This window comes from Nesoenas mayeri (assembly GCF_963082525.1).
Source record: "Nesoenas mayeri genome assembly, chromosome: Z".
NCBI classification, from domain to species: Eukaryota; Metazoa; Chordata; class Aves; order Columbiformes; family Columbidae; genus Nesoenas; species Nesoenas mayeri.
In genome coordinates this window covers 9,934,113-10,006,201 of record NC_137542.1, presented here as the reverse complement: position 1 = coordinate 10,006,201, position 72,089 = coordinate 9,934,113, and the positions used below count along the sequence as shown (strand labels likewise).

The window sequence follows — 72,089 nt, the reverse complement described above, 5'->3', positions numbered from 1 at the left end:
CTTTTTTTCAATTAGTAACAAAACAAAGTTGATGTGTTAAGTTTAGAAAGTCCCCCTCAAGCTCTCTAGCTAGAGAAGATGTATGATGTGGATGGTTTAGGGTTCTAGATAAGGTGGAGTCAGGCTCTTTCTATGAGCAGTGATTTGACTGACAACTCAATACCACTGACAGTCTTAATCTTCAGCATATGTCTGAAAGCCACTTCCTAAAGGGTGTTGAGACACATGAGTTTAGAGTTGCCACTATAGTGGGCTGTAAGGATTGATAACAGGTAGCTTCTTGAAGGGGTCATGAAACATTCAAATCTGCAAGGTTTGAAAATAAGATTCTATGTGATGGAGGGATCACAGCATCCTAGAACTCACTTGATGAAGATTCTGTTCATTTCTCATTGTCATCACACTTCTTGCACTGATATGGTTTGACACTCTGTCAGTTTTGACTTGGGATATCTTCCTTTTCTTGAAGCTTCTTGTAAATATTAAAAGTAAAATGCTACGGTGGTGAGTCTTCAGTTAATATTTTCAAAGCTTTAAGAAGCACTTGTTTTTACATAGGAAAACCTGGGTAATGCTGTTTTTGTTTTGCAGTCTTGTGTAGCATCTGTGTTTGAGGGATGCAGCTTTTTGGGGTGAAAGAGTTTGTTCATGGAGGTGGCAGTAAGAGCGTTTCCACCCATGATGGACTCCCCAGATCCCATGGTTATGTGCTATTGCATCTCCGAATGACAAACACTTTGCTGGAAGCCAGAAAGAACAAGCAGTCCCAGGAGCAGATTGCTCCCTGAGGTGAACAGATTCTGCTGGGTCAATTTACACTGGTGCAGTTTATTCTGGGTCAGGTAATCCAATTGTGATAGGCTTGCAAAACAATTGGTGCCACTTTTCTCCACTTGCTTGTCAAGTGGGTGCTCTCAGCCAGCTGAATCACTTCCACCACTTACTCCTTTCTGAGGTCTGTTGAAAGATTCCTGCTGCTTCTTTTCTGCCACCTGTCTCAATAAATGTAAAAATCCACCCCCGGAGTTATACCTCTTAGTGCTTCAGAGAAGAGTCTTGCTAATAATGTTACTCTGTGTAGCTAATCCACTTACTTTAGTGGTTTCTGTAAAGAAATATAACAATCTGTACTTTGCATAAGCAAATTAGAATGTAACAGACTGGTGTGACAGTTGGAAGACTGCACCACTTACTGTTTTTTTGAAAATATTGGAACTAAGGATAGTTTTGAGGTTTTGTTTTTCTCTACCATTTTATATTAGTTTCTGGTTTACTGTTTAAAGATTGTTTCTCGTCCAACACTGTTTCTGCTGGTTTTGGGGGCCATGGTAGAAGGAGAAATTCTTGCTACCTGTGTAAGTCGACTATGAGGAAGCACATCACTGAACAGATAGTGCTCACAAATTATTTATTGAGATTGTGGAGCACAAAAGGTTTTTGGTGCTGTGTGAAAAATTAAAAGAGAAGAGACATACAAGAGCAATTCTGTAGGAGTCAATTTTAGACTGTAGTACTTGAGCTTATTAACCTACTTCTGAAATACCTGTTAGTGTCTCTTCAGCTGGAAGACTGTTTAAAGGCACTGATGCTGTGTGTTACATCTTGGTGTGTGGTTGATCTACATTTCTTCCTTGAGGTTTACCTGATGTCCTTCCAAAGGGTTTATCTAAGAATGCTGACTTAATTGTGTATTTTCTTTGACTAGTGAAGTCAAAAGCTCAAAGCTCTTCATAGCATGAACAAGAAAAAAGTAGTTTATTGTTAAACATCCTGGACAGAATACTTCCTGTCCCTCCCTCATTCTGTGTCTCCCCAGTGAATTTGTGAATCTCTCCATGTGTTCAATAGAACTGTGAAATGAGGAGTGCAGCTTCAAGAGTAAATAGGTGAAGTTTTTTTATTTGGTGTGTCACTTTATTGTTACTGGAGCTGGAAGGGAAACCATTTAATCTTATTGATTTTTTTTTTTTTTCCCATATAGACAGTGCTTTTTGAAGCACCTGGTGTGAATCAGTGTTTGTCAAAGCATAAAACACTTGAGGAGCTTCTGAAGCTTCTCCTGCACAACATCTGTCCTTTTGCTCTCCCCTGTATGACACAGAAGATGAAGTGAATGCATTGAATTCAGTCTCAAATGCTGTGGATTGCTTAGTATGTTTAGATTCATGTATTTTGTGTACTATTCTGTTTGGGACTGGATAACCTGTAGTCAAAGGACTGAAGTCAAGAGACACTTGGGAGGTCAGAAGTGTTTTGTAATACTGGAAAAATGCTTGTAAAATTTTGGAGGAGGACATGGAGAACTTCTGATGCAAACCTGGTCCTAGACAATAACCATAAAAACATTAATATATCAAAGGCCAGTTGTTGACTCCCAGTTGTTACCAATAAACTACTCAAGCTCAGGTTTGCAAGTCCCTGGTGGAGAGAACTTACAATATTCCAGAGTCTTGAGTTTAAATTTAGTAATCTGTCCAGTGCACCTTAAGTCTCAATGACATTTCTGTCTATTTTAAATAAAACTAACATAGTTCTGTGTGGGAATCCCTAAGTAATTTTTTCATTGTTTGAAACTAATTCATGAGTCTGTTTTTAAACAATATTTGTCCAAGTTGCATCAAGACATCTGATAGTTTTAGGTCGTATGTAGTCATGGGCTTGAAAGATTAGTTTAAAAATCCTGCAGGCAGCTTGGGTTGTCCACCTGATCTCAGTGTGGCTGATCACAAGTTCTTATGGTGAAGTCTGTGTGTGGGTTATCTTTACAGGAAGGACTTTTGTTTTTCAGTGTTCAAAAGCAGGTGAGTATTTCAGGTACTGAGAAATGCAGACATTTTCTGCCAGCTACTATCTAAACATAACAGGTAGCATATGGTTCTGATTCCCCCTTGATAAGAGATAATAAATAGGGCGGGGGGGGTGTTTCTTTTGGGTTTGCATGCCTTGGCACAGTACGGAGATCACACAGTAGCTGGTGCTGAGTACAGTCAGCTGAAGGATGCTGGAGATGTGAAGAGTGTTCAGCCACTGAGCTTTGAACTGTGTCACTTCTATTGTAGTAATAATAAGCTTTTGTGGCTTGTTAGGTGCAGCTGCAGTGAATTAGAACTAGCTTAAATATAACTTGGCTGATCTACTTTGAATGCTCTAGAAGTTAAAGGCTAGCTTTCTTTTCAAGTCCTTACTAGAAAGAGTGTTTAGTTGTGGGATCTAAATGTGCTTTAGGGACACAGTTTTTGAGTTTCAGCTATGTTGGTTCTAAAAGTTATTGCAACTTGCCTTTTCTTTATGCAAAGGGGAAAAAAATCAGCTGAGGAATCCATAGCTTGGAGATACCCATGTGATTTCTCTAACCTATGATACTCAACAGTCTAAAAATAGTTACCATATGGGACATTTTTTTTATGAGGACAGCCTCTGCTACTTGAGAACCTTTCTGTGTTTAAGCACTTTCTGTGCCTAAACATTTTTAGCTATTTCTTCAACTAGATGAAGTTGTCATATGGCTTTGAATGAGAGCTGCTGTCATTGTCCACAGATCTAGGAGGAAAGGGAGTTATTTTCTCTGAATTTAGTAGAGGTGGATACAGCACCATTCTGTGTTTGATCTTTTTTTCTACTAGGTGTGTTTTCGTTCTCATTTAAAAGAAAAATGTAGAAAATGTAGATCTTACTTACACCAGTGAAAAATACAACAAATTTTAATCTTAACACCTGACTTGAATCTTTTTCAAGCCTATCTGTTGCAGTTTAACCTTCTAGGAACCTACTGAGAATTCATAGCTTCTGTGGAGGTTATTCAGAGATGCCTGAATAACTACCTTCAGCTGTTTTTCTTGCTGCTGTAGGGAGCTCACAAACTGCTGAGAGAAGTAAGAGAACATTTGATACTTGCCAATGCTCAGTCCTTTTTCCACTAAACTTTTGTATACAAACAAAATAATTGTTCCAAGAGCAGTTGCATGTCCTTTCAAGATGCACATTTAAGAAAGAAAAAGCGAAACTTGCACACACTTGCATGGCACATGTTGTAATTAGTATACGTGATCTATCCAGTACTTTTCTGATGGCATCTTGTGGTAAGTTTGGGAGATAAGTTACCAGTCTACTTTTTGCAAGTTGGAAATAATTACTGTACTACAAGCTCTTACCAGTTAATTGATGCTTGATAGCAGGGTCTCATGTCAGGGTGCTACTCTTCGTTTTACTTGTGTGGTATCCTGATTTCACCTTCTTCTTGTCCCTGTCTCTCCTGATGGCAATGGACTTCATCTAAAGTGACTTGCAGGTTAATGACCTTAGCTTTATGACATAACTTTTCCAGCCTTCTCATGCCCTGACTTTTAAAAAGTCTCTGCAACATCAGGCTCTAGCTTTGATATGGTTAAATGAACTACTGTAGTCATAAGTCTCCTGACAATGTTCTTTTAATAGTGTTTTTTTTTCCAGTACATTGGTAAGCTTACTACAGATGCAGCAACTGATAGCCTTGGGCAAATACTCCTGTTGTGCTCTCTCTGCCTGAGTAAAAGAGCTGTAGAGCTTTTGGTTTAACCATTATGCATAGGCTGAGGACTTAATAGTTCTTGCAGCTGAGACACTATCATACAAAACTGACTCACAGGTAACTTGTAGTGACCCTGCATTTAGTACAGTAGTTATGCATGATTTGCAGTAAGAAAGGTTTAAATTCTTTTTTCTTGTTCCTACTGCTAAGAAGGGTACTTGAATGTATTTTTCTAATACTTTCCCCAAAAAACTTTACAGATCAATGAATTGACTTCCAAAGGCTAAAAGTTGATCATTGGCTGAAAGGTCCATGTAATGTAGAAGGGTATAACATGCCTACAGAGTGAAAAAAATAGTTAACCATCCCTTTTGACTTGAGTTAGTTTTAAAATAACCTAACAAAGTTATTATTGTTCTTCACTGTTCTTTATACAACGGGGCAATTAAATAGTTTTGATCTTTCAGGCAGAGATGTGTGAGTCATTGATATCAGGGCTTCAGGATTTAGGGGTGCTGGTCTGTGTATTAGGAAATAGGTGGAAGACATAGTTCGAATATATTTTGACTTTTTGGTAGCAGGAGAGGAGGTGGAATGATGGCACTAAATATAGGAAAATGTAATGTCTTTAACTAGTTACCTACAGTGTAAAAAATGAAAAATACTTTTTTTGACTGCGAGACTGTGTAGCACTTTGTATAAACAAATGCCTTTCAAATTCTGGCCATGCTGACTATGAGTTCATTTCCAGAGCTAAATGATTGTTTGATTGTTATGCCTATGTCCTTATGTTCTTAGTTATGCTGTTCTTTTAAATGCCTACTTATAAAATGTGGGCAGCAGAGCTTAAATGAACAGCCTGTCCAAATGAGTAGTGTGGAGTAAATAGCTTTCTTCCTGGTTGGCTTTATTTTTTTTTTTAACCTAGACTGTGCTGACATGTAATGAAACAGACTTTTTTGAACTCATAGCTGCTTCTGTTATTTGTTAAAGAATCTGTTCTGATGTAAGCTGGGTGGCACTTTGAAAACTGTATCTATGGAAATTAATCTCCTACAAACTGTAAGTAATGTAGCTTCTACCTTTTTGACTGTTTGGGAGTGCTGTGTATGTTTAGTAGGATTGTATGGTCATATAAGACAGTGAGAATCCATATCTGATACCAGCAAGGTCTCTAATACTGATAATAGCAGTTTGTTCAGACTTCTCTCTAGCATTGATGCCTTCTGACCTGTTGTCAGCATGTGTCCAGTGCTTGGTTTTTTTTTCCCCATGCTGTAGTGAAAGACATTCTTAACTTGACGCTGGTAAAGTGTGTTCGTAAGTACCCTGTACTTTGGGAGATTCAGTATAAATCACTGTCATCTTTTTTGCAAGAAAGAAGTGCCAGGAGGAAAGATGCATACTGTTTCTGAGCAGCCTTTATTAATTTACTGATGCCTTTGCTTTGTAAGTTATCCCTTTCCTTCCCCAAGCATAGAGTTAGCTCCATGAAAGTGGACTTCTTGCTGTTTTGGAAGTAAATAATTATGAAACAAAGACAAAAGTTTCCAAACTCTGACTCTTTGCTCCATGTCAGATGGGTGTCAAAGCAGAAAATCTACCATCTGTTTTATTTTGAGGTATTCTTCTGCACTTGAAGTCAGCCTTTGGGTGCCATGGCAAATAATGTGATTTGTCAGGTCTGCTATAAAGGGTACTAGAGATAAGCAAAGTCTTAACTTCCTAATCTCAAACTTGAGTGCTGGGTAAAAGCAGTTGCTATTCTCCTGTGCCTCAGAGTTGGTCTGTTGGTGTAGTAAAATGGGAACAAAAATATGCAGGTTAACCCATATAGCAAATAAGGGTATCTTAAGTCATAGATAGTGTGAGCATCATATCTTCCATATTTCCCAAAGTCAAGTCTGGTTGCTCCTGCATGTCTGATTTCTCTGTCCAGGATCTTTTTTTGTCCTGCAGTGTGTGTTACAGAGGTTTTTGGGGCCTAGGGGACTTAGTTGTGCTTGATGTGCATTGCTCCAGGCAGGAAAGTGTAAGCTAATTCAGAGGTATGTGCTGTTGGATTGACTTCATTCTCTCTATCATGATACTTGAGACTTCTCACCAACCTTTTTGGAAAAAAAGGCTTTTTTTTCCTTTGATAGTGAAGTTTGAAGATGTGCACAGGAGAATAAAATAAATTAGGAAATATATGATTCTGAGTATTTGGGAGCTCTTAGAGTAGTGTACTTCTGTGACTACTGTTTCTCTTGCTATTGAATTAGGCATGTAATTGGTTTCAGCATGAAATGAGGTATTATTTCAGTTTTTCAATACAATGATAAACCTCGTAGTGCAGTGAAGTCAGCTTTCCAAAATTAATTTGAAAGAAAATTACCTAATCTAGAATTTGTTGTTACAAGGTCTAGATTTGAGTAATATGTATATACAATGTTTAGTGAGTTAGACATAGAATCATAGAATAGTTTGGGTTGGAAATGACCTTCAAATGTCATGGTGTGCATTTCCTTCTTGCCCTTCAGTTTGACCAGCAGGTCTTGACTCAGCCGTATCAGTCTCTTGCTCTCCTTACCCAGTTTTTTACATCTGGGCATCACAAGGTCTTGAGCTCTGTGGAAAGCCTCCTTACAGATCTGCCAGCTCTGCTCTGCTCCCAGTTTCTCAGGGGTCCCATTGACTTAACTCCTTGCAGAGCTGGAAGGTGGCTTTCCTAAAATCCAGGGTCCTGAGTTTACTCTTTGCTGTCCCACAGCCCTCGGGACTGCAAACTCCATATGCGTGTGATCGCTGCAGCCCAAGCTGCCTCCAATCTTGACATCACTGATAGCTCACTTGCATTGGTGACCATCAGATCCAGTATTGCATCCCCCTGCTATGGCTGTCCATTACCTGGCTGGGGAAGTTATCCTCAATGCACTCCAGGAGTCTCTTGGATTGCTTACAGGTCTCTGTGGTACTTTTCCAGTGGATGCTGGGCTGGATGAAGTCCCTGAGCAGGACAAGAGCCTGCGAATGTGATGCCTCGTGTACCTGGAGTAAGCAGCTTCATCAATAGTCTCCTGCTGATTGGGCAGCCTGTAGTAGACACCTACCACAAGGTTTCCTTTCTTACCTTGGTCTCTGATTTTTTACCCATATTCTTTTAACCTGTCTGTTCTTCAGAAATATCTCTTCACAGTCTGTCTCCTGATGTAGAGGGTAACCCCTCCACCCTTCCTTCCTTCCTTACCTGTCACTCCTGAACAGCCTGTAGTCATCAGTTGCTGCACTCGGGTCATGGGATCCATCCCACCAAGTTTCAGTAATGGCCACTGGGTCATAGCTTTCTAGCAGCGTGGTGACTTCCTCCTGTTTGTCCATGCTGCGTGCATTGGTGTAGAGGCACTTCAGATGGGCTCTTGAGTGTGTCACCTTTTTAGAAGAACACCCTTTAATTCCTTTGAAGCATTTCACTGGTGTTTTTCTGTTGGCCTCTTACCTCAGGAGTCCCTGGCTCATCTCCATAAGACTTGAAGTGGGCTCCAGTGAGGCCAGCAGGGCTGAGGGTTCTTGCTAGCACCCTACCCCTCTATTCTTGCTGTCTCATCCCACAGCTTGTCATGGGTGAGCCTGATACCATCCCCCTTCCCCATCATGTCTAGTTTAAAGTTCTGTCAATGAGCCCTGGTGGCTTACATCTGAAGACCCTGTTCCCCCTTTGAGATGGGTGTGAATTCTATCTGACACCAGTGAACCTGGTGCCATGTAGCTCATCGCATTATCAAAAACCTCTGACTCATGGTAACACCATCCACAGAGCCATGTAATAGTAGACTATGTCTTTCTGTTTCTTCTAATGTCACTGCCCACAACTGGAAGGAGAGCCTTCTTCCTTTTCCTGGCTATTGGTAAAACTTCAGCTTTTGAAATTGCCAGTGATGTGGAAGGATGTAGAAGAGGAAGTTTTATGCAGCCCAACTGGAATAGTGAGGTAAATGCTGAAAAAATTGAAGTAGACATCCTGGCCAGTTCAAGTGGAGCAGGCACTATATGTCTAAAAGTGGATGTTGACTTGGAAACCGTTCAAGCTATCAAGATGCTGTATTTGAAGAGTCCTCAAGTTGTATCCTTTCACCCTGTTGTATCTGTTTTCTTCTGTTATTGTATGCTCAAGAGGACTGTAGATGTGTAATGCTGAAGGGAAATGTCTGCACTGTTACTTGAAGGATAGATCTCCATTTTGACAGGATTGTATTGCCTTCTAGAACACTGCTAGAAGGCTGGGAGCTAGCACATGAGACTGTGAAAGCATGCACAAGTGTTAGAGTGAATTAGAGCAAAAACCATAGGTGGCAGGATTTTGTGCATAGGATGCAGATGAAAAGTCTGAGCATATCCTTTCCTTTAAACAACAGTTGCACTTAAAGTATTGATCAAGTCTGGAATTGCTCACAACTTGTTCAAGATTTGCTCTTTGTTTGAGGCCTGAATGGCTGACTGTGTTATCAATGGAGGCTTTGGTGGAACTCTTGCTGAACATCAGCAATATTACCTGTCTCAGTCCCAACTTGACATTTAGTTAGGGTTTCAAATATAGAAAAAGTAATTATTTCCCCTCAGCTGGTTTTAAACATTTTTAAATGCAAGAGGGCAACGAAAAGGAAGAATGTAATTTTGAGTTCTTTAATCTTGTGAATAAGCTAACTGATGCTGTATGTTGATGCTGTCTTCCTCAGGGAATAAGTTATGTTGATAGAAGTAATGTGTCTAAGTTGACCTGAATAATTAGGAACGTAAAAATGGTTTTGCTTTATTGGAGTCTCACTTGAACTATCACTTAAAGGGATGCAGGTGTCTGTTTCCTTTACAGGACTATTATAGTTAATATTTCTAATATGGTTTCTAAGATAACTTATATTACCCTGTATATTTCCCTCTGTTTACCCCAGCCTACAAGGTAGTTAGTAATTGCAGTCAGGCAGAAGAGCTCCTGCAATGTTCTGTGTATTATTCCTTTACCAAGCAATTTCCTCACCTTGTTGTTTGTGCATTACTTTTTCAGAACTGCTTGCAAGTCTTTATGCTGGCTTCTTTCCTAATACATTACTATCATTAATGCAGCATTATTTAGAGCATCTCATATGTTCCTAGGTGTTTTGCAGGAATGCCAAGAGTTTACAAAAGCACTGTGAACTGTGTGGAGACATTTTCTTGATCTGTGTATACACTCTTAGTGTTCCCTATGAATTTTTACGTTGCATAGATAACTTCCCTTTCTTCCTTCTGTCCTTTTAGTGCAGTCACCAGGACTATCAAGCTCTTTTCCTGGTAGAAGAATTCATGCCTGTACTGATGGCTGTTTCTTGTTTAGCTGTCTGCAGCTGTCTACTTGTGTTCTCATTGCCTACCTGGAATGGACAAGTCTGTCTAGCTGCCTCTTCATCCTTGCTGAAAGCTTCTGCAGATCAGCTTTTGCAGCACCAATCAAAATGATGAATTAAAATCCTTTTACTTATGTCTTGTATGACTTTTTTTTCATATCAGTCTTCCATCTCTCAAGTCACTTTCCACCATGCCTTTGAGGCCAAGGTGTGGAAGTGTTAAGTGGTATTACTTGTTTAGTGATTTGTACAAAAGTCAGTGTGAAAGTTTCCCTTCTAACCTCTCACCTTGAAGAGGATATGTAGTTGGGTTTGATTATTGCATAGGATTCCTCTACTTTTGGTCATACAGTTGCCTGTGTGTCTTTACATCTGTAACTTTATAAGTTACTTTGAAAATTGAGACCACCTTATTATCAGAAGCTAATTCTAAGTTTTCTGTGACTATGTGGTGATGGTTTTTTGTTTTTTTTTGTTTTAATCAATGTTGTAACTTTGCATGGGATACTCTATTGGTTTGATCTCTTGGGCTGATAGACTTCTCTTTTGGATCAGTACCCTGATCTGGTTTGTGCTACAGATTTTATTCAATAATGTAGTGAGGGGAATCATACAAGTGAATGAGCGTGCAAGTGGGGAGGGCTGATGATGGAGTAATGCTTGTTTATGCTGTTTTAAAATAACAGTGAAAACAGACTTAAGAAATGAGCATGGTTTAGCCTGTTTGTATACACCAAGCAGTATGTGCTGTTAACCTGTGTACATCAAAATAACCCTCAAGTTCTCATTGACAACTCTCCTTCCTACAGAGAAACTGAAAGAATGAGTAGTGTTTTGTTCTGACAAACAGGCTGTTGACTGAAAAAAATGCCCTCTGGCCTGTATGTCCCTTTAACCATAAAGAAGCTTGGTATGTTCTAGGAGCCTGTGTAATAGTTTTTATATATGCTGGATTTAACAGCCTCCATTATCTCTTATTGTACAGCCTTTTTTGAGTATACTTGAATTAATACTGTGCTTTCATGCAGGCTCTTAAGATATTTGACTTCTTGAAGATAATAAATGAGCTCTTCAAAGTTAACAATCCAGTAAAGATAGAAATCAGTAAAGAGGAAGCATTAAGAATTGCAGCTATTCACAGTACAAATAACTGCACTTAAATATAGTTTTTAGATGTGTTAAACTTTTTTTGCTGAGCACGGTTTTTGAAAGCAAAATTCAGCATCTAAGCAGCATTTGAGGCATATTTAGGGTCTCTTAGGATTTTATCAAGAGAGTTTTGTCAACTGTGACCCTTGAGACTAGAAGCATCTCATGATACATCTCCAGTTGCCTCTGAACAGTGGTAATCTGTCGAGGAGGTGTATTAGTTTACTGTCTGATGTCTGGCCACTTAGCTTCAGGGTACTGATTTTTCTGTAACCACCTTTATGTAACAACACTATTTAGAAGTGTATAGTGTAACTAGGGCAGGCATCTTGTGTGATTTTTAGTGTGGTGTCTATAGATAGAAGTAAATTCTATATATAAAAGCTATGTGAAATAACTTTGTCAGTGCACAGGTACAAATCAAAACAAGTTGTAGAAACGTTTTGGGTAGAAGTGTGATGCACTAAAGGTTTTGTCACTAGCATGTATGTACCTGAGATGGTTTAAGGCTCTTCTGTTTTATCTCACCTGAGTTCTGTCTCAGCCCTGCCCCAGGATACAGCCTCAGCTTTTCTTTTCACCTGAACACGAGCAGTTGAGTGTGTTACATACCAAAATACATGGTTTGCAGATAAAATTAGTAGACCACTGTGACTTGTTTTGCCGGTCTTCATCTTGCTAGCTCTGCTTTGTTTTCTAAAGCTCTTATATAAAAATGTACTGTTGATATAATTGGAACTGTTCTATGGCAACCAGAACTAGCTGCTTAAACCATATGGCTTTTTAACTCTTGATGTCTTTGGTCTTAAAAAAAAGCCTTGCTGCTTCTCTGCTAGGCAAACCTTACTCATAACTTTAACTGCAGCTTATTAGAAAGTGAGATTCAGTTAATGCCACAAGCAGTGTTTAAGAGTGTTTGGATTTAATTAAAAGTAAGTTTATTAGAAGCTGGATGACTCCTGTGCACTATATGTTAACAAAGGGAACCACTCAGAGTTTGCTGAACTGAACAACTTTGTCTTCAGTTCTCCTTTCTTTCAGGACTGTATAGAAAGAGCAGGTTTACCTTCCAGCTTCACTTAATTGGTCTCTTAATCTTGAATGTGTTTGAAGATGAACTTATTTCTTTAATAGACATAGAGCCCTGTTTCCTGACCTTACTGATTTGTTAGGTTTTGAATGCAGTAATTGCTGAGCTGTTTTAGTAATCCAAAGTGTAATATAGTATCTGAGGCTAGTAGTCAAACTGTATTAGCTTTTGTAATGCTACTAGTGATCCTTCAGTAGTTCCATTTTAAAACTTTTTGGAGACTATTCACAGCTTGAATTCTGTGTAAATGTGCCATTTTAATCTCAAAGTACAATGTCTAGGCTGGAAACTTTTTTTAATTACAAGGTTTTTTGGGTGAAATTAGCTAGATCTTCTATTTTTGGTCAAGTAGAAATATAAATAAAAGGGTGAGAACTTTAGTTTTTCAAACCACATGTAAAAGAGCATTCTGTGTAGCTTTGAGAATAGTAACAAAAATGGTCAAAGAATTGGTAAAGCAAAGCTCAGCTTTGAGGCATAATGGTGTCATAGTTAGAGAACTGACTGACTAGTACATTGACAGGAGTACCCTGTGGAACAAGTCAGTGAAGATAAATGTGTTAAGCAAACTGAAAGTACTTCAGGTGAGAGGTGCTCTTTAGAGAACTGTTGTGATGCTGAAGGACGCAGTGCAGTCTGTGTAGTGGATACACCAAAGTCCTGTGCATGCAAGTAATCTGTCCTCTTGGACTTTTCTATCTGCAGCCTAGGGCTCACAGGAAGCTAATAATAAATAATAATAAATCCATCAGGTCACACTGCTTTGCTGAGGGCCATAGAGATACAAATATATTGTGCACATCACCACAGTTTCTGTAGGACAGAATTTTGTAGACTGCTACTTTAATGCAGTCTCTTTAATAAAGCTTGTCTGGACTTAAAAGATGTCACTTGAGACTTTCAGTTTTTCTTCATGTAATAAGCAGTTCATCAGACATACTTGCCCTGTATACAATGGAGAGCTTCAGAAGTGCAGTTGTTGGCATTGTTGAGACCAGACGGAATGACTTTCAAACTTGAGATCAATATCAAGTCCTCAATATTTTTCATAAAAGGAGATTATTAAAGGTGTTTATCAACATAATTTAGAAGTAAAGACCAGACATGAAGTCAGCTAACCATATGGTATTCAGTAGCAAACTGAAATGAAGAGTAATTTATACTGTTTTAAACCAGGATAAGTTGTTAGGTAGTATATGTTTATAAACTCTGGATGCAGCCATCTTCCACAATCACAGGATGTTAGGGACTAGAAGGAACCTCAAAAGATCATCCAGTCCAATCCCCTTGCCAGAGCAGGAACACCCAGATGAGGTTATACAGGAACATGTCCAGGCAGGTTTGAATGTCTGCAGAGGAGACGACTCCACAACCCCCTGGGCAGCCTGTTCCAGTGTCTGTCATCCTCACTGAGAAGTTTCTTCTCATATTTAAGTGGAACCTCCTGTGTTCCAGTTTGTATCCATTGTCCCTTGTCCTATCATTTGTTGTCACTTAGAAGAGCCTGGCTCCACCCTTGTGACATTCACTCTTTACATATTTATAAACATTAACGAGGTCACCCCTCAGTCTCCTCCAAGCTAAAGAGCCCCAGCTCCCTCAGCCTTTAATCTGAGTCCTTGTGGGTTTTTTCTGTGTAGTGTCGTTTGGTTTGGTTTTCTTTTATTTTAGGTTGGTTGGTTTGTTTTGTGTGGTATTTTTTCTTTTTTATCAAGTTTAAACTTCTCATCTGTTTACCAGGGGCAAGAAAGTTTTCTTGTATTTATACCAGCTATGGCAACTGCTATTTGTGCCATGTTGTGGTTATATTTAACATCTGGACTACTTGTAATTGCCTGCAAATGACCCACTTGTTTTTGTGGTATCCTCCTAGCACTGTTCAATTCAAATCCATCTGGGATTGCAATGATGTTTTATTTAAATACAATGTGCTTGGGGACAAAAATACCCTTATGAAGAACTATGTCTTGCATGTTTTGCTCCAATAATTACACTTGAGAAATCCTTGAATCTACTGCGATTTGTGCATCCAGTAGTATTCTCAAACAGCTAATGCAATAGAACTTACTGAATGCTATCTTTGCAAGATTTTAAGTTACTTAATATTTAAAATGTAGGATTTCAGGAACAGACTGGATTCTAGCAAAGCAGTTTGTAGTCTTGTGTTATTTTTTGTGGGCTGGGAAAATCATGTAAGGGGTGCTGTTTTTCAGTGGTGTGTGGTCATTTTTCATACTAATGGGAAATGGGCTTTCTGTTTTCTTTCTTTCTTTCTTTCCTTCCTCTTCCTTCAGTCTTGAAGATCTAAAAATTCATTTTGTGATATAGTTCTTTTTAGGCATGACGTGGTTCCAGAGGTAGTTTCCAGTGTAGATACAGGGGTAACTAGACTGCATTATTGTTTGAATCTTCTTAAAGATAAGCATCTTATTTCATGTGTGAAAAAACTTCAGAGCTGAATTTGGCAAGATTAGATTGGAATTGCCTCAAATCCAATTAAGCCACACTGCATAGATGTGCTGGGAATATAAATGCAATTACTGTAAATTTGTACAAACTGATTTGTTGCATTATCTTGCTAATCTAACATACAGTACTTTTTGTGTCCATATTGCAGACGGCAACTCCAAACTAACATGGCAGTCAGACTGTGTGATGTGGCTTCTCTGCTTAGAAGTGGTTCGTGGGCAGCAGAGCCTTGGACTGGGGTCTGTGGGATTTTTCTTAAATTCTGTAGGCTACGTTTTTACATGTTAATAGTGCTGAGGCCATACCAAACTCTTTAGTCTGCCATTTGGAACATTAACTCTTTTTTATGTTTTGTTATAGGCTATAGGTTGTGTCCCTATTCTGTGAGAGCCTAGAGCACACTGGTGTACCATGACAACTTTTTCCATAATATGGTGATCTTCTGTAGAAATTATACTGCAGTGGTTTGCCTTTGTTTTAATGTCAATTAGATTTTAGTACTAATTCAAAACACCTGGTAGATAATTGAAGAGTAGTATTGTACTAAAATGGTTTTGGTATGGTCTGAATACTAAATTGCAGTAACTTTAAAAACCTGTATGCTGTGTATTTATGATTACTATTTTAAAAATATATCTACAAGTCTTATTCTAAGCAATTGTTTGAAAACTGTAAATTTATCTCTTAAACTAATTTTCTGGGTGGAAAATATTAGTAACTATTGAAGATGTGCTTTGTGTTTTATGAACAGTTGTATTCAACCTATCAATAGAACATGCATTATTTGTAAAACATATTAGTATCACTTTATTCAGAACAGATGGTTTTATAGCTCAGAAGTGCTGTAATTTCTGCATACACAGGCTACTGCAGCTGTTCATTTGAATGTTGGCTTAGAACCTCATTCTTACCACCTGAATATGAAAATAAATGTGCAATTAAGAGCGCATTGTTTGTCCTTGCTATTTTTGATGAGGGAACACTTAAAATTTGAGGAGGGGAAAAAAAACTAAAGGAGTAGGGGAAGGCAATTCTACAGAGCCTCAGCATAGCATGTGTGGCTACTTCCTCTGCCAGATAGATTATATTTTGAAAAGTAATTTGTCTTAATTGGGATAATCTACTTTCTCATCTTTTCAGCTGACTTGTTTCATCGCAGTGTCAGGAGCAGGTTACTCCTTGGAGGTTGTCTCAAGAGAGGAAAATGTTGTAGCGCTCAGGAAAACTAGATCACATTTTTATATTAAGTATTCTTATTAAGTGAATCTTCCCTTTTGTGTTGTACTGAAGTAACCTCTTGGAAAATATTTCTGTATGCAGAACATAGAAGTGTGTTCCCAGGAATGTCTGAATTGTAGTTTGAGACACTTGACTTACTGCCCCTCTCCTGTTTTGGGATAATTCAAATTTGTATTCCCTGAGTGCAGTTGACCTAGTCAGCTGTTCAGATATGCACTGAATGCATACAGTGCTCTGAGTAGGACAGTTAGGACAACCTCCAGAGGTCCTGGCATTACACTGTGATTTTTACAATAGGATTTTTTTGTGAGAACTCCTAGAAATTGAAGTATGAGGTTGGCTTTCAGTGACTGCTGGATTTTTTTTAATGAAACTTCTTGATGAGTCTTGATTCTGTGCTGAAATGTTTATTACTGGATAATTAATTTATAGAATTTTCTGTTGGATGCTGTCCTGTGTAGTTGGTCTCAAGCAGGATAGGCTGACCAACTCTTGGATATTAGACTGCCATTAAAAATCCACTGTACTTATCAACTGCTACCATTCAGTTACTGACTGAGATGGCAGAGAGCCTTTTGTACATGTCGTAGCTTGTGGGCAAGCACTGGCACATCTCCAAGTGTTTGCAGTATCTGCCAGTAATACAGTCAGTTACTTTGGGGTTAAACACTGTAATTCCTGGAGTGATAACTCCCCTGTTTTGATGTCTGTAAGTTAATAAAGTTAAAGTATCCAATTTAACAGGGTACAGGGAAGGGAAGAAATGAGAACCAGGAATTGTACTGGTTATATAAAAAATAACCAAATGCTATCACTTTAAAAGCTATGCTTCATATCATTTCAGTTATCCATTGTAAGTTAATTGATTACCCTTGCAATGGGCCAATTCTACCTGGTGACTTCTATACTTAGAAGGCTATGATGGCCCTAAATAAAGGAAGTGGGGGAGGATGGAAACTAAGTTGAGTGTTAACTTCATTGGGAGGGCTTGTAGAAGATTTTAGTGACAACTTTATTTGCCTGTAAGTTTTTATGAAGTATTGCCATGACTGACAATTAAAATAATTCTGTATGGGTGGATTTATTTGCATATAGAGGCAGTATATGGCTCTGGCAATACCACTTCTACATAGTGACAAGTATTTTAGATTCTTGTTTGAACTCTCCTAATAGGTGGTGAAATATGAATTTTGATGGCTTGTGTTTTCTGTGCTTTTCAGCAGGTAATTGCTGCCATGGAAACACAACTGTCTAATGGACCAACTTGCAATAACACAGCCCATGGCTCAAACACTATAAACAATTGCTCATCACCAGTTGATTCTGGGAACACAGAAGACAGCAAGACCAATTTAATAGTCAACTACCTTCCACAGAACATGACACAAGAGGAACTGAAGAGTCTGTTTGGCAGCATTGGTGAGATAGAATCCTGCAAGCTTGTCAGGGACAAAATAACAGGTATGTTGGTTTGGGGATTTTTCTGCTGTTTTTTTTTTTTTTTTCAGTTTCCAAGCAATGAGCTGTCAAATGGTGTTTTGCAGTTCCATTAAATCTTTGAATAAAGGCAGAAGAAGCCAATGCTAGTGTTGCTAGTCAGAAGGAACTTTGGTTCAGTGTTACCTAGATTCTACACCCCAAAATTAAGTGTCTCTATTTGAACTTTATCCAGGTTTCTATGAGTGCTATAAATGCTAACAGGACACTTAAGTCTCTTGAGTTTTAGAGTACTTGGAAAGAAGATTCACATGTGGAAAATGAGGTATTTGTACGTGGTTTACTTTTTTTGAGCTCCCTTGGAGTCATGACTTCATTAGCCCTACTTGATGCAAAGCTTCCTTTTTCAGGGATTGCAGGTATCTAAACTCATACCTTGCTTTGGGAAAAGGTGGACTTCATTTAGTCAGCTTTGTATATGAAACTGCATTTGCATTGCAGCATTTGAGCAGTTTCTTTAGAATGCAACACTCAAGTATGAATAGCAGTGTGCATTCTGTTAGAACTTTAAATCAGAGAGAACTGGTGTGCAGGTTGCATGTATTTAGACCAGTTGTTTAGCTTTGGAAGAACTAACTACCAGATGGATGCATGCACTTTAAAACAAGACTGAAAGGATGGTTGGCAAAGTTGAGTTTGTCTCATCTCTTTTCTGACTGTAAACTCTCTCAAATTAAAAAAGCATTCATGTATCGCCTATGTTGACATTTCGTTAGTTTTATTTGGCAGTGTTGACTTTAGTACTCTTATTTCCTGGATTTTTTGCAGACTTCTCAAATATCCATCTTTTAAGAACCTATCCTTATGTTCTTGGTGGCAACTCTTAGATGTTCAGGTTAGCTTCTGAGTGTTTAAAAATGCACCTCTTTGAGGCTGCATGTTCTGTATGCTTTGGTTGAAGGTATGGAAGCCCATACTTTCCTATTAACAAGAGGTAGTGGCAGAAGATGGACATTCTTCTTGCACTAAATAAAAACTTCTTTGTGACTTGGTGTTCCTGAGCAGCAAAAGTAGGAAGACAAAAACTTTAGTTGTTGCAGATTGTTTGTGGCTTCAAGCCTCACTTACATATGTTTGTGTTAATGGTTTGGGTACACTTGAGGGATGTGTTCCCCAACTGTCAAAATGAATAATGGAAGACAAGGCCTAAAAACCTTCAGGCAGCTCTGGCACCAAACCCAGGAATTGTCTTCAGCATGCAGCACATGCTTTCTTCTTTCGTCCTGCTGACATACTTGTTCCTCTAGCATGGCAGAAAGAAGTAATGCCACCTCTCCCACATTGATGCAGACACTACTGTATCAGCACTACAAGTATGATGCTTATGAATCTGGCAGCAAAAAGATGCTAAAGGGAATATTTGCATGGTATTTAGTTCATCTACATCTGTACTGACTGAGGGTGAGCAGAGTGACTCGAAGTTAGAGATCCCATCTCCGAAATTTGATCATCTAGTCTTCTGCACAGTGATACTGATTTCAGCAAGAGCATGTACCTTTTTTGGGTAACACAAAGTAGTTTAATTGCCAGAGTAATTCCATTAATACACAACTAATGAAAATACTGATAAGATGCTGAATAATTACCAACTTTGAGGATACTTTGTTGTAATTTTCTGCAAGCTGAAGACATCATTTGACTGCTTTTGTGTCGTGTGAGAATAACTTGTTACATATAGAGGGATGGTTTTGGTGTTGGTTTCTCTTGATTATAGGTCTTGGCTACTGTCCTCTAAACAGTGTTCTTACCAACTGCACTTCTGTGCCTCCAGTCACAAGGTGGATTCTCAAGCCTGACTTCTTGCAACTCAGCTCTATAAAGCATCAGTCAATTTTATGCTTGACTTCAGGTACATTACAAACTAGAAACTAAAGAAGAAATGCACAGGCAGTTGTACTGTACTCAAGCCTAGAGAGGTAATGCTGTACTTCTGAGACTACAAGAATGAGATTTTTTTTCAGTCCTGATCTTTTCTGAGTATTCTACATACAGTTTGATTTGAAAGCAGATTTCCCCCAAAGCAAGGGAATCCTGCCTGAAAAGTATGACTTCTGGAAGACAGCTGCCAGAATGCATATCTCTGTCTTGGTGAATTCACTAAGCCATACTTCATGGCTGTTCCTCATTTCAATTAGTGATTACTGGCAGCTTACTCTCCCTGAAGTAGGGACTATTTAGTGGCACAAAGATGAGTCAAGCTCAGAGGCTGAGTAAAGGCCAACACTGATCCTTTGATCTCCTTCTTATTGAATAGTCTCTGGCTGACTTCTGTGCCTCTCAATGAAGGGGAGGCAAAGCTGCCTTTGGATCTGAATGACCAATTCTTCTTCCTGTAGGAGGGGGCTTGCTTATAAGACACTAGGTAGTATAACAGTTAAATCTGTAAAGTACCCTGCTTCAACATGGCAGCCTTTCCTACTGAAACCACTTCTTTTAGTCCTTCTGGGTTGACCAAGCCTCCAAGCAATCTCTGGTCTTCACTGTGAAGAACACCAAATGTCCCTGGGGATGCCTAAGACATTAGACTGGGCTGGTGGCACATCATGATGTCTTCAGGTGAAGACTGGTGGTTGCAGAAAACAAGCCTGTCTTCTCTATAGGTAATGACTTTAGTACTTTGGAACAAAAGGTATTTTACTTGTCTGTTTTCTGATCTTTTGTTCTAGAAATGGAAAGATTTAAGTGATACTTCATGAGTTAGATGGTTGTTCAAAGTGTTTATCACAGTCTCTCACAGACGGAAGTTCATATGTTTAGCATTCCTTACTAAAGTTGTTGAAGGATTACATGGTTTTCCCAATTAAGAGGCTGCTGCGGGCACACAGAATTGAGCCTGAAGGTATTAATGATGGATGTGCAAGTTGCCTATATCCTTACAAGATGGTTTTGATGTTTTATATGCTAGAAGCTCACATTGCTGCTACTTAGTGTCAAAAGACTCCTTGCTTGGGAGTAGAATGGAGCAGGTCTTAACTGCAGACCTCTTGCATGATGTCTTCTGTATAGCATGAAGTGATAACTAGGAAGGATCCTGAATTTAAATTACGTTCTCAGTAGGTGAGAACTCCAGAGTTTGATCTATTGGAGAACAGAGTTGGTTTTTCTCCTTCATCTGAGAGCAGCTCCTCAACTTTGAGGTATACATTCAGCTGCCAGCAGAAAATTGCATGTTTTGTTCCAATAGGCTTTAGTGTAAAAGAGATCGAGAAATGTGGTGTCTGACCTTATAACTGCATTGGGAGCAATACTTCAGATTTAAATAGCCTGGAGCAAGGTAGCCTTGTTTGTGGATTCTGAGGAAAGAATTCTCTAGTTGCAGTCCTGTTCTTACTCATTTTCAGATTTTCTATAGAGTTCTTGAAAAGCAAATTAGAAAAGAAAAATTAGAACAGGGATTGTTACTGAATTCTGTGAAGAAATAATTTGGCATGAATTTCAGAATTGTATTGGTTTAATTCCTGTGTTAAAACAGTCACTGGTACTAGATATTTCATTAATAACTGTAAATGATAAGTTTAGGCAAGTGTCGAAAATGAAACACTTTCATACAGGCTAAACTGCAAATATGAATTAAGGGGCAAAACTCTGGTCTGCCCTTTACTGTCTAGTTCAGGTTGGTCCATATCAGTATTGGATATAACCTCTGGCTACTTCATGAGGTGAAACTTTGACATACTGGAACTGAGAGCTGTTTGCCAAGCAAATGAAAGCTCCAGTATAAGAATGCTAAGGAATCTGTTAGTGTGGGTGAATGAAATGAAATGTGCTGGTGAACTGTTTATCTGCAGTGAAACTTTATTTGATGAAGAAAACAAATTTTAGCCTGTCTATTTTAGCAAGCAATGTCAGAGTCCCAGACCATACCCCACTGATGTGATCTACAGTAGATCTTAAGACATGAAGCCTGCTGCTTTCCAGGTCACTGATGCCATGCATTGAAATTCAGAGGGATCAAGGATGGCTACTGCCATCTTCACCCAAATACTTGTCAGAGTATCCTGTGGATTTGAACCAAATTATTTCCTATTCTATTTAATGTTCAGTTTGGTCACATCTGCAACACTGAAGTGCATTTAAGACTGCATTATAGCAGTGCCCAAGTTCCCTGAAGCTGTCCACACAGTTCAGGAGGTAGGTGAGTTGAACTTTAGGGCCTTTCTGCCTCTGGAAAACCTGTTGGAGTGAAGTCCTCTTCTGAATTTCCTGTGAGCAGCTTGAAGCCCTTTTTCTAAAGGGCTGTTCTAGTCATTCCAGTAATGCATTTTACATAGAATAGAAATTGTTAAAACCTCTTAATTGCTTCAGCCAATGATTATGTCCTTACAGTTTACTGTCAACGTAAAGTTTGTGTCCCTTACTGATTTTTTTTTTTTTTTTCTTTTTTCCCCTAAGGATTTGGTTCTGAAAGAGGTAGTTGAGAAAGCTGAACTGCAGAAGGCTCCTGCCACTCATCTCCACACTTGCTCTTTGTGAGCACAACTTGCTGTTGGGGCAGTGTTAGTAGCTGAAGGGAAGTTTACTTGCTCAGCTCATGGAAAAACACTGAAAGTGTTCTCAGCAAGAATTTAAAATAGCAGATTGTTATTCTGTTTTACTGAGATAGAGATTAAAATCTTCATTAGTATCAAGGTTTAAAGTGGTGCTGAATTAGTCTCTTCATGTGAGAATCCCAGTGACGAGAGCAGCATCTGAGAATTGGGGCATGAATGCCACTTATCTTCACTTGCTAACCAGAGAATCTGTCTGGAATGAGTCATTGTGCCTAGATATTTTGAAGCCTGTGTTAACTCTTACATGCTCTTGGCTAATGTGGATGTATGTAAATACAAGGTACAGAACTACCACGTGAACTAATTATAGTTGCACAGTAGTTGGCAGACCCTGGTTTCAACAAAGGATCATAACTGAATTCTTACCAGTTGCTCTAGATAGTTTGAGTGTAAGTGCTTTTACATATTCAAAAGCAGCAGACAACATTTTACTTTATTGTTAAGCATGCATAATTATAGAAATGAAGCCAAAATACTTTAAATGCAAGGGAAGAGGGTAAAATGAGATTAAGTCTGATAATCAAATTGCCCTTCTTCAGGCACTTAAAAGCACAAGCTTTCTGCTTATGCAAGACAGATGGTTTAGCAGCTTTTCATAAAATGCAAGGGACAGTAATACCTACCACTTATAAATGAACACTTACCTGAATGTGGGAAACTGCATCTTCTAGGTCTACTTTTCTGAAACTTGAGTAAAGATAAAAATTGCAATTAATGCGGTGTCCTTACAAAAAAAAAGACTAGACTTAGCAACCACTGTCTTTAGTGCAGATTCAGTTGTACCTGTGGAAGATAGATGCTTAGTTTTCACATTGTGAAATAGTCTCCATGATTTCAGGCCTTTTGCTTTTTTGTCATTTACCCAGGAGTGTTTGGAGGAGTTAGCCAAATTGAAACTTTGTGGAATTCAGACTTATTTCAGAGAGCAGCTGAAGTCAAGTGTCACAAATATGGGAGAATTTATTAGCTTGCTTGCCATCAAAGCTCCTATGCTGTTCTCCTATTAGAATAATCATATGATCACAGAATTCACAACTTATGTTCTCTAAAAGAGAACCTGTTTGTTGATAGGTCAGCTTTTCCTGTCATTCCAGGAGTGTGCTTTTATTAGTAATAATTCATACATGAAGACACTTTGCATTTTGGCATGCCTGTTTTTACTACCTAGTAAACAAGGCAGGATATGTTGAGAGTTCTAGTGTGGAACAGTATCTCACACCTGTAGACTTGTGTAGCTGTGAACTCCTGGTAAAGGACTGTTCCATTTAGTACAAGGAGCTGGGTGCTCCCCACCTGAAGGTTTCTTTTTGCATAATTTTCTGCTATCAGACTTCCTACTTTCTAAATGTGAAGACAGTCTTTCAGGGCATTCTTGCTGATCACTGTTACATGGGCCTGTTTTTCAGACATCAGCTGCCTGACTGTGGAGCTTACATGTTGGTTTAAAGCCTGATCTTCTTGCACACTCTCTTCCAAAAGTCTGGGTTCCCATTTGGCCTATGACCAATGACTATCTGTCACACTGTGGTAGCATTTCTTTATGGTCAAAATGATAGGCTCTTGGAATAAAATTATGTAGATTTTATGTGACACTTGAACATTTTGTAGACTCTTACATCTAGAAATCACACAGTGTAATGGACAGGCACACAGAAGGGTCATGTTACTTTTTCTTTCTGTCCTGTCAACCTTGGTCTTATGTAAATAGGCATATCTATCTTGTTGTGTATATTTCATATTGTCCTCTGCAGCTAATGATTTTTGCAGATACTTCCCAGAAGTTGAACACTTCCAGAAAATCTTTTATGCAGTCATAGGCAGTATGTTTGCAATTAAAGTTTGTACAGAAATAGTTTTTAGTTGTTAATACTGAAATTTCTCATGCATATTCTCTGCCCGAATGACTGAGGCTGTGAGATGGAAAGGATTTTTCTGTGGAGTAGGTGCTCTGTGAGCATGGGTGAAACAATGGTATCTTAGTGGGAGCTTTTATGTTTGCTATGACTTCTACAGCAGTCTTCTGGTAATCAAGAGAAAGATATTGTGTTCTCAGTGGAAGCAGTAGAAACTGCAGTCTGACTGGCTGCTTGAATCTAAAACACTTGAAACTTGTTAACCTCTGTAGTTTTCTCTACTTCTGTCATACTAGTGCAAAGACTCATAGTGCATGTTTAGTGTCTGGCAATAGCAGAGCTGTTGGAAACCTTATCCCCTGTCAGTGCTGCTGCAGAGCTCCTGACTTGATGGGAATTTTAGGCTTCAGAGCGATGTCATTGTTCAGTTGAGCCTGGGCTGGCAGTTTTTCATCTCTTGTCACTGTCGCTTTGAACAGTGTTAGCGTGCTCTTCAACTCTAAAACTTTCACATGCCTTAATGTAAGACTAATTCTGCAGCATCCAAACTAGCCTTACAGGCTTATGGGAAGTATGGTCATATACTTATGCCTTGAGATTCTAGTTTTGTTGCTGCCTTGAAGAGATAAACTAGAGAAACTAGACAAGTTGTCTTGTTGTAGAGGAAGCAAAAGACAAATATTATGGCATAACTGGAATGGCTTAATCTGCAAAGTGACTACTTATCTACAGTGTAGAAGGTTTCAAAAACATTCTTATGGGAAAATAAATGAAGATGTTGACAGCAGGACAGTGAGTAGCTGGAATTCTGGGTATTTGCTTATGTTGTAAAAGTGCCTGATACAGGGAGGATCATGTGAATGAACAGACCACTACAACTTTGGCACTTTAGAAAAGAGGTTTGCTATTTTTGTAGAACTCCCCAGCTCTTCCTTCTCTGCTTTTATTCCCAATGTGCAAGATGTTTGCAGTCCTGCACTAATCTAATCCATTAGTTGTTTCTGCAAGTTTGAGTGCATTTAGGGTGGAACAGTAGAGTAGCTTGGCAGCTGAAGGAGGGGGGTGGCTGAAGCTGGGTGCTCTTTTCTGGTGTGCAGAATCTGAGAGGCAGGGGTTCTCTCTAGCTGCTGCTTAGTGGTATACTGAGATAGGGCATGAGTTCTGGCAGCCTGACAGTTTCTGATTTGGGGAGGGATGTGTACAAAGGTATTGACTAACAAACTGTATTTTCCCAGCACGGTGCCTTGTGCAGACCTTGACTAAAACATGAAATCAAGAATAAAAACCCAATGAGATTAGAGGCAAATATATATTTATATATAGTGGCTGTTTAATTTCTGCTCTGGAAAAACTTGCTGAAGACCTTAGAACGTAGATTTTTCTGGGGGTGGATGTGAAGAGAAGGGTTGTGCTTAACATCAGCCTTTTTAATTTTCAACATAGTCCATGTTTTAACTCTACAGCTGTTAAAATGCAGTCTCTGTGGCCTAGGGACTCAGTGTATTGTAACAGCACAAAGGTAATAAAGTAATTTTGAACTTTATGTGCTTGTTGGATGGAAGTGCAACAGCAGAGTTGGCCTCCTTAGCTGGTGGTTGGAATACTGTCCTACTGTCTGGACTGCATGAATAATCCTGAAGTTGTTTGCAAACAAGCCTTAGGTGTGGACCCATATTATTACTATTAATAGCAACTCATCTTAGGCTTATAATATTGTATCATATAGTAAATCTTCTCTGATTCTGCATATTACTATTTAATGTTATTGGAAGGGATTTAGCAGTATTTACTGTGCTTTTTTCATAGTAAAATGCATAATTTATAGCACTTTAGCATGACTCCTGGAAGTGAGTCATCCAAGCAGGTGGAGATGAAGGAACTTGTTTCATCTGATGTTACTCAAGATAGCACTTGATTGTCTTTGTACTTCCACTTGCTTTTCTCTCCTTTGCAGGCACAATACTGGTTTGACCTTTCAGGAGTTTATGGGCTTTGTTTTTACAAATAAAAAAGCAGCAAAAAGCTGTTTGACTAAACCTTCGTAATCTGCAGAGATTCATTTAAGTTGCCTAGTTATTCAGTTCTTACTACTGACATTGTGGAAACAAGCTATTTTTAAAATGGCTAAATGTTTATTCATCCATATATTAACCTGAATTACTGAGCTGATCTCAATATGCAGCATAATCAAGGACTTGATGTTTTAAAACTGGAACTCTGTTTATAAGGCTAAATATGATTAGGGACCTCTCTGAGCATAGTGAATCAGAACATGATCCTCATTAAATGGCTTGGCTTTTCAGCAAGTGCTGTGCTTTTTGGTGGGGATTAACGTGATATAGTTCTCTTGCACTTTTCTGCAGGCAAATGAAAACTCTTGTCAGCGGTTGCAGTAACAAGAAGCCTGTGTAGCTGTTGTGTTACAAGTTGCCACTGGTCCTCTAGTGATACAGGATATCTCTTGTGTTTTTGGTAGAGGAAGTGCTCTTTGCTTCCACTGTGGGAAGGCTGCTGTTTGGCATGTCTTAACACTGCTTACTCTTTCACAGGTGCTTGTAGGTATGTATTGCTGTTATTTCCTAGTGATTCTAGCCCAGCTGTTTTAATAAATACTAATTCTAGTGGAAACTACTGTATGTTAACAGATCTCTAGTAATCTCAAGTTTTTAGAAGCATTACTGCCTTTCAGAGTAACTGTGCTGTGAAGTTAGTGTGAGGTATTTATAAAATCGGGGTGTGTTTTGCTGATGTCTACCTCAGTTTGGGTAGCAGTGTTGCTGACCTGCACACCCTGAAGCCATTTCACTCCAAGGATGTTATCTTGGTTACAAGGATGTGGTTACCACTGCAGAAAGTGGGTACTTCCTCAGCCACCACAAGCACAGTGATAGGTAATAGACTTCAAGCTGCAGATGGTCCTAACTGATTAATGGCTGGTCCATTATGTATTGAAGCAGCTAGTATATAGCATTATAGAAACAAGACCTTAAATATGTGCAAGGAACTTTGTTTGGCTTCACATATTTATCCTTATCTTGCTATATGGAAGCACTTTATTTCTGTATTTTTTCGTTTGTCATGGTACACTTCAACTGACAGTTCTTACAGTACAAATTTACCAAACAGGCATCATGCTTTTCTTTGCACAACGGCAGAAAAGGATCTACTACACTACTCTCTTTGGACTTTGTCTTCCTGGAGTATGCCAAGTATGAGAAGTACATAGAAAGTTGTAGAAGACAACAGAAGAAATGTGTAGACCTCTAGTTTTAGTCACATAATACTTTAACCTACATGTAAAGAGAAAATAACTGACACAAATATAGCTCAGATGCTGCATTTTATTTTGATTCCTTTAACAATTTGAAAATCTCTGTACTCACAGAGTTGCAAAAAGCACAACCATATTATCTTTAACCCTTTCCACACTACAGACCAGTTGTTTTGGTTACTTTGTTTTCTTCTTTTGAGACATATGAATGAACTGATTAAAACAGGATGAGACTTCTAATCTGAATTCTTTCTCATCTTTGGAGTTTCTAGAGCTATTGAAGATAGAAGTTGCTTTGTTTTTTTTTTTTTTCTTCTGGTCTTTCTGGTACCTATGGCTTCATGCAGGTTAAGCCACAGCATTTTGAAATGCATTTGAAGCCTAAATGTTGCTGCACAATGAAGTCTTTTATCTATGGCAAGATGCATTGATTATTCCCTGTGTGTCCCCTGCCCCTCCACCCCCTTTTTTTCCCCAAAAAAGCTTCCTTCTGGAAGAATTTTGCTATGGAGACATTATTTCAGTTTCAAGTCATGAAAATGCCAGCTTTTCTGAGCATATCCTTTTCCTGTGTGTGTTTACCAACTACAATGAGAAATCACTTTTTTCTGCTACTCAGTTTTGCAGATTGGTAGTTGTTTAATGACAGCTATTAAAACTGAAAGAAGAATATTGCCCTGTGATGTAATTACAAAGACATAGTTTTTGAGGTGACAATTAGTACTTAAGCTAGAGAGAGAGTTTATACTTTGACAGGAATTTAGGATTTTATTACTCCTTTTCAGCCATTAATAAAGACCACAACAAAACCCCACTATTGAAGGTGACACTGCAAGTTAACTTTTGCAAAATGTGCCCTGGGAACAGAAAATAGTTTCAGACTCTGGATCACAGCACATTTCAGGATGTCTTTGAAAACTCAGAGGTTAAGTAGCAGTCTGAAAGAAAAGCAAAACAAACCCCTGAGAATAGTATGTGCTAATGTGAAGTTTGAGAAAATAATTCATGTTCAAATGTCATGCTAGTTTCCTACTTGGATGCAGAAATTACTCCACATTTCTAAACACCCCAGTAGTAGCAAAAGATGTTTTACCCACCTGTGTATTATTTAAGGTGACTAGGTGATACAGTGGGGCAGAGTATTTAATGTTACTGGCTGTCTTCCTGATAAAGAACAAATAGACTGCAAAACACAACTTCTCAACTATGTAGCACATGTTACTACTAATAGTAGTAAAAACTAAAGGGCAAAGCCACCTTTCAAAAGAGTAACTGATTTACCAAATTCTGTACTATGTTTTCACCTTACTATAGTAAGGAGCTTCTACTTCTAGTGTAACAGGCTAGTTTGCAAGAAAGTGTGCTCCCCAGGTCAGTCATTGTTACTTAAAGCAGTTCACGTGGTCACTTGTTCTGTTTGTGAACATGACTGTAACAGGCAAGACTGTGTTCAGCCTCCCCCAGTGTCCTTAAGCCTATTTACTTTTGCTTGTGTGGAAGCATATACTTTTCTATGCAGTCCCTGCTTCCAGCGGCTTTTTGCAGTTGGGATTACCTATTTGGACATGGAGTATCTGTAAATAAGACATTAACCCTCAGTTTGTCTTTTCTGGTTCACTGAAGATTTTTGATTGAGTTTGTGTATATCTTAGCATCCACAATACCCCTTATCCTTGACTTTCTCTGCCTGATGTGGGGAAGAACCAGAGCTACACCCTCATTTTTGTATCTGATATCACCAAGTGTATTGATGAAGCAGCAGCTGATGTTCCTCACATGTTAAGAACCATGACAGATACAATGCAAGAGGATGGCACTGAGTTAATAGAAGGGTAGAGCTGAACATGGCTGAGGTTAGACATCAGGTTCTCTTCCTGAAAAATTACAATTTTTAAGATAACTTAAACTCTACTGATAGCTGTTTAATTACAGATTTAATGTTACTGCATTGCAGGATAAACTGTCAAGTACTTTTGATCAGTGTTTAGCCCTTTTTGTCTAGTATTTGATTTCTGTTTTTCCAAATTCAGAGGAATAGCAGGGAAAAACTGGGTTTGGGAGGAAGAGGCATCAACGTATCAAATATTGAAATCTAGTAGCATCATGGTTCACAGGTATTGCAAGCTTGTGAGCTCAGTGGTGTATGAGTCTTCAGTAAATAGAATCCATTTACTGGAACTATGATCAAACTGCAGTTAAATTAGGGATTGCTCTGTGACTCATGAGTTTCCCTCATTTTGCTGAAGCTGCTTTTAAAATGCAGTTCAAGCCTAAATGCAGACTTCAAAGGACTGTGAAACTTGAACAATAATTTATGCTTAAAGTAAATGGGAGGGAAGCAACAATGATGGTATCTATGTGCTTATTCCTTTAGCCTTTCTTGTTAGAGAGACCATAGATATATAGGTAGTTTAAAGGTACAGTTCTGCAGTTAAGTGAACTGCGTGTCTATGTGTGTGCTTCTAGCCTTATTCAGTGCAAAATAAGTGGTCATCTTGGTGGCTTAAATTAGATGCGGTTGACAATGGTGATTTATGAAGATGCAGTAACTTTTTTTGAAGAAGATCTGGTGCCAGCTGAATGATCTCCCTGTTCTGGCACAGAGTGCTCTGTGGGCTTGTCTCTCAGGAGGATCACCCTGGCACATTGTGGGGAATTCTGATGTCTTGAATTGCAAATCCAAACAAACAGAAGGTTTGAGGTTTTCTTACTCCTATATCTGAAACTCTTTATCAAACTTTTCATGCTCCTGTGGTTGGGCTACAGGCCAGAAGTACTGTTGATCTTTCCCATGGCCACACGGCCTTGCCTTGAGGACATCGCAGGCTGTGACTGCTTGGAGTTTTTAGGTTGATCTTAACATAATGCTGTGTCTTTCAAGCAATGCCACTTTTGCTTTTTTGTGCTGGTCAGGGAACGCATCTCCACTCTGAAATTTTAGGAGACTTGTGAAAAATTGCATGGGTCTGTGAGATGAATTCAGATGACAATGTTTGTATATAGGCTTGTAACATTGTCATGTATTGTTTCTTTGAACAACAATCTTCCATCAGTATGTGCAACTTTGGGAGTGATGAAAGGCAGAATAAAGCCTAAAGTCGAGTTGGTGTGAGCTTGATTTGGTCATGTTTGTAATGACACGAAGCTGACTTATTCTTACAGTACTTCAGTGGAACTTTACCAATTAACTTCACACACAGAGACAGAAATTTAGTTCTAATCAAAGTTATGCTTAGTTTATTGAAAATAGTGTTTGATGCAAATGAGACTTGTGTGGCTGGTGGCAGAAGATGTATTAATATTCACCAGAAAATAGACTGTTCTCTTTCAGTCAAGGGCTGGCAGACAGGTCTTCAAGCAGTAAAGCACTGAAGGCACCATCTGTAGCTGAATAGTCTTCAGTCTGCTGGGATTTTTTTTCTGTAGACTTAGACATTGAGTTTCAGCTCCTAGACTTTATTACTTAACCTCAAAAGTATGTTCTTCACTGTCATATATTGAAGCAAATAGTGTAATTTTTTTGGAAGATAGGCTTTTTTAGCTCTCCTTTTTCTGATATTGTGGTTCTTGCTGGTTATATTACTTTAATTCATTATTTTGCAATAGGATCTGTTTTACAAGTGTTGAAATAGCTTGAAATGTCTGAAATGCCACTATACTGAAATTTATGACTATTGTAGAAAAATCCTTTTTTTTAAATGCCTTATCTTAAAATGTTGATTGCTCTCTGTGGAAGGTATATGCATGACTATTATTTGCTATTGAGATTTTCAGTTTTTCAGAATGTGCTTAGACTGTACTTGTGGTCAGTTTTTTATATCAGACCATGAAACTAGTTTTGTAGCTTAGTGGTCTGTATGAGTTTTCAGGTGTATTTCTAAGCAAATGTCAGTGTTCTTTGGAGGGTTTTTTTTTATTTAATGTGTATATCAGGATGATAATTTGAAATTGAATGATAGTTTGGGGTTCTTCTTCTAAGACAGCATTGCTGGCACTGAATTAGTGGGGTTACTTTTCTTACATTACTTTCACCTGTTAAGGAAATCAGGTGGACCTTACAAACCCAGCTCTACTTGCTTCTTGAAGTGAGCCATTGTGTTTCACGGAAATCATTTATTTATACCTTATCAGAAGTCAAGTACATAATGAAAAAGTTTTGAAAGTTCAGCTGATTGTAGTATTCATCTTGGTGGGGGGTTTTTTTTGGTGAAAAAAGTGATAACTTGAATTTGTTATTCTGTTTGGTCTGCAGACCTTACAGGAATGCTGAAGAATTGAGACAAGGTGCAGGATTAGCTGGGTACTCTGGTAACTTAATCAGCACCTGCTCCCAGCAGGTACCTCGCTCAGCCCTTGTGCTGGGTGTTGGGCAGCTCTGATGGGAAACGGCAGCCAAGGACTCCCTCGTGTGGTGGGTCTGCCAAGGTTCCAAAGGCATCTTGCTGCATTAAGTGCTATTGTTCATATGAATAGGGAGAGTGTGATGAAATAAGGCAAGTAGTTGACCCTGGGAATAAAAGCAGCAGTAGAAATCCTTCTTTTATTGAAGTTGCTGAGTTTTTTTTTTTCAGCACCTGTTAGTCATCTGGTAATAATACCATTGTATACTAATTGAGCAGTGCTGAAAAAAATACCAGCTGTATGCTCAAGCACAGATCAAGTTCTGCAGCATTGGCTCTGGATTTTGTCAGGGATGACAGGCTTCTTGCAGGCATGCATGTAGGATCATTTTCTTCAGCGGTAGCTATTTCGAGGGGAGAATCACAAGGACACAGATTCAGTAGAAAACCAGAGAGCAGGAGACTTGAAAAGCAGAAGACAAGTGGACTTGATATTGGCCAGAATTTTCTGGGGTCAGACTTCATGTATGTGCCCAAAAAAAACATTCAGAGAAGACCTAGTGATTTACCGAGATGCTTTAGTCAGTCATGAAATAAAACTACCGTACTAATCAGCTGTTCTCTAATCATGATGTTATGCAGGAAACAATATGCATTGTTTTTCAGGAGTGACAAAATGTTGCAAGGCAACTGAAAATGTGAGTTCACTGTGCATTTGTAACCTCACAGGGACTTTTCCTGTGTGATACAGCTCTCCCAGTGTTTCAGAAGTAGCTTTTGAAAGGACTTACTTAACATCTGTTAAATTAAACCTCATACTTGTCTACCTGTCAAGCTTTCTTTTAGTTGTAACAAATTGTAAATGACACTTGAGCACTTTCAGGCAACCTCTTGTTAAGCAGACTGCATCGTTCAGATGACTGAGCTCTCTCTTACTATGCATCCAGCCTGGTAGCATTGAGTAAAGAGCTGATAAAGATGTTGCCTTTGGCACTTATGTCTGAAATAGTATTTCTTCTTGGTTCTGAGGTACCTACAGGCTTTAGAGAATATTCCTCCTGAAGCTGAGTGGTAGCTTGTAGGTTGAAAATGTAACAGAAGCATTTTACAGCCACTCTGCACTCCAGGGTCTACTATTATATGAAACAGACTATCATCCTTTGGCCAGTGCAGAAGAGGGCAGCTACACAGAGACATTCTTGCATGTCTATCTAGTTATAGAAGTTTTCTGTTGTTACATGCTGTAGTCCCACTTTTTATTTACTTTTACCTGTTTTCTGGGTTTCCAGGTATAGTAATAAAAATGAGAGGATCTCTTTAACTTGACCTTCAAGGGAGTTGTCTGATCTGAAGACTCTTGTCCTTTTTGGAAGTACAGCATGGAAGGATTTAGCTGTTGTGTGCCACATATGTTAAATCTCTAGAAGAGAAGCCACTGTCTGTGGCTGCTGCAGCTGCTTTCAAAGAGAAAAGGGAAGGAAATGAAGATTGGCCACTATATTTTTCCTGCAAGAAAAGCTGTCAGGCAGACCACTTCCCAGGGAGGTTGAGAGGAGAGGCTTTAAAACATCTTAATTGCTGGTGTGGTGTGGTTGGGTTACATGGCCTGGTTCAGCTGTTTGTGTAACTCCTTAACAGTAAAATATTAATGTAGGTTTGTTGGAAAGAAGAAAACAGGCTTTGTGGGGGTATATAATTCAGTTTGGAATGTTTTTTGGGTTTTTTTGTTTTTTCTTACTTCCAGAATAGTTGAATTACTGTCTGGAGGTTAACTTCTGGATTTCCCAGAGAAAAAGGAAGCTTAGATGCAGTAAAAACTATTTGAGAAGAGCAAACTCCTCTAAGAGGTGGTAATTATGTACAGAGCATCTAGGGGAAGTTAAACCTTTGTCATGTTACCCTGCACTTGTCTAACTGTTCCTTACTATTTGCTGGTGCTGCCTGCAGTCCAGTTGAGGCATAAATTGCTGCCTTGTACAGGTGATCAGCACTAGCAGTCTGGCCCTTAAAACTGCCTGCTGATAGACAGATGATAGCAAAGAGACACCACCAGCTGTTAGAATGCAAGCACTTCATTTGAATGTAGAAAAATCATTGTGCCTCAATTATAATCAGAATATGTGATCTCTAAATTGATAACGAAGTAGATGTGGGTGTGTATGCAGCTAAGAATGGCAGCAAAGAACTGCAAGAAACATGTGGTATCAGGTCTCCCCTTCAAATGGAGGTGACCTGTATTTAACTGTGGAAGTGGACTTCAAGTGAAACCTTCAGACTATAGCAGCCATCAGGAAAATAGGTGACATGTTGCTCTACACTCTTACTTGATAATGTCCTATTAGTTGTCCTGTCTAGAGTAATCTCTAGGCTTGTGTGACAGGTCTCACCAGCTAGTCTCCTGACACTGAACTGGGGGATGCATTGGGACACCGAAGCTGTTTCATGCGTGAACCCAGCAGATGACTTTTCTGAGTAGGGAGATGCATCAGTGTTCAGACAGCTTCACTACTTATGTTTTCTTTCATGTCACCAACTCTTGCTTATTGCTCTATTATGAATAATTTGGGTAGTAACAGGGCAATAGGAAAGAATTGCCTTGTCTCTAGATCTCCTATTGCTTCCCAAGTTTGAGAGAGAGAGCTTTGCATAAGTAGTTAATGGTAATCAGGTGATATGAGCTGGTTTTTAATTGATTTTTGGGTATTCAGTAATTCAGCAGTAATCTCTTTTAGATGGTGTAAATACCTGTGCCTGATGGAAATGGGTGGTACATTGTAGTGATGCATTTTTCTTATTCTAACCATCTTCTGCGTTACCTTAGAGAAAAATTAGACTTGGCTTGGATTTTGCTAAACAACCAGTTAAGTTTCTAGATCTTTTTGTAATTTCTTCACTTCTGTCATGTCTCCAGTAGTGCAACCTAAATTTTCATCATGATTTTTAATTCTAAATTAAATTATTGCAGCAGGACTCTACTATAATCTGTTTCCTTAAAAATGTTAAAGCAGTTGCTGGAAATAACCAAGAAGTCCTTTCATGTAAGTAGAGTTCTAGAGTGAGATAATGTCAGTTCAGGAAGCTGAATGTTTTTGTTACCTGAAGGAGAAAAATGGTGTTGTTCTAAGAATTATATTTAAAGGACTCTATTCTGCTTTTGAGGAATATTGCTGCTACTTTTAAAAGCAAGAATGGACAACAGGTGTCACTCTGTCACATCCACTTTGTATGGCCATTTCCCCTGTGGATAGGATCCACTTGAGACTTTCTCTAAATGTTGTATGGCAGAGAGTTTTCTTTGGGCTTTTATAGTTGTGTGCAGTATTTAAACTTGCTTCATTATAGTACACAAGTAAACACCTCGTGAAACAACTTGGGCAGGATAGAACTAGTTATTTGTGATTCTTTCTCTAGTAAGTATTATGAATTAGAGCCTGTGGCTTTTTAAAACAGTGACATTTTTCAAGGCACAGTAGTAAATTCAGGATCACTGTGACAATGGCTATACCTTACTATTTGTTTATTTCCCCTTTCCTACCTGAAACTTTTTTGGTTTGCTGACTAATCTCTGAAGTCTGCCTACTTTTTTTTTCTTAAATACTGAGTCACTGTGTTCTCTACTTGCTTCTTATTTAATGTTAAACTACTTTGTCTACTCTTTTTAGTGTGCATGTGGATCATCAGTCTTGTAGTTCTTTTGCAGACTGATCAAATTGTTTGAAATTACTTTCTGCTCCTCTCCTTTCAAAATCTCTTCCATGTATTGGCTGTAATGCCAAAAAGTAATTTGGCACCATCTAATAAATTGTATGCAGTGGTCTCATAAGGTTGAAACATAAATGGAGGAGTTTCCCTTAATAAAGTGAGTAATGCAGTGCTTTCCAGTTCATGTTTCATTGTAGACCAGGTGCTTGGAGGTTGATCGTTTTTAGTGACCTCCTTAGTGGTGGATATAGCATGCCTGGGTTCACAGAGAAGCCCGACTGAAAGGATTTGTTGCCACTTATGATTGAATTTGTTTCTCATACAAGAGTTGGTTAATAAAACAAAAAGTAATTAATTAATATGAACTTCCAGATCATAACTTTTGCTTTAAGTTCTTTGTGCTTCTGCTGTGTTTTGAATTTTTTTCCTTTCAGATTCTGTTGAAGCAAAACTCAAGTCCAGCTGCTTTTCCTTTCATTCCCTTATTCCTTCCAGATCATTTAGTAATTCTGGCTTTTCCTACTCCAGATGATTTTTTTTTCTTTCAGCAATCATTTAGATAACTTGTTTTATTCTATACCACACTGTCTAATATTCATAGTATCTAGTAGAAAGTGTACAGAAACAGCTTTAAACAGTGCTGTGAAACAGCCACAAGAACTATTGATAAGCTCAAATGGTAGTCTGAGCATGTAAATTCTGAAGTATTGCTGACTTCTGCAAATGAGCAGAGTATTCCCCTTGAAGCTGGTGAATGTTTTTTCTTGCTGACAGTAGTAATTACAAAAATAAAAAATGCATCATCACTCTTTCTTTAGGATAAGCTAAATTTCGTTCTGTTTATAGGTCCAAGTTATGTAATAAATAGCAGATGTACATAGTCTGTGTTGAGGTTGAATAGCCCAGCGTTTTTAAGATCTAGGAAAGGCTGAACTGGGTATTCAAAGTACCTAAACACATCATAGTAGAGAGAGTACCAGGACAGCAAACCTCATTAAGCACAACTTGGAAAAAACAAAGCTGAGCCAAGAGCTTACCCTGTCTTAAAACAGTAGGAGACTGAGCAGTTTTTTGTATGCATTTAAAACTGAGGATTACTTAACTTGTGTAAACCTTAGTTTTTCCAACATCTTCTTGTGGACTCAGACATACAATCTACTTTGTGTGTTACAAGACTTGAAAACAAGTGTGTACTCTGCAAGAGACTGGTCTTGGTCAATGGAGTTTGGTGCAGAAGAGGCGTAGATGGAAGACTCTAGAGCTGTTTTCTGTCAGTATTCAGTTTAATCTTTGTCTTCAGGCAATACAAATTAGTCAGTACAATTATTAAATAATGAAGTTATTCTTTTTATATATAGAGTGGTGGCTCATTTAGTTTAACTCTATCTTCTGCAGTGGTTTGTCTTAAACAAATGGTTTATACATTGAGGAGGGACGAAAAGCCACACAGAAGGGGAACTTGTTTGAGTTTTACTGGCCAAGTATCTCTAATTTTATTTGAGTAAAATTTGTGTGCAGTGGGTATGTTGCTCTTTCTCCATCTGAAATCCACAATTGGATGGGACTTGTACAGCTGCAGTGGTACTATAATAAATTTGGACTTAAGTTCTGTACATCAGTGAAGTGCTTAGGCAGAACTGAGCATCTAAGTTCTTATAACACAGTTTGCACTGTCCCACCAAGTGAGAAATAACCACCAGCAGTCAGACATACTTCGCAATAATTTTGGTATCTGATGGGTCATTTGAAATAGCTGCTTTGCACTGCATGTAGTGAAATGCTTTTCTGGATTTTTCTAAAGCTCAGCTATCTGTACATGAACTAGAAAACCTCTTAAATAAGCATCTTACCTTAATGTAAACAGGAAGACTTCAGAGTGGTCCCTCAAGGATCTGATTCTGGAAATGAATTTCAATTTCCAATTATTAGTATTGTTTATTCAGAGTTGAGATTTATCTTATGTGAGTCTATGAAGAAAGTTATTTTTGCATCTGAATTATTGACAATCTGTAATTGAACCACTAATCTTCAGGCAAAATTTGTATTTCTTTAGGAAGATTTACCTTTTCTTAGTCTTTTCAAATATATAAGACCTTCAGAATGGTGGATCTGGACACCATTGAATTTTAGATGATAGTCCAAATTAAACAAAACTGAATTAAATAAAATCATTCAGAATCATTGGGCGCGGAAGGAACTTCTGGAGATAATCTCATCAACTCCTCCTTGTCAAGCAGGTTCTCCCTGAGCAGGTTGCCCAGGACATTGTCCAGTCAGACTTTGAGTATCTCCAGGAATAGAGGCTTCACAGCTCCACTGGGTGGCGTGTTTCAGTGTTTCACTACCCTCACAGTGAAACCTTCATTTTAATTGCAAAAATTGCAGAATAAACCTGCAGAAATGAGTTCAGACTTGTCCTGAATAAATTACTGAATTTTTTTTTGGCACTGCTTTCTAGGTTAGTCTACTAATATTCATCAAGCTTAACTAATGGAAAGTCTGCAGAAGAACTGGTCATGAATTATATCCTTTGTAACAGCTGAGTATGCTCTTTGCCTGCAGTGGTCTGGGTGTTTTTAATGTGAAAAATAGATCACATGAACAGAGGGGTAGTAGAAATCATTTCTGCACATCTTTTTCTGTTCACTCTGGAGTTAATAAGTAGTGTACGGGGAATATCTTACATGAAATTGAGTTCTCTTAGAGATCTTAATGTATTTATTGTTTAAATTGACTCCTTCCTAGGACATTAATAATAACACAAAAAACCTCTGAATTTCTGTACTGGAATATAAGACTAAACTAAAAACCATGCACAAAAAGAGATGTTGCTTTAAGTTGCTCATTTTTGGAGATGCTGCTGGACAGTTTCTGCGGACAGTGGGAGTGATGGAGGTGACTGGGATAGAAATTTCTCTACTGTAATTAAACTAATAATGAAAAAGGCCTTTCTAACATAAGGTACTTGCCTGTATCTAGGTAGAACTGTAAACAAATACAGAAATTCCTCTGCATATTTCCAGTTTGTTACAGAAACACAGACTTGCTGAGGGTGGAGGTACTTTTGGAGATTGTGTAGTCCAACTTTCTGCTCAGTGCAGAGTCATCTAGAGCAGGTTGCTCAAGACTTTGTTCAGTGGGGTTCTGGATGTTTCTTTTTGTTAAGTTTTGCATATATTAACTTGTTCATGGCTTCATCTAGCAAATTTGTTTGTGTCCTGTTTCAAGGAGGGGATTGGGAAGAACGGGGGTTGCTGGTGCAGGGAGGGTATGTCCTCTAACTTTTGGTGCTATGGTAGACTAATTTGTACAAAGTTATGAAAGCCAGCAGTGGTGGGGTTGTTATTAAACCCACTGTCTTAATCAATTACAAACTCACCATCTGTTTGCTTTATATACTGTTTAATACATGCTGTATGGGTACCATACAAGAACTTGATACAGCATATGTTCCTTTCTTTGCTGGTAAAAAATGAATTTGCAATTTGTGCTTTATGTAATTTTTTTTATCCTTTTGTATTGTTTGTCTCCAAGCTAATCATTCAAACTAGCATCTTGTGAATTTGGATGATTCCCTCTGGCTTGTTAACTGTTTGGGGTTTTTTGGGGCCTCGTTTCAGTTTATAAAATAAAATGGTCAAGGAGTATGGGAGCATATCTGGAAAGGTCTGTGCTAATGAAGGATAGTAATCTTGCTAAGTGGTATCCTTTTGCTATGTTACATTTTTCTACCTGTTTGCATTTTTATGCATTAAAAATATTTTTGAAGGGGTATGCTGAAGGCAGTAAGTTCATGATGGGATACTTTAGGTTTTGAAGTTGTCAAGAGATGACTACTGCTGACCTCAAGTGTTTAATAAGAAGTTCTTGGAATACACTGTTAGAACTGAGCTGTGCTTCAGTGATTAAGTGCTAAATAAAAGTGCTTTATATGTCCATCTATCATCTGAATTACCAAGACTAAAAGAACCTGAAACTGTTGAATCTTTGGATGACATTTAGCTCATTACTAGTTACTTGTGCTAATGTTTTGAATACAGGAATAAAATGAGCCTTTAAACTCCTTGTTACTGAGAGGCCCCATCTAGAGTGTGAAAAACATCTGTAGAAATGTTCAGCTTCAAATTTGGCTCCAATTATTACGTTGAAATATATTTGAAACACTCATATTCAAGCATTAGTCCAGATTTTTGCCACAATGCTTTGTATGCTCAACCAATGTTCAAAAGTGAGTAGTGGATTTTTGATGTTGTCTTAACCTTGAAGCTGCTGCACTTTCTCTGTTATCTAACAGATCACAAGCAGCTCCTGAATCTATTTTGCTTAGCTGTTTTTAAGTCTTGCATTAAACTCACTGTAGCCATTTCTGAATTGAATTTAGGGCAGTCCATGGGAACAGAGGAAGCAAGTTAAAAATGACTAACCTTACTGGAAAAAATTAGGTGTTGTGAGCCTTTGAAACTTTGTTATCTGGGGCAGATACTGTTCTTTAATATAAGCATTTTTTGCTTAGTATGTCTATATAAGTTTTAAACACTGTTAGTTATCTGTTGCATAGTGCTTCACTACTAATGATCACTCTTCTTTTTAACCAGGACAGAGCTTGGGATATGGTTTTGTGAACTATGTTGACCCCAAGGATGCTGAAAAAGCTATCAACACACTGAATGGACTGAGACTTCAAACTAAAACCATAAAAGTATGTAGTGCTAATTCTGATTTAAAGATGCTGAAGTGTTTTGACTCATTGATCATGTGCATGGCTTATTTTCCCCTTCATGTAACTTAAGTATTCTGCTAATGTCAATAGAATAGACTAGGACTTCACCATACAGCATATGGTTAGTCCTTTGTAGTCTGTTTAAATCTAGAGGTAGATCATGGCTATCAAGTATAGAAACTTTCATTTTTTTAATGCATTTGATAACATTTTAGATATGAGCTTGAATTGTTTTAACTGAGAAATTGCTTCAATTGCAGAAATGTGATATTGCATGTAGTCTGAGTGCTGCAATATGTGCTTCCTCTTTACTTTCTGAAAGATGATGGTATAACTTGTTTGAGATTCCTGTCCTTTTGTTTGTGGTCTAACTCCTGCACCTCTTGTTTACTAAATTCAGTTTCTTGAATTTCTAGAAGTAGAAATCTTAGTTACTTTTTCTCATTTACAGTCTTATTCAATTATCAGAAGGGTGAGGACAGTCATTTGAACGGTTTCTTGGGCTCTGAAATTTGAAAACAGTGGAGATGAAATGAAATTTATCAGGGAATATAGAGACTTTTGAGCATGTTTCACAGGTGGTGTTGCCTGAAGGCACCTGTGTTCCAACCATCCCATTATTTCTCATTAAAAAGGGAGGGTATGCTAGCTGATCACTTGGATGGTGACTGCCCTTTAACCAGGGTCATGACTGAGCCATAATAAAAAGCTCTCCTCTAAAGGTTTGAATGTAAAAAGCAATACGAAGCCACTTAAAGATGACTGATACAAAAATAAGATGTCAGTAATTATGGTTAGTGTAATTAATTATGGTTAGTTAGTACCTGTTCTGGATTCATAAAATTTAATAAAGTGAATTACTCTGTTTGAAACTTAAATACTGCTTTTTAACAAACCAGTGAATTATTGCCAACAGTAACAATAGATGAAAGACATGGATAGGTGCTTTGCCACAGAAAGCTCCCTGTGTGTTTTTGGCAGACTTCTTACCCACAGGCAGTCTGTCCCATTTTCTGCTTTGGGGGAAAATAGAGGAAAGTGACTTTGTGCTCCCAGTTCCTTGAAGCTGTCTTGTGGTGGTGGTGAGAGAGGGAATGGGTGTTTGTTCTGGTAGCATTGCTGGTATGCTGTATCTTTGCATGTGATGTCTTGAGTTGGAAAAATAAAGTGCAGTTGTCCAGGGTGATAAGTTTAAAGTTCTGTTGACTATATAGCCAGGCAAAAAGGATGTTGTTACAGGGAATAAAGCCAGGTCTACCAAACCAAAATGATCCCTTAAAGGGGTTTCCAGTGACTTACCTTGTGCTGCCAGTACTGGAATTCTTAAGCCTCTTTCACCTTGCTAAGTGATTAAAGCAGTTATGTATTTCTGCAACAGAAATTAATAGTAAGAAAGGTCTGGAAGAAAAATGAAAATGGAGTACACAGATGTAGGCACTGTTGCTTTTCCTTTTTTGCTTGCCTGGAACATGAAAGTAGAATTGTAGGTTCTAAACAATACCAGACAGTGACTCTTGCAGTGAGACTAAAGATTACATGTAAATTCAGCTAAAAAAGGTGGCATTTGAATTGTCACAAGCTGAATTTATAACACCTTCACCAAAATAAATATCTGTTTAGAAAAAAAAGTATCCATAAATGTTGCTTGTTCGCATTACAGGTTAAATTCTGACTTGCATTCAGCCCTGTTTAACTTAAGTAGCATCTTCCAATATTAGAGTATAGGACCTGAAGGGAAAAACTGCTTTATTCCCTTCTCCTTTACTCTTCTTTGGTTTTGGACACAAGCTGGGTGTAAGGCCAAGTTTTCATGACTGGATTCTCTCAAGATGCTGTGAAAGAGGATGGGTTTACCTCCTTCCACACTGCATAAGGAGCAGAGGACGGGGGAATCCCTGATATGTTTTAAGAATGAGACATATGAACATCAGACAGTTGCTTCTCCTCTTAAAAGATGTAAGATGTCTCTGTGGCAGTGACTTTAAAAGGAGACTTAGCAAGAGCATCTGCCTTTATGCACAAACCAATAGAAGTGCCCAGCCTACTGTGAATCACTTTGTAACTTATGTATTCCTCAGATCAGTCTGGAGGCAAAACTGAGCAGAGGAAAAGTTGATGCCTGAGGCCTTTGCTGCATCTATAGGCAACATATGGGGCAAAGAGTTGCTTGTGAAATCTCAGTGCCAGGACCTTTGCTACTACAGTTTATAGACCACAGTGTTCCTGTTTGACCAAAGTTGGTACTTCAATTAAAAAAAACAACTGTTTAGCAAACTCAGAATCCAACCTCTAGATTTACTTTCAGCTTCAGAAAATAGTTGTAGTTGAGATTTTTTTGTATATACCTTCATATGAAAAATGATGGAATTGCATAGTGTTAGTGAATATTTTGACTTCATAAGAAAAAAAGTTTGTTCTCAATATATATTTTTGCAGCCTCTGTAGAAATGTTTAGTAGCTCACTATGTTCATGGTTGAAAGTGTTTGTTTCCTGTTAGTCTATAAAACTGGAAGGAACCTTGTTGGTTAGGTGATAGACCCTCACATTGTAGCTGGACTGAGACCGTTCCCACTTATAGGGAACTGTCTTGATCCTGATGTGTGATGTTCCAGATTGGGGCCATGATGTATACCTCTGATCCACTACTGTACTAGCCTCTTAGTAACTGGTTATGTTTCTCTGATTCCCTAGAAGGGGATGCCACCTACAGTTTTCTTGAAATGAAATATATGGAAAAGGTGAATCTGCAAAATATCTTTTTTTTTTTTTCTGTGTAAGTAGTGATACTAAAACCTGTTGCTTGATACCCTTTTAAAAAGAACATGCTGTGGAATGCTTTATGGCATACTTTATTGAACCATTATCAAAGTATCTTAAACAAATTTTGTATCTAAACCTCCAGAGCCAATTATAGTAGCCTTCTCTAACCTGGTACAAGTTATGTTGCCTTCTGATTTGACATGTGAGGTGAATATGCATTAATGTTGAAGGCACATCTAAGTGTGTTTATACCTGAACCCATTCTGCTGGGCGGTATAAGCACTCATAGATGGTGCCCTCTGTGGTGTAATTTATGGCTTTTTTGATATGTGAACAGGTTTATTGCAGGTAGCCTTTGAAGTTTGGCCTTCATTTAATTATGCAACTTTAGGGCAGAAAACAGTTGTATTTTAGAGACGGAACATTTTCTGTGGCTTCTATTCTGGAAAAAGCTGCTGCTGGGAAGCACTTTGGCTCTGTTCTATTTAAAAGCCATTGAAAATACGGGTTTCTGTGCCTGGAGTGATTTTCTTTTTTTCAGTTTATCTACTTGCTTGTCCATGATTCTCTCATTTGAGTTGTCTTGGAAAGATCAGTTCTTCCCAAGTGTGGAGAATTCAGAGAAAGCAGTGTATAAGAATCACTGACTTGCACATAATGGTAAGAAAATCAGTGCATGTTATGTTGGCTTAGCTTCTCCTTGGGAGAGGGGAGATCCTCTGTGTCTTCCCTCATCTGTGCTCCTGGGAAAACTCCTCTAAAAAAGAAGAAAGGGTACAGGTGAATTTATCGTGATATCATCTAGATCAGAATACCTTTCAGTGTGGTGTAAAAGACTTCTACATTAACAAGAAAGTGTAGTGAGATTCTCTGTCTAGAGAGTGGGCAAACAAATGGCCTGTCCTTCAATGGGCACAGAGCTGCGTAAGACACTGATCAGAAGGCAGCTTTTTACCTATATTATTAGGGTAGCAGAAGAACACAGGAAAATATCTTTGGCTTTTCTGTGGATGTTGGACTGCTAGAATGATGGACATGGTCTTTTGTGGACCTCAGCTGCCAAAGGAATGTTGCAGATGTCAGCAATGCCATGCTCATTCCTCCTTCTCCAGGTGAACTGGGGCTGGGAAATATCCTGCTGCCCTGTCCCCAGCTCTCCAGGGAGGGAGGGCCTGAAGTGGCAGAGTCTTGGCATGCAGAAGCTGGCAGATGGATTTCTTGTTAGTGCTGGTGATACATGTATAGACACATATGCAAATACACATTGGAAAGAAATTAGTTTGTCCAAGCTAGAGGCCTAGGAGTTGTCCATTTTTATAAGATAGCATTGATTATTTAACAGTATTTTACCTACCCTAGTAAGAATTAGTAAGGTATCAGAGTAGTTTGTGTTGGAAGGGACCTTGGAAGGTCATCTAGTCCACCTTCCTGCTGTGAGCAGGGACATCTTCACCCAGATCAGGTTGCTTAGAGCCCTGTCCAGCCTGGTCTGGAAGTTCCTAAGGATGGGGCATCTACCAAGCCTCTGAACAACTTGTTCCAGTATTTTACCACCCTCATTGTAAAACATTTCTTCCATGTCTCTAGCCTGAATCTCCCCTCTTAGTTTAATACCATCACCCTGTCAAAACAGGCCATGCTACAAAGTCTGTCCCCATCTTTCTTATAGATTCCATTTAGGTAATAGAAGATCCTCCTCTTAAATTCTTTGGGCTATTAGGATGTTTACATGAGTAATTATCACCTGTCAGGGGAATAGAGATTTAAGAAATATTTTATCTGAAGTATTAGATCTGTAGGTTTTCTTCCCACTCTTGTACAGCTTTGCATATATTAAAAAAAAAAAAAAATCAGGCTTAGCATGTAACATTCTGCCAACTTGCTGTTAGAATGGAATTCAACAAATCCTTTGGCTACAAGCACAGACATACTATTTTACCATCACCTGGTTAACTACCCTACTGTAGAAAGCTGTGTGATGAGAAGAGCAAGTTACAGCTTCAGTAGAAGAGTGAATATTGAACTATCAGCTTATTAAATGCCCAAAGAAGTACAGTACAGCAATAGAAGACATGCAGTGAGGGATATGCCACAACTTCATTAGTGTCTGAGGCAGTATATCCTTAAAACTTGGTATTGTGCAATGAAGTGTCACTTGTTGACTTGAACCACTACTTAAATTTAAAGTAAGATTAATTTTAAAGGAATTATCCTCTAACTTAACTGCTCAAGATCTCTACCCTTATGGACTTCTATCTACGATAGTACTTTTGAAAACACTGTGTACACTTAATGGAAAGTAACAATGCTGAAAAAATAAACATGCTAGTTTAATTTCTGAGTTAGTGCAGCAAGTAAAACATTGAGATTGTTCCTGTCTTCACTGATACTTGCAGAGGGGAATTTTGGTTGTGTCATTTTTTTGTAGTAATTTTTCATTAACTGATGTCCCTGGGGAGCAATGAAATATTTATGAGTTGTGTAAAAAGTCTATTAAAATACCAGAGGCAATTGAGCTGTGAAGGTGAGAGAAACCTTCTTTTCCTTCCTGTGAGGTTTTTTTTTTCCCTCTCTTCTGCAGCACTAAAGAACATTGATCTAGGGAGTAGGAAAAGGGGATCCTATTTGGAGGTTTAATTAAAGCTACTGGGTTTTACTGGTGCTATCAATCAGCAAAGACTGAGAGAGGGGGCATAGTGCCAGATCATTTAGTGATCTTGGCAGGGTAATTGAATACCTCAGGACTGTATTCTTAAGGTAAAATTGAAGTGTTCTAGCAGATCCGACACACAAGAACCGATTTGTCTTGGAACAAAGGTAAAGGTGTTTTTCTCCCTTAAATTTCTGTAGGAGTTACGTAAATGGTAATTATACAGTCTTTTAGCTATGTTACCATTAAAGCTTTGACAGCATTTCCATTTTAAACCCCCTCCCCACCCCACACATGCCTCTTCACCCCCAGGTAAAATTTGTTCTTCACTGAAATTCAAATCCCCTCAGATTTTGTATGTTACTTAACCAGCTTAAGCTGGATGCTTGTTTTTCATGTTGCTGAATAATACTTAGAGGAGGATTCACTTCTGAATGCATATTGCTGTCACTTTCTGTAAACCAATTTTTAGCCATGCAGTTGTTCATTAATGCCTAATGACTCTGAGAAAAATAATATAGCATATCAGATTTGAACTACAAAATGTGCTAATCTCAACTGCATGCCTTGTTTTCCATTTGGACCACAAATGTGCTGTGTGGCAGCTGATGAGAGCTTCTTGCAGGAGTCTGTCCCTGTGTTCCCTGGTGCAGAGGATCCTTAGACCAATGCAGCAGACCCTAAGGCTGCTGAGCAGGTTTGCAGCCGAAAACCTCAGTGGTGTAGTGAGGTCCTTTCTGAGCCTTCATAGCAGGTTTCTGATGAAGTAATGGAGATGTTAGAAGGGGCCAAAGGTACTGTATGGGGCTGAAGGAAGACAGCAAGCATTTCTCAACAGCCAAGCTCTAAGCAAGCAAAAAAGCCAACAAAAGCGACAAACCAATTGTTACTGCTGAAGCTGGTCATGGATCTTCTTGTCCTCTGCTCTCCCCATGCTATGCAAAATCCTTTAAGTAGGATGTGGCTTTCTGCATGGTTCCAAAATACTGCAAATTCCAGGCATGGAGATCTGAGTTGCTGAAGTTTTTCTATGTGTGTGTATGTGTGGTGTTTTTTACTGCAAATAGTTATTTTGTCCATCAGAATGCTTTTGCTACTGTAAGCTGTGGCTCTGTTTATTTTTGAAATTATGGAAGTCTTGAGATAAATTCACCTCTTAAGCTAATGGCTTTCAAGGTTTTCAATGTATTAAATATTGATCCTGGGTGTCTTTCATCCATGCAGTAATAGTTTTTCCTGAAAGGTCATAAGATATTCCAGTGAAGTGATAACTGTAAGTGGCAAAGGAGATGTGTTTTGTGCATTTCTGTAAGGTGTGTCTGTGGAATGAATAATGCAAGAGAGACCCAAGGGATGTGCTTGCCAGTTTCTGTTAGCAGCAGCTGCTCCTTAGACAAAAATGTGTAAGAGCTGAGGTATGCTTGTTTCCTTCAGAAGAAGAGAAAACTTGTGGAGATATTCACCTCAATTCTAAAAACAGAAGGAGAATTGGGATCTGCTGTTTGGAAATTTTGTTCTGGGAGAGACTACGTCTGTAAGGAGACTTCACTTTATTTCAGTGGAACTTACCTGCAGATATGTTATTCCATTATTTTGAAAAACTCATGCCTATGTTATTTTTTTTCCCCAGCTCAAATGTGTAGATTGTGTTTGTGAGTCTCAGGTGTGGTGTACTTAGCCTACAGCTCTTTGGCAATTCATATTTTCTAGATAAAATTATTCTATTTCAAAGAGAGAATTTTGCAGATGACAGACACTGTTACATTGGCTAGTCGTACTCATGTGAACTACTATATCCATCAGTAATCTACTTGGAACATGGTGTTTTCTCTGAAGTGTAGCTCATGATCTCCCACCAGTTACTACTTTGTGGCCAGATCAGGTTCTAATTGTGGAGGAAGAACCTGTCAGGTTGTTCCGTTCATGCCCTTGGTCACAGGGCAGATGCAGATACCATGGCGGACCTCAGGCCTGCAGCTCTGGTGGTAGCTGTCAGAGCTGGTGTGCCAGACGTGGTCTGAAATAGCAGAACCTCCTCTTGTGGTGGTGCTGAAAGGCTGCTACTTCCATGTCTTTTTTTTAAATGTGTTACCTATTGCAGGGCAGGCTGTAGAAGAAAAGCCTATATGGGATACACTTATATTTGTTAAGTTAATCTACATGCATAGTAAAGCTGTGTTGAGTACCATGTTGTTGTAGTTCCATGGAGCTGAGTCTAAATTGCCTTTATAGGGGGAAGTCTATAGTATTTCTGATTTGCTTTGCCTGCAGAAACAAATGCTGCTGCAGGCTTTACAGCACAGGCTTAAACTGGGCACAGCATGTACATGTTTACTGAGGCAGCCTTCTGTATGCTGGGAAAAGCAGCTTTCAAGCTTTGTTTAGAATGGAGCTGTCTTTCATTTGAGGGATCACAAACTTGATAAATATACAGCAGTGTACTCTCCTGTTTCAGACAACAACCTGTCACTGGCTAGTGACAGCTGAGACCTGGATTCTGCTGTGTGCTGCAGCATCTTGTTACTGGAAATCAAATTAAGAAGAGTTCTTGAGTCAAGGCATCTCCTATACTAATTTAAGTGCAAGTTAAGAATGCTTGCCTGACACAGTGGTCGCAGAGAATATTGCTAAAACAAAAACAAAGAATTAATGTCCTTGTTTTTATTGTGCTTGCCAAGGGGGCTTTTACATTTCTAATGTGTTCTTCCCACTATAAATCTGTCTGGTTTGTGGGAAGGCTTAAGCCACTTTCATGTGCACAGACTGGGTAGTAACTTATTTTTATTTTTGTTTTATTTTCTTTTTTTCCACTAAAACATTCTTAAAAGAACTGGATACTATCCATAAGGCAAACAATGTTTGTTCTAAGCTGTTTACCCTGGAAGTTATTGGATGTAAATATCTATTGAAACACTGATTTTAACATTTATAGATTTCAGATTTAGAGATTTGCAAGAAAACTTTAAGTAAAGGTGTTTAGAATTTAATACCACTTCTTTCCTAAAGTTCTTGCTGGTAATACAGGCATTGTGTTTGCCCTTTATACTAGCAATAAGCTATAAGATTAAAAAAAGATGAACATATGGTGCCAAGTTGTCTAAAGCTAGCAGCAAATAGTAAGAAACTCAAATGTTAATTTGTAGGGACTGGATCTCTATTCTTTTTGGCAACTTCTTTGTTTAAACTGTTAACTTTCACAGTTTTGACTTAAATTGTAAATCTTGATGCTAAGAACTGAGATATTAAAGCAGTGAAAATACTTGGACTTGGTGTTGCAATGTCTGCATTTCTAGAAACAAATGTCTTTCCTACTTACTGCAGTGGAAAATTCCAGTGAAATAATTTTAAATTGGTGTCTCCAGAGTAGCTGTGTTCAGTATTGTACAGTGTATGTTGTTATTAAATATTTAAAACTGTAGGCTTTCTGGCTGATTCTTGGCTTACATTGTGTTCAGGGATTTTGACATTGCATAACCTTAAAGTTTATCTATTAAATACTCACCTGTTGAAGTAGCTGTAGAAGTAATATTTTAGTACAGCTATTAATTCAGTGCATATATATATTGTTTGAAGAGACTTAATATAGAACTAATGGCAAGTAATTACTGAATGAGCTAACTGACCAAATACAGGTAAGGAGATGCACTTGGAGAGTCTCTGCTTTAAATCTGTATCATAACTGAAATATGTGGACCTCGACATTAATTAAGAGAAACTGTATATCCCATACTCCATGCAAAGCTTTTGTGTGGGTATCAGTTCCCTTACACCAGTAACATTTTGTGGCATCCTTGTTTTTCCTCTAGTAATGCCGACTTGCAGTAATTACAGATCTTGCCAAAGGAAGTCAAACTTCAATCACATTGGTTTTATGAAGTTCTGCATTTCCTTACCTATTTCCTTCCTATTTCTACCTAGCACTTAGCAAGGTGGCTAGAGATAGTGTTTGGATATTGGTAACAAAGTAGTGATTTCAGTTTATTTTTCCTGTGACTAATCTCCCCAGATTCCAGTATGCATCAATAAGGATACTGGAGTAGTCAGTGGGATACTATTTATGTAGGATAATCTGTGATCAGCCTGTGTTCTTAGATGTAAAAAATACCTTGTAAAGATACTTCAAGCTGAATTTGCAATGGTAGCATTTACTCGTTAGAGCTTATTGCATTCATTTACTTGTTTTCGTTAAATTGTGTTCAGTGTAGGCCTTGACTGCTGTGTCAGACTCTCTTCCAAATAACATTTACCAGCTAGGACATGGGCAGTAGACATCACTGGGTCAGCTGTCACCATGAAAGAATTCATACTTATTTGACAGCTGAAAAGTTAAAGGAATTTTGTAGATACTGTTTTGACAGGTACCACTTCTGTAGCAAAAGGTAAACTTGCAGTAAGCTAGCAATTTTTTTGGTGGATTTTCACTCTTCTAAAGAGTTTAAAGTCAGTTTATATCCTTGATATGTGATAGCATGTGTCCAGCAGTGTGAAATCCCCTTTGGAAGATAGTGTGTTTATTTTTAATTCCTCTAGGAAGCGGTAGGGGGAAAATGACTGTATATGACTGACTTTATACAAAAAGCTGAGTGGGAATCCTTTGTCTTGGCTTTGTTACCTTCACTTGATTCTGTTCTCAGTAGAAGCCCATTTCAAAGAATTTCCTTAGATTTGTGTTGATGCAGAATCACAGAATGGCTGAGGTTGGTGGCAGCTTTGGAAGGCTCTAGTCCAGCCTTCTGCTCAGAACAGGTTCACTATAAGCACATTACTCAATTCTGTGTCCAGCTGGGTTTTGAATATTTCCAGGGTTATCCTCTACATTGAGTGACTTCTTCCAATGCTTGAGCACCCTGTACCATGAAAAGGTGTGGAGTTTTTATGAAATGAAATCTATATGGAATTTCCAGATGAACTTTTCTGTGTTTCAGTGTGTGCCTGTTGCCTCTTAACCTGTCACTTGTTAATACCATGTTTGGCTCCATCTCCTTTACTTCCTTAATCAGGTTTTTATGGCTAAGATCCTACTGAGCAATTCCTGTGCCATCAGCCTTTTTTTACAAAAGAGATGCTCTAGTCCCATATTCACTTTTGTGGCCCTTTACTAGAATCACTCTGGTTGTGCATGTCTGTTTTGCATTTGGGAGCCCAGACCTGGAAACAGCATCCTGGAAGAGTCTTGCCAGTGCTGAGTGGAGGGGAGGGATCCTTGACCTACTCTTAATGTTTCTACTAATTCAGCCAAGGTAGCTGTTTGCCATCTTTTTTACAGGAGTACATTCTGCTGGCTCATGATCAGCTTGGTGTCTACCACGACTCCACAGTTCCCTGCTAAGCTGCTTTTCAGCCAGTTGGCTTCCAGCATATACTGGTACAGGGGGTTTTAATTCCCTGAGGGGAAGACTCTGCTTTCCCTGTTGAAATTCTTTGAGGTTCCTATTTGCCCAGTTACCCAGGCTGCTGAGATACCTCTGGCTGGTGGCACAGCCCTCTGGCCTGTCAGCCATTCCTCAAAGTTTGGTATCATCTGTGAAGTTTGAGGGTACAGTCTTCCCTGTTATCCAGGTCACTAGTGAAGATGTTAAGCAATGTTGGATTCAGTATCAACAGAGGCCAGTGGCTAGCCTTAAGCTGGACTTGGTGCCATTGATAGTGAGACACTGAACCTGGCAGTTAAGCCAGTTTTCAGTCTATATCACTATCCCATTTCTCTAGTGTTTATCCGGTACATACTTGAGTACATGTTGGTGTATGTAATGTGAACTTTGTGAGGATACTATGGGAGAGAATGTCTAGTCTTACTAAAGTTGAGATAAACAATATCCACTGTTTTCTGCTCATGTCATTGCAGAAGACTTAAAAGTTGGTCAGATGTGATTTCCTCTTTACAAATCCATGCTGACTGCTTCCATTTACCTTCTTGTCATTCATGTGACTGGAGGTGATTTTAATGATTAGTTGCTCAGTTGAGGCTGACTGGCTTATAATTGCCAAGAAGCAGGGGAGTTTCTTGCTGCTCTTGAAGATGGATGTTACTTGCTTTCACTCCTCAGAAACCTCCCATGTTCACCCATGGCTTTTCAAAGACAACCAGGAGTTACCCTGCAAGGCATCCATCAGCTCCCTCAGCACTTATGGGTGCAGCCTTTCAGGCCCAATGGACATTTTTCTGGCCAGTTTAAATATTCCTCAGTGTGAATATCCCTCCACTGAGGGTGAGTATTCTTTGTTCCGGATTTCCTGATGTCTTGTGGGCCTGGGATCCCTGAAAATCAATTCTACTGGTAAAGACTGAGGCAAGGAAAATTCTAAGTATCATGTCCTTTTCTGTGTCCCTATTCAGCAGCTTCTGTGCCCTGTTCAGCAGTGGTACCATGTTCCCCCCAGTCTTACTTTTGCTGCCAATATATTTGTACAGATCTTTTTTGTTGCCCTTCAGATCTCTTGCCAAGTTCAAATCCAGGTGAGCTTTACCTTTCCTAACCTCATCTGTGCAGGATTGGGCACCATTTATATATTCCTTCTTTCACATCCTGTACACTTGGTTTCCATCTTGGAGTTTAATCCCTTGTTCATCCAGGCATGCTCCCAGATGCCTTTGCTTGATTTATTGCTTGCTAGGATGGACCTTTGGCTTCAAGGTGATCCTTCAGTCACTGGAGATGCTGAGCAGGGACATCAGCGTAGTTTTTAGATCTATAAAGCTGTTCTATTAGCTTGCCTTGTAAGAACCATGGTATCCATGCCTACGCTCCTGGGCTGTGCTAATAACCAGGGAAGTCCATCAAGGTGATGTAGGGGTAAGGGAGAATTTTAATCTTCCTCTGCTAAACTTCAATGTGAAGTTGTCAATTAGTTATTTGGTTCTATCCTACCTTAGTTTCACCAGCCAGGAGGGAAAGAAGTTTCAGGCATTAAGCATTGCCTCACAGATCACTTATTTGACTTAAGGTTTTTCTCTGCTATTTGTGTGTGTCCTCCCTTTAAGAACGAAATTCTCTTATTTTGGCTTACATCATACTTCCTCAGTTTTATTCTGTCTAGTATGTCAAATCAGAATTACTTTGACTGTTAGCAGTGAGTAGCTGGGTGGAAAATCCAGTTACTGCATTAGGTTGCTTAGAAAATTGAACTGCTTTATTGATCAACACCTATAGAAGTACTTCTGGAGCGAAGTCTGGATAGTTTGGAGGTTTTGGGAAACAGTAGTTCCATAAAGTATGACTTGGAGTTTTGGGAGGCCTTTGGTATCTTCTATTTACACAGACTTCTTTTATCCTCTTTGAAAGGAGTTTGTGAGGCTTACTTTCTGCAGTCTCTGTTCTGAGTGCTTATAGCCATGCAGGTGTAGAAAACAGCTTGGTAACAGGTATTTATGTGAGTTCAAAGATGACATGAAGTCAACAATAACTCAATCCTCAGCAGACCATGAGGGTTTTTTGTAGTTTCTCAGTGAAATGTTGTTTGACTAGCAGTTGCATGGCTTTATTGTTAAATATAAAGATAAGTCGCTGCCTTTTTCCTTCCCTAGCTGATGGTCATTCCCAGGAATTCTGACTCTTCTCCAGAGGACCTGACCACATATATACAGAAAAAGCTCATCTTAAATAGGACTGGATAGAACAGTTTTTGGTGTATCTTAATTCCATAGAGAATTAAAAACCAACAGATAAAACTGAGATGGGCCAGTGATGTATGCTGCTATACACCAGTCTTCTAGTTTATCAATAAGTAGTGCCTGCCCTCCTCTGCTTTCATTGGTGTCAGACTTTACATTAGTAACAGTCCACACAATGAACTTTGTTGCTATGGTCCCCTACCATGTAGAGTTCCATTTGGGAGGGTGTAAGGACTCTCTTCTTTTTGGAGGAGGGAAGAAAAAGACGAAAAAAAACCTCACACTACCTTAGCTGTTCAGAACTGCTTGTTTTTAACTCAGGATTTTGTCTACTCCCTTCCCTCAGGCAGTCTATCTCAGGCCTTGGGATGTCTTAAGGTCATCCTGCCAAGTATGACATAAGACTTTTTTTGTTAAAGAAGTTTGTAGCCAAGTGGGCACATTAGGCAAGTTCTTTCATTTCTTAGATGTATTTTTGTACCTTTTAGGTAGCCATCATTGTCCTTGCTTCTTTTTTGGCTGAATGCAGGCAAGATTTACTCTAATTTCCTGCTTCTGATGCAGCCTTGCTCTCAGACTCTCTCTCCACCTGGAAATATTGTAGGTATATACTTTTGCCTGTAGAAGAGTAGGAAAATGACTCAAGATCTAGAAGCTCTTCTTTCAAATATGCATGTATGTACTGTGAGGATTGACTGCACAGAATAAAAATTTGGTTTCAGACAAAGTTGCAAGTTTAGGGCTTTGTCTGCACAGCTCTATAATGGTAGCAGATTGACTACTTAAAGAAAACTTTTTTGTAAAAGCTTTCATTTTAAACCCTTCAGCACAGAAGTGGTGAAATCAGTCACTTGAGCCAGCTGAGTCTGAATCTACCATATAGCTGGTAGCTGAAGTCAGATTCCTCTTTATTGGTCTGACTTGCAAGACTGTACTCTGCCCTTATAACTTTTTTAGTTCTGCTGGTACTTGTCCTTGATGTTGCAAATATTCATCTTAAGAAAGGGCATGGTTAAACAAAAACAGCAAAATAAGAGTAGTCTCTCTTTTCCTTTATTTCTCTGGAAGAACTAATGTTGCTGATGTGATTTGGACTTCAGTATTGAATGTACTCTAGTAAGTTTTAAGAAATCAGAATTATGTATTTGCCTTTCCTGGAAGACATGTTAAATTCCTCATCTAACTTGTGGAAGTCTTTTGGGAATTAAGTATTCTGTCATGTGCAGGAACACAACTGCTGTTCTTGTAACATCTGGTATCTTGTTTCAAGTAGTTTACAGTATTCCATCATTGCTGTAATTTAAAGTGGTAAAATTAATTACTTATGCTGCAAAATGGCTATGTCCTCGTTAGGAAAGACAGGCCAGCAAGGTGAGGTGGTGGAGTTGCCCTTTTACATGAAAAAGTAACTACAGTGTATTGGGTACTGTCCAGGCATGGATGAGGAGCAAGTTGAGTCTGTGGGTGAGAATTAAGGGGCAGGCTGGCAGGGGTGATACTGTTGTAGGTGTCTATTACAGGCCACCAGATCAGGGTGAGGAAGTTGATGAAGCCTTCTACAGGCAGCTGAGAGTGGCCTCACAGTCACAGGCCCTGGTTGTGGTGGGGATTTTAACTTCCCTCATGTTTGCTGGAAGGGCTGCTCAGCCAGCCAGCCACAGTCCAGGAGGTTCCTCCAGTGCACTGATGAGAACTTTCTGATGCAAATGGTGGAGGAGCCGATCAGGAGAGGAGTGCTGCTGGACCTCATCCTCACTAACAAGGAGGGTCTGGTTGAAGCAGTAAAGGCTGACGGCTGCCTTGGCTGCAGTGGAGTTCAGGATCTCATGTGGCAGGAACAGGATAGCAAGCAGAATTGCAACTCTGGACTTCAGCAGGGCAAACTTTGGCCTTTTCAAGCAATTGCTGGGGGAAATCCTGTGGGAAAGGGTACTTGAAGGTAAAGGGGCCCAAGATAGTTGGTTAGCATTCAGGGACTGCTGCTTCCAAGCTCAAGATTAGAGCATTCCAACATGTAGAAAGTCAAGGAAGGGAGCCAGGAGACCTGCGTGGCTAAGCAGGGAACTGCTGGGCAAAATCAAGAGGAAGAGGAGAGTTTATAGATCGTGGAAGGAGGGGCTGGCCACTTGGGAAGAATATAAGGCTGTTGTCAGAGGGTGTAGGGAGACAACTAGGAAAGCTAAGGCCTCCTTAGAATTAAACCTTGCAAGAGGAGTCAGAAACAGAAAGAGCTGGGGAATAACCTGTTAGAGGGCAGTGTAGGGGAAAGGGACCTGGGGGTTCTGGTGGACAGCAGGATGACCATGAGCCAGCACTGTGCCCTTGTGGCCAGGAAGGCCAATGGCATCCTGGGGTATATTAGAAGGGGGGTGGTTAGTAAATCAGAGAGGTTCTCCTTCCTCTCTACTCTGTCCTGGTGAGACCACACCTGGAATATTGTGTCCAGTTCTGGGCCTCTCAGTTCAACAAGGACCAGGAACTGCTGGAGAGAGTCCAGTGCAGGGCAACAAAGATGATGAAGGGAGTGGAGCATCTCCCTTATGAGGAAAGGCTGAGGGAGCTGAGTCTCTTTAGCTTGGAGAAGAGGAGACTGAGGGGTGACTTCATTAATGTTCATAAGTATATTAGGAGTGAATGTCACAAGGGTGGAACAGGTTCTTGTCAGTGACAAACAATTGGTAGGACAAGGGCCAGTGGGTTCAAACTGGAACACAGGAGGTTCCACTTAAATATAAGGAACTTCTTCACAGTGAGCATGACAGAACACTGGAACAGGCTGCCCAAGGGGGTTGTGGAGTCTCCTTCTCTGGAGACACTCAAAACCCGCCTGGACACATTCCTGTGTAACCTCATCTGGGTGTTCGTGCTCTGGTGGGGGGATTGGACTGGATGATCTTTGGAGATCCCTTCCAATCCCTAACATCCTGTGATTCTATCAATTCCCAGCTAGGCTACAAAGTGAACTACTACTTTCTATTCACACTGTATCTTGGGAAAAATCATGGATGTAAAAGAAATTGCAATTTATTGAAAAATACTTATTGTCAGCCTATGTGACTGGATTGTAGAAGAGGTCCCTGTGACTTGTGAATCTGAGGTGGAAGGATTTGTCCAGACACAGTAGACTCCTGCCGTGACAGCTCCATTTCAGTTCTTGTTTTGCTTCCAGCGGAGTCTTAAGGGTCTGCTGATCTCCCTGGAAATGAGGCAGGGGGAGGATTTGAAAATAAATGTCAAAGGATTAGGCAAAAGATACATTTATGGAGTCCAGTTCCAACTGCCCAGAGTTGCCTGAGGAAGGGTTGCAGAGAGGGGAGGAAAGGAGATAAACCTGACCACTTATTGAAGCTTCTTTTACCTTTACATTTTGTACAGTAAAAACCCCAAATAAAGTATTTTGTCCTGTTCCAGGATAAGCCACTTGCACAGCCTTCAGTGGAAGGTACTGAACTTTTCAATATGCTGGTTCTGTAGCATGTGTCTAAGGAGTGAAGAGTCTAATTGACAGTTTTAATAAAATATTTGTGACTGATACTTTGAGGCAGCAGGTAAAAACCTCTGTCTAGAAGGACCCAAGAAGCTCACTCTTAGTTGCGATTTGGTTGTTAAGGCCTCTGTGTTGCAGAAATTGGCAAGCTGCTGAATGGTGACAATGCCAGTTAAGTTGCATTCCTACTTCTGCCGTTCATTTGTAGACCTATAAAAGTAATGTAGCAGTGTTTATCTTGACTTCATGAAGGATTGTGTGTCATTTGATGGCCAGCTCAACATATATACAAAATGCATGGTGCTTGAAAAACACTTGTGGACCTCTGAAGTGCTTTGACTGTCTGTGTTTGACCTAGATAACAAAGTGAAATCTTTATCCCTTGTATTTTTTTAATGATAATTAAAAGGAAGACATTCTTAGATGTTAAATTTACCTTCAATCTTACAGTAAGCTGAGAACAGTTTCTCCACCGAGGTTCACTGGAGTGTGTACCTAGCTTTTTCTCCTTTATCTGAAAGTAATCCTTAAATTACCATGTATGAGTTCATGCAGTCAGCTTCTCCTGCATGGTCTATTTTGCATTCCTTCAGCATTTTCACAGGAGCTAGCACCAAAAAACCACAAACAGAGAAGTTTTTTTGGTTTTGTTTAACTGCCTCTTAAGGTAACTTTGCTAACTGCCTTTAAAAATATTTTAATATGTCAAAACAAATGAAAGTCCTGTTTGAACTGGTTTTAGTGTCTGATTTCTAGAGGGCTTTTTTGCTTTGTTTTTCTTAAGGTTTCCTATGCGCGACCAAGTTCAGCTTCTATCAGAGATGCGAATTTGTATGTTAGTGGACTTCCAAAAACAATGACACAGAAGGAACTGGAACAGCTCTTTTCCCAGTATGGGCGCATTATTACTTCTCGTATTCTGGTTGACCAAGTCACTGGTAAGTAGCCAGTTTTGCATTTCCTTGCATTTTTTAGACTAAGAGTTTAAGAAATATTTCACTGTTCAATACAATAGTCTCGTCATTAGAATGTATGAAAGGTGAATGTAGGCCAGAAATTTTCTGCTGGAATTGTTCATAAATATGCATGGACAAAAATAGATCGTGGAGTGTACTGAGCCAGCTTGAGTCATTTCCACCCTGAAGGTGCAGGTTTGAAGCCTGTTTCATGGCTTGTAGTAAATTTACAGCTGCTATAATCTTCCTTTCCAAGCTGCTGCATGAAAATAATCCCTATGCTCCTTATGAAATGTTATTAAACACTTTTCTTTATAAAAATAAAATTTTATGCAGAAAGGCACAACTGATTGTCTGAGGCTAGGATTACAAAAGGCTTGGACTAGTAATTGCTGTTAAGACTGTTTTCAGGGTTACCTCCCTAACTTTGCACACACTGAGGAATGTGAGCTTTCAGTTCCTTGGGAACAGATGAGTTCTGTGCTTGTCAGTGACTTAAAGAACTAAACTGTAGCGGGTTAGTTGTGTTGTTACACTATGTGTCTAACCAGTGAGTGGGTGTGAGTGTCACTCTGTGGTTACTCTTCAGACTTTGACAGTAATGTGTGTAATTTTTTTTTAAAACTTCTTTTTTTTTGCTGACTCAAATAGCTGATCTTGAAGACCTTTGTAATTTGCTTTCAGCAGGTGTGTTTTAAAAATAAGCAATCAAGTAAAATGTTAAGTATGTGACAGAAGTATTGACTCTGCAAAGCAAAATACAAAGGAGCAGGGCTCTCCAAATTCTCATCTTTCCAAAAAACTAGTGGTGTAGGGCAGAAGAATTAATTTACTCACCTAATTATTCCCTGAATAATAAGGTAGCTTGCACTTTATTTATAGTTGTACCTTTTTAAAGTCACATGTTGTCATAGGTGACAAAACAGCTTTTAGCTGTAGGAGGTCATGAAGTTTCAAATTGTCCTATTTTGGAATGGCTGTGCATGCCAGTGTTTGAGACTTGGCTGACATGTAGAGGACTTTGTATGTACTCCTTAACAGTTCCATCATGTTAACAGGAGTCTCACCATTGATGAATAATACCCATGGAGTGTGTCTGAATAGTGAGTTGGTGAGAGTGTAGAGAGGCAAGGAAAGGAGAGCTAAAGGCCAAATAATGACTTGTTGTAGAAGCAGCAGATTTGCAGGTCAGAGTTAGTCTTTGTGCAATAAATAGCTGTTTACAGTATGTTCATGGTTAGAAATGGTGGGATATGACGAATAGATCAAAGTAGTAAATATAATTAAACTTTCAAATGCGTACTGTAATTCTGAGTACTCATAAATCCTAGTATGTGCACAGTCACTCTCTGGCGTAGACTGTCCGGGTTTAAGCTTTCTTTTCTCCTTCTTAGTAATTTGGAAGAGGTAGACTCAAAATGGTATGAATAATAAGGTTGTGATACAAACTGACAGATGAAAAATGCGAAGTTGAAGTTGTGACATTTGCCTCTTTAAACCTTTCTTGCACCTGTTTGTCATTGTGGTGGTTTAAATCATCATTGTGTATGAACAGAATACCTTTACTGTGGTTTGTCTTTCATAAGTGAGGGTAAGCATCTAACTTGCCTTTTCATTCATGAACCAAAATATGAGGGGCCTTTAATTGGATTTGGGAATGATACAAAAAAGCAAGCAGCAAATCTGTGTTGGCTTTAGTAGCTATAATGTTAAATGGTTAGAGTATTGACACCTTAGTGTGTTTATATTTAAGCCATAGTATAAATTTTTGAGATGTGATGTACCTAAGACCTTCCATAAACACTTGTTGATCCCCTTGTGGTGTTTCCGACTTTTCTATATCAAGGAAGAATCTGTGGCCCAAGAAAATAGTTTCCTTCCAAAACACACCTACTACAGTATGGTGATATGCCAGAACTGAATCTTTTACTTACAAGTCACCACAGATGATTAAAATAGGGCCATAATTACCATTACTGCAATCTAGAACTTGCACTCCATTCTTTGTCTTCCCAGAGTATTTGTTCCAAAGGGGAACCTCAAAGGGTACTGCAGGAGAACATAAGTAATTTCTTGCTGCTAAGGAGCAGATGGCTAAGCTATTTATTGAATTTCAGTAAATTTAGATTAGTAGTGCAAACTGAATAGAGGTTACAGTGCAGCTGGTTCAGGATTCACCTCTGTTCCCACAAAATTGCTTTGTTTCAGAAATACCCTCTGACACAACTGTCTCCACTGTGTTTTCCTTCAAGCTTCCAAGCATTTTGCACAATGTATCTTGTGTCAATCAAAGATTTAGAGTAGAAAAGTTGTCTTTGAGGAAAAGCTGAGTTCTAACAAGCTCAATTATCATGTGTTCACAACAATTAGCCATTAACGAAGCAATTGACTGTGAAAGTCAAGTGTTAACATCTCATCTTCCAGAGTCTCTGAATTAATCACTATATGCTTCCTTCACCCTATGCAGGGATATCAAGGGGTGTGGGATTTATCCGGTTTGACAAGAGAATTGAAGCAGAAGAAGCTATCAAAGGCTTGAATGGCCAGAAACCTCCAAGTGCTTCAGAGCCCATCACTGTAAAGTTTGCTAACAATCCAAGCCAAAAAACCAGTCAGGCCATCCTTTCCCAACTGTACCATTCTCCAAGCAGAAGGTACCCGGCACCTCTAGCTCAGCAGGCTCAACGTTTTAGGTAAGTCAAATACTTGTGTGCCACTGTGCTAGAAGCCACATGTTCCTGTGGGCCTCTTGGTTTCCCTCCATTCTTTCCCTTCCTTGTTTATCTGACTTCTGTTGGTGAAGGAAACACATGAAAGTGTTGGACTTCAGCTATGTTCCTACAATACAGCTAAAAGTAAAAATGCATTCCATCCTATTAACAGCATTTTAATATCTAATAAAACTACCTATTTAAACAGAGATGGCATCTATTTTTTCTGCACAGTCACTAAAAAAATAATCCCTTTTTAAATGTTATTTTTAATTTCCTAGATTGTTGATTGATGTGCAAGTTGATTCAGTTAATGTCAACATAGGCAATTCAGTTTTCTCCTTTGCTGTGTCACAGCCAGATTCCTCTTCCCCAGTTCCATCTTCCATCCCTCTTCTGAATTTCCTCTTTTTGTAGTTAGTTACATAAATCCTGCATGCCACGCATTTGTGATGAAGTTGATTCAGTATTTTTGGTGGATCTATGTTCCTTTTGTGTTGAAACTACATCCATATAGTTCCCTGAGATATGTAGTGTATTGAAAATGAGAGATGGTAAGAACAACGTAAAACAAATATTGTATTATCTACATTCATGAGTAACTCATTTCTTCCAGTGATTTTGATAGTTTCTGTCCATCCTCTGGCCCAGGCTATCTGACTGGAATGTGTTAAATAGTAATATACTGTTTTCTTTTTCTCTTGAAAATAAAATAAGCTGGCAGTTTGCTTCTAGGAGAATATACCATACTATACTGCAAACGCTCTGCATTGTTTGTCCTAGCTTTTAGGCCAAACATTTAGGGTTTGTGGACTGCTTCTGGCAGAACTTCTGAATTCTTCAGCTTTTCAGCCTTATGTGCTAGAAGAGTCTCACAGGTGTGAAGGCCAACACTAGAGTAGGCTTTCTGCCCTAGGGGAAGTGATCACCAAATAATGAATGAAATTGGGTGATTTTTCTTACCATTTCTTAAGGAATAAAAGGGTTAATTTAAACAGTGTGCTGAGTATTGATGGAAGTAGACTTCCCGTTGTTCCACAGGCAGAGAGTATGGGGCAGAAGTTGTACTTGCAGGGTGAACCCAAGTGTGTTATATGAAATAAGATCATGAGGGAGCTGTTGTACAGCCTTTGTTATAGTACTCAATATTTTCTGGCCAGACTGGCCTACTGACTCCTTGAGTTCTTCTGAGTGCACTTGATCCCAGATACTTGGCTGTGTTTGATATTACTGTGATACTGGCTGTGTTTAACTGATACACCAGGAAGATCTACCAGGATTTGTAAAAATTCTCAAACTTGGAATTTTTCTTTTACCTGGGACTTAAAGTTCTTTGTATTCAAGTAATGTCAGTAGACTACACCTGTCCTTCAACACCATGCTCTGAACCTTAATCTTATTTGACTGTTTGTTTGGGTTTTAGTTGCTGTGGTTTGGGGGGTGGGTGGTTATTTTTGTGTGTTTTGGTTTTGTTTTTTTTAAAGTGTATTTTTATGAATATTCATTTAAATTTCACAGAATACCAGATTAGAAGGGACCAGAAGGATCATCTGTTCCAACCTTTCTTAGCAGAAGCATGGCCCAGCACCTTGTCCAGATAAATCTTTAAAGTGTCCAGTGTTGGGGAATCTACCACTTCCTTGGGCTGATTATTCTGATGGCTGATTGTTCAAACTATGAAAAGATTACTTCTATGTCAAATTAGAATCACCCTAGGAGGAACTTTTACCCATTGACCTTCATTTTTTCCGTGTGACTCCTTGTAAAAAGGGAGTCTCCATCTTCTTTGCAGCTACCCTTCAGACACTGGAACATGGTGATGAGGTCTCCCCTAAGCCGCCTTTTGTCAAGGCTGAACAAACCCAGTTCTCTCAGCCTTTCCTCATGAGGCAGCTTCCCAGTCCTTGGGTATCTTTGTGGCCCTTCTCTGGACCCTCTCCAGTCTGTTCATACCTTTTTTTTTTTAATAATGGGAACCAAAGCTGAATGTAGTATTGTGGATGTGGCCTAACAGGTGCTGAGTAGAGTGGGATAATGACTTCTTTGTCTCTGCTGGTGATGCCCTTGCTAATGCAGTCTAGCACTCTGTTGGCTGCTTTTGCCACAGCAGCACACTAGTCACTCACATTGAGCATGTTGTCCACCAGGACCTGCAGGTCCATTTCCACAGAGCTGTTCCCAAGATGGGTAGATCCCAGCCTGTGCTGCACTCCTGGGTTGTCTTCCCAGGTGCAAGACCTTACACTTGTCCTCGGTGAACTTCATGAGGTTCTTGTTAGTGCACTCTTCCAGCCTGTCCAGTTTATCCTGCACGGTCATTCTTCTGTCTGAAGTGTTCACTTACCCAGTTTGGTGTCACTGGCAAACCTTATCAGGGTGTGCTTGATTCCATCATCCAGATGACCTGCGAAAGATGTTAAACAGTATTGGGCTCAGCATCAATCCCTGGGGGTCCCCACTTGTGACACGTTGCCAGTTTGAAAAGGGAACCACAGAGACCACTTGTCTAGAACATAAGGTGTCCATGTCCTGAGGTGGGAGGCCATGGGAGACCATATTTGAAAGCCTTGGAGAAATCCTGGTAGACAATGTCCACCGTTCACCCCATGTCAAACAAGCATGTTACTTGTCATCTATGATCAGGTTTGTCAAGCAGAGTTTGCACCTGGTGAATCTGTGCTGGCTGTTCCCAGTCATGTGCTTCAACTGAATTGTGAAGAGCCCCAGGAGGATTTGTTCCATAACTTTACTGGATTTGAAGAAAGACTGATGGGCCTGTAATTTCCTGGATCCTCCTTTAAGCCCTTTTTATAGATGGAGGGTGACATCAGCTTTCTTCCAGTCTTCTGGGACATCACCCAGTCTCCATGACTTCTGAAATACTGTGGAGAATGGCCTCACAATGACGTCAGCCAGCTCTCTTAATGCTCTTGGGTGGATATTGCCAGGGCCTATTGATTTGCAGGAGTCAAGCTCCTGTAATATTAAATTTCCTTACTGACTCTTCCTTCACTGATGGTGGATCTGCATTAACATCAGCCTGGATTTATGTTTCCAAGGCCTGGGGCCCAACAGTGCTGGTAAAGACAGAGATGAAGAAAGTGAGAACCTCTGTTTTTGGCAGTGTTGCTGACTACTTCAACTGTCCTGTTTAACAGTGGGCCAATATTTTCCTTCTGTTTCTGTGGTGTTTTGTGTTTTTTTTTTTTTTTCCTTGTGGTTTTTGACATCTCTGGCCAATTTCAATTTGAGCTGAGCTTTTGCTTTTCAAACTACATCTCTGTATACCCTGGCAATGCCCTTGAAGTTCTCAACAGTTATTTGTATGCTTTTCTGCCACTAGTACACTTCTCTCTTGCCTGTGAGCAGACTCAGAAGCTTTGCAGTAAAGCCAGAGGGGTCTCTTGCTCTGTCTACTTCCCTTGACTTAAAAGGGGATGAACTGGTTTTGTGCTTCCAACTCACAGCATTCAGTTTATTACCATTACTCTCTGTAGAAGTTTCCCACAGGATCTCTCCTAACTGAGCTGTGAGCAAGCTGAAGTTTGATCTTCAAAAATCTAAAACTTTCGGTTTAGTAGTAACCTTCAGCATGCTCAGCAGGATCCCAGACTCCAGAATATTGTGATCACTGCAGCCAAGGCCATCATAAACTGAGACACTACCAAGCAGGTTTTCTTGGTTTGCGAGTAGCAAGTGCAGCAGTGCCTTATTTCTGGTTGGGACATCTATTGGCAGTCCTCTGTGCATTCCGGGAATTTGATGGATGACATCTGAGCTGCTGTATTTTTCTTCCAGCAAGTGTCTGTGTAGCTGAATTCACCTATCAGAACCGAGTCCTGTTGCCCCAAAGCTTGCTTAAGTGACTCAGATATTGTGTCCTCAGCCTTACCTTGGCTTGGAGGCTGGTAGATGCCTACTGTAAGATTCCTCGTTGACTGGGAAGTGTTACTTCATTTTTTTTTTTCTTTCGAGGTGTTAAGTGTAAAGTGATGCCTAAAACAACCATATTGTGATTTGTTCCACTTAAAAGTATAATGGTAAAAAAAGCACTGAGTGCCAAGTCTGTAATGAATAGGAAGGAGAGTAAAATCTTATTTTTATTGATGGGAAAAGAAGAACAAGGTTCAACTGACTGGTGAAAAGGTAAACTGCAGTTGCAGATAAAATTAGATACTTTTTTGTACATAGATAATTTTTTGGAGAAGGCCTTCAGGCTTATATTTCTTCTCTAAAAGAGCCTTGCGAAATTTAAAATTTTCACTGTAAAGGGAAATCTGTTTGGGTTTTTTTTTGTTTGTCTTTTGTTTTGTTGCTGAGATTTTTTTTTTTTGGTTCAGTGTTTTGGTGGTGGGTTTTTTGGTTTTATTTTTTTTTTAGTTTGTTTTTGAGGTTTTGTTTGTTTGGTTTTTGTTTAATTTTTACGTCTTTGCTGTTGCTGCAGCAGTCCAGCTTCATTACTATGTAGTTCAGATTGCTTCAGGATCATTCATGTCTTCCATATGCAAGACATCTTAGCTGTTCACATTTCAGACATGATTACCTGGTGTGGTTGCCCTGTCTCTGTTAATGATGGACAGAGGCCTGAAAGCAGGGTCAGCATATGCTTTAGTAGTGAAGAACAACAGGATCATTACAATGCTGCCTTTCCTGCTAAGAATTTTGGACTTTCAAAAGCAGCTATATATAATTGCTCCTCATTTTCTATAGGATGTATAGCTTAAAGCATCTTTAAAAATTGTCCAGTGAATACTCTGAAAAAAAATTCTAGAATATGTAACAGATTAAATCTGTTAACTGTGATACTGTTACTGTAAGATCTTGGCTGACTGCTCTACATCAAGGGCCTGCCAGGTTTCTGGAACTCTCTACGTTTCTCTCCACCCCCAAATGTAAATTACAGTAGACCTCTGTCATCCACACTAAATATATGGGTAGTAGTCAAGGATTTTTAAATTTTTTCTTCTCAGCTCTTCTAGGGCTTCAGTAGCTCCCTTTCTGGTCAGTGCATCCTGCAGACCCTGCTCACTGCATAATGCTCTGTAGTTTGAGACCTTTACTTAGCTGCAAACAAGAACAAATATTACTTGTTCAAGGGGGTTTTTTGTGCACAAGTATAGGTACACTACATCAGTTTGGATTCTGTGTACCGGTAGTGGTTCTTAAATACTATAGCTTATTACTAGAGAGAAATCACAGTGAGGTACAGATCTGTAAGGGAGCTATAAGCTAAAACATCTAAATCAAGTGCACCTTTTACCGAAGCTCATATTTTGTGGAGTCTTGAAGAGAACCTTTAACAAGACTTTCTCTTCACATGCGTGGGCTTTGACAGGAAGGAACCAGAGCTGCTTTATGGCAGAAACTTTCTTAGAAAAACACTTTAAGGGGCTTCAGGAATAAGATGAGTAGGATTGGTAGGCACTGCATGTTCCAGGTGTTGGCTTGGTAATTCCAAAGTGTTTAGAATTGTGGCTTCATACTACAGTTTAGTATCTTGGGGGAAGGTGAGGGAAGAAGTACATGGAGAAAGCTTACTGTCTAATATGTGTGTATACATTTTAAAAACGCTTTATTCTAGAAAAGACTAGGAAAATAACAAAACTTCTGTGCAGTTGCTGTTGTAACTTTTGTGACTGCTCTAAAACCTTGCATCTGTCTGGGTATTCATGTCAGTGCACTGTCAGAAGCCTCAGCAAAGTCTTCACCCAAAACAAGTTGATAACCTGGAAGATTTAAGGTGGTCACTGACTAACTTTATGCTAACAGTAATGCTAAACTTGTGGTAGTGGTGCACTTTCTGAAGTGAAATTTATGGTTGCGGATACTACACAAGAACATCTATCTTGTATTCACTAACTGTATCAAATGTAATTAAGATGCCACAGCTCTTTTGGTAGTGATACTTTAACTTTGCATGAGGTTCTATACAGTGCAAGTGACATGGCAGTAATGTACCAAATTTCCTTAAGATGGAAAAGTCTGAAGACTGAACACTTTGCTAAATGTTTTGCAGGTTGGACAATCTGCTCAACATGGCTTATGGAGTAAAGAGGTAATAAAGGACTATTAGGTTCATAATCACTGAATTATTTTTAAGTGTTCTGCATACTCTTTTTCAGTAAGACTTGCATTGGACTTTTGCATGTTGAGATGTCAGCTGAAATGGCTCATTTTGGTGCGTTGTACATGAGACAAACATGTTGTAGCAATTCCATGGAATTCCTGTTTCACGTGACTTGAGTAATCTTTACTGGTTTTATCGCATGCTTTTTTGTTTTTCTACATTACATCATTTCAGATAGACCTAGCACTGTTCCCCCTTACTTGTGTGTAGTATTGTAAATAGTATTGGTGTAGTAGGGGGGAAAAAAAACATGTGTGATGTTACCTTATTAGTCTGGCCAACATGTTCATGATGTGAAGAGTCTTTTATCATTTTTTTTTTATTTTGAAATTTCTTAGATGGGATTTTCTCTGAACAGCCGCTTCATGATTCTGTTTTATTTCCATCATTCTTCAGTAGGTTTCCACCAATGACCATTGATGGAATGACCAGTTTGGCTGGAATTAATATCCCGGGACATGCAGGAACTGGATGGTGCATTTTTGTGTACAACTTGGCCCCTGATGCTGATGAGAGTATCCTCTGGCAAATGTTTGGACCCTTTGGAGCAGTAACCAATGTGAAGGTCATCCGTGACTTTAATACCAATAAGTGCAAAGGTTTTGGATTTGTGACTATGACAAACTATGATGAGGCAGCTATGGCAATAGCCAGCCTGAATGGATACCGCCTGGGGGACAGAGTATTGCAGGTCTCCTTCAAAACAAACAAAACGCACAAAGCCTAACAAGTTATTCTCAGTGCATTAACACATGAAAACTATACAACAAAGGCAATTTACAGAAGCTTTATGCATTAGTAAATGCCTTTGTTGTATGTCAGTGTGGATATGGGGATAAAACGACTACTTAGCATCCTAAGAATATGTGAGAATTTTTTTATTGCTAATGTTTGAATTAAAACTTCTTAAATATCTTTTGTTTGAATATTGACAAGAGGTACAGGGTTTTTACCTGTCACAATGCATATTCTATTGCCTTCTTTGGAGAAGGTGGACCTTTTAAAATGTTTCAGCTAAGGGAAGAAGTTTTTTTCTTTTTATGTGACTGCCTTTAAAATGAGTAAATACTGAGGCTTTGTGTTAGTTGATTTTTTTTCATTTGCCTTGTGTTTTGTTTACATCTTAATGCATTGTTGTTTTGTTGTTCAAGAAAAGTATTTGAAGTTTACATTTTATTTATAAAGTTATAAGCAGTATTTATTTTATAATTATCATTTGGGTTGGGGAATGGGAGGGAACACATAAAAGCTTATTGTAAGAATACTGGAGAACTTTTCGTAAAGCAGTACCTTGCCAAAGAGATAAGAGCCTCTTTGATGTGGGTTTGAAAAAAGCATCTATTTTTTTATAAAAAAATAAAAAAAAAATTTGGAGAAACTTTTTACTGGTCCTGGAACAAATATTTTGACTTGAATACTTTGAGAAATCTCTTCATATTGACACCTAGTGAGCTTTTAAAACTTACCAGGAAATTTGCAGTTGTTGGGGAAAATTTAGAAAGATTTATGATGTAGAAATACTTTTGAGACCTTTGTATTAAGAAGTAGGGTCAATGGGATGCACTGTTGGTTTCATTTTTGTGATCATCAGTGGAGTCTTTGATCATCCTGGTTATTAAGTGATTGTTGGCTCACATGAATATGTGATTTTGGAACAAATGAAAACTAAAAAAAAATAAAAGAATATAAGAGCAAGCAGGAAACTTAAAATACTGAGATGGGGGAAAAAAATCTGTTCTTCCTAAAGATTTCCCTTCAGATAGAGCTCATGGTGTTTAGTGATGTACTTGCTATTGTTTGAAGAATTGTTTTGTCTTAAGAAAAAGACATTGAGCATGGTTTGTGCAGTAACAAATCAGCAGAAGTGGCCTGAGTTGGGTATGTTTGGAGGTATTTTGAAAGTTATATTCAAGGCTAACACCTGAGCTTTGTGTAATGTAAATAAGACCTTGACTTATGAACCTTTCAGCTAATTTGAGTTTAGTTTATTTTTTAAGTTACATGCCAAGTGATGTTCAATTTTGAATGTTTTTGTATAAGTTTTTTCTTTGTAAATGGCATTAACATTGTTAGTTGAGGTCTGCTTATTCATTTTTGTTGTCCTGAGGACTTGAATTTACAGTGCATCAGATCTGTTGCTATTTTTGTCTGTAGATAGTCTAGCTTCAGCTGTTTATGGTGATGCTACATTTTCGTTTATAAATATGTTTGTGGTAAAAACGAGTTAATCATAGGTTTTGAACAAATTTCCTTACATTTTTCATACAAAAACCATAAGTACCTGTATGCTATTGAAATTTAACTTTGTATGATGCTTAAATCACTATTTGGGGAAATAGAAAAAGTCTTTACCATGTATTGAAGAAATTTAAGAAAAAAAGTACAGAATATTTTCTGATTAGCATCTAGCTTATAATTAAATTTTTTTAAAAAAAGCTGAGGGTTTGATGCCTTCACCAGGATGCACTGACAACTATGTAGTTACGTCCTGCTTTTTGTATAAACTGAGATGCTCATATGCTTCCCCTTAGAAAAAGCAATGTTCTATGCATAACATAGTTGTACACTATATTTGCAGTTGCTTTTGGTTCTTATTATTTTAAATTGTAGTTATAAAGTTTTCAGTATAGTACAGTACATATACTGTGAAGCGCGTGCTAAAGTGAAAAAGCAAGTTTTCATGCTGACCCACTCAATGCTATTCAAAACTCAATTGGCTTCCTGAGCACTTCCTCATTCTTAGGAGCATTTAGATTGTTAAAGCTAATCCTCTGCATTAAAAATTGTATGTACTATAGAAATCACAGACTATCCAATGTGGGGAAAACAGTAGCTACATGCTTCTTTCCTATACTACTGTAGCAACTAACGGCATTGATGAGAAGGCATGTAAATTGGGCTTCACTTTACAGTGTTTATCCGAGCACTTAGTAAAATATAAGGCTGGTATTTATTTGAAGTTGTATAGTGAGAGTTAATTCACACCTGTTGGAATAGAAAATATATTCTGTTGAGTATTTAAGAGGTTGTACATGTTTTCTTTTGTGTTTGGATCCTTTGTACTTTTTCATGTTCGGTACATCAATAAACAAAGTTGAAGGGAAAACAGTGTCACGGACGGGTCTTTTACCACATTGTCCTCTGCTTTCATGGGTAACCAATCTGAATGAAAGGTTCTGCAAAACTCTTCAGTTCCTTTTAACCTATTGGAAGGTCTTACTTGCCAACCAGGAGGTAAGACACAGCGGAGCTGTGTACCAGTTCGGTTATGTCAGAATTAGCATTAAATCTTTTCATTTTGGTTTTATATGAACTGCTCAGTACTTAGGCTGATATAATAAATGAGGGGGTCATTAAACACATTCAGTAAAAATTAATCTGCCTGTCTAGCAGACTGCTATTCAGTGTAGCTAAGTTAATGCCTTGTGTGGTAGGATAAATAAAGAGGAGATGGAAGGATTTACTGTTTATTGCAATATCCATTTGCTGTTTAATTACTGCATAAATTTCTGGGCTCCATTAATTGAGTATATATTAAGTTAACCTTAGTTTGCTGTTCCTTTCCCCGCTCATCTCTTGAAAAAAATCTTTAAAATTTTGTCAACCATCTCTTGCACTTCTAAAATTTTCCTCCTAAGTTCATCTATTTTGCTCAATTGAATAAGAGTGTGAATTTCCACCAGTGAGAATACAATTCTGAAATTGGCTTATGCCACTCTTCCACAGAAGGGGTAGTTTTAGTTGTCAGCCTATACCAGTTTGAGTACAGTCTAACTAGCCATGGTTGAATTATTTTGTCATATGGAAGTGAGGACTAAAATATGTATTTACTTTCAGTTTAAAATCAAAATTGCTTATATTTTGAGGGCTAGCTGCAGATAAGAAGGCAGCCAATGACCAACACAAAAATTTATCGATTTTAAGTGCAGTTGCCCAGAGGAAGGGTCAGTGCTCAAAAATACAAATTTCATGACATGTAGCTGAGCACCTCTGAGTAGTTGGAGCTCATGAGTAAGGGAACCTTATACAAGTTTATACAGAAGGACTACTTTTCTTACTATATTAAAGTTTTATGAAAAAGCTAAGGAAGAAAACACAAAATTGCTGGTTACTTTTGTATTATTAATGCCTAAGTAATAAGTTTCAGCAACATCTGTAAATATCTCTTTGTGACTGGTGTTAGGTAGGACAATCTGGCAGCATGACCCTGGCAGAGGGTGAGCTGTAACTGGGACATGAGTGTCAGCTGGGGTGCTTGTGGAAGGGCTTCATTACTGCAGAAATGTGCTTCAGGCTTGTGTGGCCTCTTCAGCAAAAGATGTGTGTGATTAAATGAACTGCAACAGGTGGACTTCCCACCTGCACCTCGGAGAGAGCATTTTCCCAGTGTGAATGAAAAATGTGCACTTTTTAAAGTGGATGGCTGTCAGCTGGGGTTGTACATGGTTGTATTCATTGTGTAATAGCCTGGGGTCATCCAGTACTAGTAAATCTGGGACACTCTTGCCTGCACTGCTGGGCAGGCCTCACTGATGTTTAAAATCTGTTTCCCTTTGGACTGTTGCTTTAAATTCACTGCATGAAGGTGTGTATAGGAATTGTGACTCAAATCACGCAAAGCAGCAACAAGTTAGTCGTTTGCTACCAGAAAAAAGTATAGTTTCATTACATGACTTGCAGAGGGTATCTTGGTGGTTGGGCTTTTTTTGTTGGTTTGTTGTGGTTTCGGGGTTTTTTGTTTGTTTGTTTGGGGTTTTTTTGTTTTTCGTTTGTTTGTTTTATTTTGTGTGCTTTTCCACAATTTGAGAAATGAACACAGCTTTAGAGGTGCTCCATCATGAGTAAAATAATAGCCTGGGATTGTGTTACTTCATCCCTGTCAGCGCTATTGATGCAACTGTGCTTCCGCTTTCTTTTACATTGCACTTTGTCTGCCCAGTTACAGCATTTGGATTTCAAAATTTCCATGTGTGCATCTCAAAACCAAGAAGAATGCTCTTCTTTTTAGGCTTACATTTTCCTAATTAAACCTCACTGTAGAGGCACATGTCTACAAAACTACTGCAGCGATGACTGGTGCTTTGGGCCAGCAGATGGATGTACTGGCACATCAGAGGTCATCTGAGCCAAACAGCTTAAAACAAACCTGGAGGGGAGGTTGTGCCTTTTGGTAGGAAAAAGATGGAACATGGACACTGTGATAAGTTGTGGGAAGTCTGCTGTTTGGGTGAAGTCAGTTTTAATTTTAAAAGTTGGCTTGTTACCTGCACTTTCAGTAGCTGTGACAAAAATAGAGGAAGCAATGTAAACTTTCAGGTACCTTCAAAGCAACATGAGTCACCACAAAGTTAAGAGGTTGCCTAGTTGTGTTATCAGACTGCTGTATTACTGTCTTGTCTTGTAAGTACTCTCCTATTTCCTTCTATCAACCAAAAGTCTGCTCTGAGACATAAATGGGAACAAGGAGGACTTTTTTTTTTTGTACTTGTATGGCCCCTCTAAAAAACAAGCATAGCTGCAGAAAGTTAATAAAACATTGAATTTCTTATGTACTATACTATCATGTGACTCTTATAAGTGAGTTTAAGTCAACATAACACTTTCAATGACCCTGTAATGTTGTAAGGAAATCCCCTACAACTACTACCACAGTATTGATTATAAACACTGCATACACAAGAGCTGAATTTTAATTTGAAGAAATTGTCATTAAATTGTTCTCACTTATGCGGTAGGGCCTTTGTTTAGTACAGCATATGCATTTCTCTTGCTTTGAGTGCAAGGATGTTCTTACAGTCAAGTGTTTATGTGAATGTTCTGCTGATATAAGCTGCCGGTCACCCAGCTGCTGATACAACAGGGCTATTTGCCTACACTTACAAAAGATTATATTCTCTACTACAAAATTAAACAGCCCTGAAAGCTAGTCCACCACTTCCTGATGTCTGCCTGTCTCGAAAGTTTGGTACTAACTTTTAGAAACGCAAGGTGTTCTGTAGCAGCCTGCTCTTTCAGAAGGAAGCTGGAATTGGTCTAAG

At 38.9% G+C, this 72,089-nt stretch overlaps 1 protein-coding gene across 7 annotated transcripts; it reads left to right on the top strand.

Annotated features, from left to right (window-relative positions):
* Nucleotides 1–14,727: 14,727 nt before the first annotated feature.
* On the top strand, nt 14,728–66,778 carry ELAVL2 (ELAV like RNA binding protein 2; the record flags this gene model as incomplete). Of its 7 annotated transcripts, none has more annotated exons than XM_080363066.1 (7): nt 14,728–14,814; nt 17,035–17,275; nt 39,623–39,726; nt 57,042–57,195; nt 59,681–59,906; nt 65,941–65,979; nt 66,448–66,778. In XM_080363066.1, the coding sequence occupies 7 exons, from the start codon at nt 14,743–14,745 to the stop codon at nt 66,776–66,778; spliced, it is 1,167 nt and encodes a 388-aa protein (XP_080219192.1). The 7 variants fall into 7 exon arrangements, with proteins under 7 accessions (XP_080219192.1, XP_080219193.1, XP_080219189.1 ...); XM_080363067.1 differs by having other exon boundaries at nt 14,731–14,814; nt 66,451–66,778; XM_080363063.1 differs by having other exon boundaries at nt 14,743–14,814; nt 17,038–17,275; nt 66,451–66,778.
* Between the last annotated feature and the right edge of the window lie 5,311 nt (nt 66,779–72,089).